We start from the raw sequence: 62,570 nt of genomic DNA on the forward strand, positions 1-62,570 counted from the left end.
AATTTCTTTTTAGGAGCAATTTTTTCACAGAAATAAAGAGTGCACACAACACAAATAGCAAACGAATGAGATGCGAGGCAAACGATGCTGAAAAAACAAGTGCTGGAGAGAGACTGAGGATCTATGAAATGGCGGGAGGCTACAGCAGGGTATGCCTGCAGATCACTTCATTCGCGTGGATTTAGCATAGTGCTCGGTGTGCAGACAATTGAAGTTTTGCTTTTTGGAAATTTCTGGATTTTTTTTTCTCATTTCAATCCACAGTTGGTTGAATCCGCGAATGTGAAACCTGCGTATACAGAGGGCTGACTGTATATGCCTTTGTATAGACTACTGGGATTTGAATTGGACAGCCCAACCTAATAGACCACCAATCCCCAGAATCTCAGATGTCATTGGCAGCCTTGGAAACATGTTCTCACTCTTGAACCGGGGAAAGGTATATCATCAGGGGTTTATAGCTACAGAAGGGAGACACCTGACACCTAAAAGCTTTTCAAATACAACCCTGGTTAAGAGAATACTGATGTCTGGCTGTCTTTTATCATGGAGAGGTTGATGCAAAAATACTCAGAGGAAATGTTCCATGATGCAGTGGGAACAACTACTCAAGCATTTGAGTCACAGTCAGGGTTGAATGCCTTGTGGTCAATGGCCATCTCTGTCAAAGGTATATCTGGAGATGGTGATGTCTCTATAGTCCCATTAACACCAGTGATGCCACTACAGGATCAAAGAGGTAACCCTAACATGGACAAGTGATACAATGTAAGCTGTCTGGAGTGAGACCACAGCAATAAGAGTTTCCATGACTCAGATCATAGAGACAATGTTTTCTAAAAGAATGTGATAAGTTTGAGATCTGTGAAAAAGGAGTGCTGTATAGAGAGACGGCACAACAGAAACAACCAGTTTTACCTGAAAAATGCAGAACAACAGCACCAAAGAGTGGTACACCAAGGCATTGATTAGAGAACATCACTGATTTGCAACATGTTTTTCTAGCCATACATACAAGAGGAAGTTATGAGCTGTACCTGTCTGAAACAGAAGAAACAAAGTGAAGCCCCGCTGACCAGCACTGCCACCACTGTCAGCCGTTCAAACTGGTCTTAGTTGACTTCCTCCAGCTTGACAAGTGTAAGGCTCTGTACAAATATATAGTTATGATCAGTAATCTTTTCACTGGCTTTGCTCTGGTAAATGCAACAACTTCCAAGTCAGGGAAAACAGCTGCTGACTGAATGTTCAATGACTGTGTACTCAGGTTTGGATTCCCTTCACACATACACCATGACCAGGGTTACAAGTTCAAAAATTGACTGTTCTCACAACTGAGCAAGGAAAATGGGATTGCTGGATGAAGAGCCATTCCCTACCATCCTCAAAGAAACAGGAAATCAAATCGCATCAACTGAACATTGCTCCAGATAATGAGAACATTTACTGACTAAGAAAAAGCAAAGTGGAAAGAATCTCTGAACAAGTTGATCTTTGCCTACATTTGCACCTGTCCAGATGTGACAGGACTCTCCTCATTCTATGTGCTGTAGGGGCATTCCCCCACTGGCTACCCACTGACATGTTTTCAACCTCAGAGTCAGGCAGTTCCAGTCATCAAGTATGCATTAGTAGATGGAAGCAAAGCATGCAAGAAGCTTATGCAATTACAAGGGAGAATGCCCACGAGTCTGCTTCATGGAATAAGAGGAGCTACGACACAAAAGTGAGGAACTCACTGTTATATCCAGGCAGTCAGGTCCTCGTGTAATTAATTAGTATGAAGTTAATATGACACCTTGCTAGAGTCCTGGAAAGCTGAGGACCCATTAGAGGGACCTCATCCACACAGTAGTGCAACAAATGGGTAAAATGTTCCCCTCTTTGAGCTAAACTCTGAGAAAGGAAAAGATGGGAGCCAAGAGTACTGCACTGCAACCTGCTCTTGCAACCAGTGCCACTGATGGCCCAAGTGTAGCCATGTTTTGAACTAAAGAGGAGAATCACAAAGGCAGACAAAGACAGGGAACAGTCTGACGTGGAGGAGGAAGAGAAGGAGGAGAAGTGCTACCTTGTGGCCACCCCTTATCAGCACCTTACTAAGTTGCCAGAGAAACAACATGAGAGCTCTGATAACCCTGTAGAGACTGACTCAAAGGATGATTATGCTCAATCATATCTAACGCAGGATGGAGACAATGATCATGAAAACTTGCCTGTAGGTGAGAAGAACAGAATGGAAACCTTACCTGTAAACAGCAATGCAGAAAGCAGATAAACTTAAATCTGAAAATGAAAGAGAATAAATGGAGCGCTCGCCTGATGACTAAGCAACTGGACCAAAACGTCAGTGACTGCACAGAGTCTCTAAGCCACCAAAGATCTTCAGATATGACCAAATTAGAAATCCAACTTATTACGTTGTTGCTCCATTTTTCTTATACACAAGAGACCCAAAGCCCCTTTGACACCCCAGAAGCAGCCTTACCATTATCAGTCCTCGCTTGTATGTGACATGTAGCCTGCATTGGAATGCCTCACACACATTACACTTTAAAGGACTCACGTTGTTGATCTGCAGTTATTGGAATGGGCTGTTTCACATAAACTCAATACATATTGGCAATCTTAAAGACACTATGTTCTCACTCTTGGACCAGGGAAAGGTATATCATCAGGGGTTTGTGGCTAAGAAAGGAGACACTTGACACCTAACAGCCTTTGTAACATCATGAGACATGTATGAGTGGATCAGAATGCCATTTGGGCTGATGAATGCACCTGCATTCCAACACTGCTTGGAGGAGAGTCTCGAGGGTTTGTGAAATGAGATGTATGTTCCCTACTTGGAGGATAGTATTGTTTTTAGCAAAATCTTTGATAACGATGTTGCTAATGTTAGAAAAGTACTGCAAAGACTAAGCTGACAAAACTGAAGACAAAACTGAAACCAAGCAAATTTGAGTTATTCAAGAACAGAGTTCTTGTTTTCTCACAGTATATGCTTTTATGGAGGTGAAAGCAAACGCATTAAAGGAGTTTCAGTCTGTAACTTCTCACTGAGTGATGTTTAACTGGTTGCATGTAAGTGCTGGTTGACAAAAACATCTAATTTTGAAGGGTGTGGTGGTTGTGTGGTTATGAATAGTTATGTATGTTTAAAAAAAAAGAAAATGAAAAAACAGATGTGTATGTATAAAGGAAATGGGTTGACAGAGCATAATTCAGCATCTGAGCATCAGATTCAATAGACTCATTTGAACTGCTTTTTTTTTTTTTTTTTGCATTCTGTTTCACTGTCCTATTCTATTCTGCTGTTCTATGATTGGGTGGATGGTGGCAGGCAGTTCCCATCTTCAGGGGAGCTATTGTAGTTTTTTTTTGGGGGGGGGGGGGTGGGGGGGGTTGCCTTCCAACACTGTTTCTTTTTTAGTATGAGGCATAATATTCCTCTGTATAACAACTGAAGGGATGATACTTGTGATTATCAATTAAAAAGTGTTATTTTACCTCTAATAAAGCCAAATGGTATCGTATTCTAAATATTTGTGGTTTACAGTGCTTATGAACATCCCACTCTTTATTATAGGTACATTCAAGAATAAGTTATGAACACAGTTTTGTGGCACCTGGAGTGGGAACTGTATTATATGACTGGATAACGAGGGGGATCAGGAGATTAGCATCAAGAGTTCCAAGATGTGTCGTTGGAGCTTTCTCAGGGAGAAGATCAGTGAGATGAAGAGGGGTCAGATTATGCCCAACCTTGTAGGTGGGGTGCAACTGTTTTACTGTGATTAATGGGATTCTTTGTCAGTGGAGGTTTTGAAGTATGGAGATGTGGTGCCCAGTGCAGGACTGAGTAAGCAACAGTGTTTAGGATAAGTTATAATTTGCTGAGAACTTTTATGGAATTTGCCTCAATGCACCATAAATAATGAAGTTGCAGTAGTTTAGCATTGAGATAATAAAAAAAAAAATGAGTGGGGATTTCAGCAGAGGAGAAAGAGAGAAATGGAGGACACGTGAGACATTTTTGAATGTTGAAATAATCAACCCTTAATGACATAACTACATGGAAAAGAATTCAAACAGAGGTTGTATGGAAATAGTTTCAAAGAAAGAAAGAACAGAGAAAGCTGTATTTTATAAGTTGCAAGTATTCTTTTACTTCCATCAAAATCACCCTGTTTTGACCTGCTCAGACCTACCATTGTATCGCAGAATACTAGCTGTAATGTGTGGGAGGTGAGCAGAGAAGGTTATAATAATCAAGCTAACAAACCCTTTGACCATGACAAATGGTGAGACATCAAGACATTTTAAGGACAGGCATTGGGAGAGAGGACAGGGAGACGTGAGAGAAGAAAAAGAAACTAATTTCTTCTCTGCATTGTCAACCTAAAAAAGTATATAATTCAACGTTTGGAGACACATTATCTCACCATTATCCAACTGTTACTATGTATCATGATCTCATTCGTTCTACAATAACAGGACTGATAGACACCTGAAGAGGAAAATATACCAAATAGCCACATATTCAGGATAAAGGTGAGCTCTTGCTGATAATAAAAGAATGGTAAGATTAGTCTGAATTGCACAGGTGTAATCAGCAATCAATGCATATACATAGCAGGAAAACATATTATTGTTAGTAGGAAAGGTCAGTATTATTGGCAAATCTTGAGAAATTGCAGGAAATCACCTTGAAATCTCAAAAATTTTCCACATAGTAGATCCTTAGACCCACTGCCTAATTGTACCAATTTAACTGCACAGAGTTATGCCTCTGCTAGGGGGCAGCTATGTCACAAATGTCTTATAAAAGTAATAAGCCTGCACTGTGTGAAGAGATTTCAAGGAGATTCTCTGAGGTAGATCACAAATTACAAAAACAACCATTAGACAGAAACATTGTAGTTGATAGTGACTTATTAGTAATGGGAGGATGCAAATCAGCAGTGGGCCTGCTGGTACCATTTAAAGAGGAAAATACTTGCACAATAGCTTTTCAGAGGCATTGGAATAGCTCAATCAATCTTATTATAGACATGGAGGAACAGCAGCAGGTGGGAATGCAGAAAATCCTGCTGACTGTTCCACTTCCAACAGCTGGCCGATGAAAACTCACAGTGGCCATTTAAAAGCACAGTGACACAGCACAATAAATCTACAAAAAGAGAAAAATACAGCAAAAAGTAAATTCAGTCATTAGTATCCCAAACCCAGGTGTCCAGGAAATGAATCTTAATAGAAGATTCAGTCTTGCCAGCATTTTCTCTCCCACTTTTTTTTTTCTCCCCAGCAGCAAGGGAACTGAAAATCCATTAAGCAGAGGAGAGAAGAGGGCACAACAGAGGCTTTCAATTAGAGCCAGTGAGAGCAGATGGAGGCCAGAACTGGCTCTAGCAGTGCTTCCTAGCTGCCTGTGCTTTCAGCCACTTCTGAGTCCTACTGCAGATGAGGCACTAAACTCCGAAAACCCATGGGCTATAACCCTTTCTGTCTTCGAAGGTAAAGGAACCTAACTGTGTTACATGCTCTTTGGCCAAGAGACACACCCTTGAATTTAGTGTTGCCAAACATGAAACAAAATTAAGGAAGAGCTTAATTATGTGTCCCTGATTTATTGACTCTTGATAAGCTACTCTCCAGTATTCCTTGTCAAAATTACATTAATCAGAGATTTTAAGAGCAGAATGGTGATTTTTGTTCTGTGGAGCATCACTGTATGCCTACAGTAACTAACCAACTGTTGTTAGTGATGTATTATTCTCAGCTCAGCTCATAAATTCACATCCATACTTTGTTCCACAGAACCTGAAACATATTAAGAGCTAGGCAGAAGTATTTGTACCCTTTTTTGGCATTTCCAACAAACTTTAAATGTCACAGTGACTTGAAAAACTGAGGATCCTGAGATTTCTTTTTAATGAAGGCTTGTCTTTATATATACATTTTATACTTTATACTCTGTGCTGGTATATATATATAAATTGGATTCAGTCTCTGTGTGGTGGGTTTGGATCCTGCAGAGTCCAGTCTTACCTTTATATATGTATCTATTTGATCCTTTAATCACAGGAAGGACCTACCTGTTTTTTCTCTGCATCAACAGAATGCAGAAAGATGTTCATTAAATTCCTGAAATTTTCTAGGGAATAGTCCCTGCTTATAGACCCTTCCTCTGTGCCATATTTCAGTTCTTCACCAAATCAGATATATATATCAGTGAGATGTTTCAGCTACTTTTTCTGTCTTTTATAACCTGTCTTTTATGTCTTTACCCAACCCCATAATCCAGACTACATCTGTAAATGTGACCTGTTTTGTTTGTTTAGCAAGAAGAAGAAGACGAACAATAACAATAACCATAGCCATAATAATAATATTGTCAGAAAGTTGATCCATTGAGAAAATCACATTTTTCCGAGACATAGTCAGGTCTAAGGAACCATTATACTGCAACTTTAGTCCACTTTGTTACACTTTAATAATAAAATATTGCTTAGGCCATTGGGCTTCATAGAGCCTCAAGTGACCCAAGCACAGAATATTAGAGTGACAGAAGTGTTTCTGTTAGTCAGTTCATCTGCACCATATTGACTGATGGAGGACATACAGAGCATAGATGATATTCCCTGTGCATTGGCACCCATTTTGCCATTTCCCCCCTTCATCTGTCATGCAAACATGATGGATAAGTACAAAATTAAAACTTTCCACTGGGATGGATGACTTTTCAGCTACTGAAATATAAGTGTAAAGCAAGTGGAGGGAGGTTTATTTAGTAATAAGAGTGACCAGATCACTGTCTCTTAACATGATTTCAGAATGTATGATTATAAGGCAGCACTTAAATTGCGAGTTAATATCCTTAGCACCCCAGTCGAAATAAATCTGTAGCTCACAGAAGTGAATGACCACATTTGTGTGGAAAATTTATGGCTGATATCTATATGATATATGAAACCACGATTGCTGATTAGGTGCAGGTCTTCTGCTCCAAGAGATTTAAAGTCTCTAAGTTTTTTTTGTAGAAACAAATTAATCTTCTCCTCAGAAATAAAAAATCATTTTCAGAGAATTAATCATCTCCTTAGAAGACAAAAATAAAAGTCCTACCCCATCTGGTGCTATGAGGTGCGGCTGAGTAATTCCCTACTTTTAATGCTTAAGTCAAGCCTGTACTCTGCATTTCAATGGAACACACCCAACTGAGCAGCTGCACATCCAAATATAAAAACCAGCAGAATGACAGGTAGCATGTGTTAGTGGAGAATGAGCCCAAAATAAAAAAAAAAAAAAAAGAAGAAAAAACAGAGAAAGAGAGATGAATACTGAAAATGTCTCCTCAGGCAGCCTCTATGAAACAAGCTGTTAAATCTGCCATAAATCATGACTTCTGCAGCAGCTCAAGCAGCCATTTGTGGTGTAGAGGTAGCCAAATATATTAGGCTTACACTTCACAAATTTATACTGGGTCTGCAGTTTCAATCACTAGATCAATACACCTTACATACAGAGCCAGGACTGCAAGACGGCCATTTTCCCCCCAATGAAATCATGTCTACGATTTGATTAAATTACATAACCGTCAATTAGGCACATGAGACGTGTGAGGATACTGAAAAAAAAAATCCTTTCACATTTAAATGATGCATGCATTTGACAGAAAAGTTCGAATGAATTTTTAAAAATGATCTGACAGCCTGTGCTCACGGATAAATACTGCCATAGAAAATAAGAGCACGTCAATGAGATGTCAGCATTAACATTACACAGCCACAGGCAGCTGATTTTTTCGCCATGCTTTAACATTATGTATCTCTCCTCCCACAAGCTAAAGAGCCATGATGATATCAAGATGACAGTATGTGTCACTTGATGCATATGGGAGAGACTGACAGGGTAAGACAGAGAGAAGGAGAGGGTAAGGATAGTATTGTATTATATCTGAGGATGGGGGGTTGAAGCAGACTCCTGAAGGCCATATTTGAACTGTGGAGGGAGGCCTACATTTGGAGTCTGATTGTGTGTTTACTCAGACTGTAATGACTGGCCTGGGCGGAGGCTTATGCTGTCTGACTGCCCAGAGAGACTGGAATCTAAGCTAAAGCAGCGAGACATATCTGACTTTGCCAACAGCCCGCAAACTGAAAATCTCACTTAAAAAAGGCACATTAACTGACACAAACCCAGCGTGCAATTGGAAATGTGCTCTGTGATGTCATTACTCCACATGTGAGAGGAGCCAAAACTGATTCCAAAAGATCTCAATGAATCCAAAACCATGAATCCGCCAGTCTGTGTGCAAGCCACATAAATTTGCATTAGACAAAATTAGCATGTCTATACACATCCAAGTGCACTCAAGCAGACCCCTTTATTTGTTTTTTATTCGTGGCATGGAGAGAAAGAGTTTGAAAGGGCAGTAAGAAGAGAGTAGTGGCTGTTCCTCTGAACACAGTAAAGAGTGCTTAGTAACCTTCAGTCTCTTCTGCACTCTCCTCAATTCATTACTGAGGCTACAGTCCAGGATCAAAACTTGGACCAGGTCAGTTTACTTATGGCTACAAAACCCTGCCCCACAACAGTTTGTCTCTTATTACAGACAATAACTTACTCCCTTACTCCCTGCAATTTCCCTTCACTCCTTTAATTGCCCTCCCAGGCTTGTGTTTATTGGCTCTGCAATGACAAAATCATTTGTCTTCTCAACACACTGGGATGGAGAAACTGAGAATTGATAGGGCCTATGACAGTAGAACATTTTTGGATTTACAGAGTGAGCGATAGAGATAGGTCAGAGTTTTCTGGACTGTGAGACAACCCCCCTCCCCTGAATTTGAGTCCCATCCCTCTGACTCTGCCTGCTCTCTTCACCAGTCCACCCTTCTGCTCTGTGTTTACTCAGACTGATGAGAAATACGACTGTGAGAGTGCCAGTCCCTCGTCTGTGAAAAGACAACCAATTACCCCCAGGGTTAGAGCAAAATGGCACCCAGCCCCAGGTTCTCACAGTGAAGGAATACACATACCACCAGGGCCTTCAAGGATGAATGAAGGAGCTTGAAGAGTCATATATGTAAGAATAATAAGTGCAACATAAATCACACCATGAGTCTTCAGACACATTGCCTGTTCTTTCTGCATGGTCCCTATGGACAAGAATTATCTGTATATGAGCTACCATAAAACCATCCTATTTCATAAAAAAAAAAAAAAATACTACCAGAAGGGAAATAAACCTGTATCTATTTGTACTTTCAGTTAACCTAATGATCTTAACTGTTAAATGGACAACAAATCCCCAGTCAGTGTTGAAAATTATGAATCTGAAGTACAATTACAGTGTGTCATGTCTGTGAACTCACAACGCTTCTAGCATAGTGATTCTTCTGGGACCAGCAAAAGGATTAGAAATGCATGATATATTTACATTACAAGACAACTCTCTGGCTGTAAGCTTCATATTCATAAATACAGGGAGAAAACGTCATGATCAGCTATGAGTTTGTTATTTTTGCAATGTAAAATAAGCACATATACCCACAATTACACCAAATACACATTTTCCTCACTGTATATGCTGCCATGGTCCCTAAAGCAAAAGTCTGGTGTATACACAAAGGGATCAGTGCTGAAATGGAGAAACTCACAGCTCCACCTAATGGTATCAAAGGAACACTGCACAAGTGCGCAGTCCAGACTTTTGTGCCCTGATTGGTATAATTCAAATTTTCATGCAAAAACACTGCTAATATGATGATGTGATCAAGGACACATATTATGCCAGAATGAAATTTCTCAGTTACAGTCACCACAACTATTTTGCTGAAATGTTTTAGTTGGCAAAGCACATTGTATCAGTTACTTCTTTCTTTATGAGTGTGGCATGATGCTCATCTCTTCACTCTGCTGGTCCTATTAATCCCCATCTAGAGCAGTCAGGACTTCACTGAAATCTAAAGATAAACTTTCAGAGTAAAAATGGAAAGATGCCTGACAAAGCTCTTGATCTCCTTTGCAATAACTTTGTGCCAGGGATTTGTTCCTTTCAAAGAACCAATATCATATTGGATAATGTCCCAAGATGGTAAGAACACTACCATCAGAATGGTGTGTTTTCAGACCTTTGTTACTGCACAAAGTCTTGACACAGGTAGAGTGATTATCAAGAGGGAATTGAGACAGAGAAGGAAGACAAAGCAAAGTAATATCAGCAGGGTCCAGATGAAGGAATGTAAGCTATCTCAGGACATAGAGAGGCCATGCCCTACCCACCGTGTTTATTAATCTGGAGAGATCGTACACGTTTAGATTTATACCTGTAATCATCGTGCAGGGAGACAGATTGAGCAATGGGAGCACCAGAAGCAGACAAGAGAAAGTTTAGTCACAAAACATATACGCAGTTATAGTTAGCATGGCAAGTTTGTGCAGAGGCTCAAATATGACAGTGCACTAAGTCAATGCACTAAATGTATTAAATAATATGTGTAATGTGAACTAAATAACATTTAAGACTGGGGACAATGCAGAGTAGTTGCATTGTGTGCTCTCAGCTTCCTCACATTATTTTCTCCTCTTGGCAATACATTCGCTGAAATATCAATTTCATTTTCCACTCTTTCACCCTACATTGGTTAGCTGTGCAAGTTGCAACTATACCCACAACTTTTACAAAATATCTTTTAGTTTATTTCACAGAGAGGAAAAATTCTGTTGAAAGCATTTCTGATATAATATTGTGATGATTTCATTGAATGCCTCAAAAACTGATTTTGTGTACCACGAAACATTATATTAGTATGTGATTTATGTCAGTTCGTAAAATAAACTCAAGTTTTATTTTAAAGGTGTTCACCTTGAGTATGCTAACTGCAATTTCAGATTTATTATGTGAGGCTGAAAAAAGAATTCATAATTTATGTAGACAATAAAAAATAATGGAAGCCTAATTCAGTCAAATCAGATCACCAATTGGGTAGGTGTTGGTAATGTGAGTCCTCAGAAGCTGTAGATTATATTTAGAATAAATTCTATTGTAAAAAAAACACAATGCAAATGTGTAGCATTTTTCCAAGTGTTTGATTGAATAGCATGTGCAAGACAATTTATGGAACCCAGATGTGTGCCTGTTCCTCAAATGATCCTGATTAAGGTATTTGGTGATATCAAACAACAAAAACAACAATCCCAGCTCCTGATATAAAATATAAGGGGAAATGTTGAAAATTTCACCTTTGAAAAATTGAAGACATCAGTGGTGTTGATGTAATGTATGTGAATCTGGTTGTGAGGGATGAAATGTTTGAAAGTGTAGACAGGAGCTCTCTCGTTCTTCCTCTGCTCATCTAATATAACTGGCAGCTCTGTTGCTGCAGATAAAGGAGAATATTCCAAAGAACTAAGATAGTACTTGGGAGAAGCATCACAATTCTATGTTTCAGCTGTGATAAAAGTGAATTGAGGCAATGCCTGGATACTGCCATAGTGTAAGTTGGAATGACAATGTCAAAGACTGAGGTTATACTGAACTTTAACTTAAAGCTAAACTAAAAGCCAAACATTTTCCATAAGAGATCAATATGCTACATTTAAGGCTATTTTTAAACCAATTGTAAATAAGCATTTTAAGAATATCCCTCATTCACTGGACTGGAGCACTGTAGTTTTTAGCCATGCTATAGGTCTCTGAGGAATCCAGCATGCCAGTGGATGGATAGTATTCAGCTATTTTTATAATTTCATGGTAGTCTGCTATATCCTCCTGTAACACCTAAGATAAATGTCAAGCAGCATTACACCAAGCCTCAAGACTATATCACTAAAGTAAACTAAAGGTTAGTTCTGTAGGTTTGAAGCCAATTTCGAGCTGCAGTCTTTGTTTCATAAAGAAAAAAATAATTGAACATATTATACTCATTATAATTTATAATTCATTTATCATTCGTTGTTCAGCCTACGTGGGAGAATCCTCGCTTCATCATCCATTAATTCCATCATCCATTGTGATGCACGGTATCAGGGACATACAAAACATATTACTACATGACACATACTTCACTGCTCTGCAACCTCCACCTCGAAGAGTTAATTATATACACGGTATGCGCAACGATGAATGTGTGTGCATGTGTGTGCGTGTGTGTGTAAGAGAGAGAGAGAGAGACGGACAGAAGTAGCTTCTCTTCTCATTAAAGAGGGAAATAGAATTAGTAGATTAAACCAAGTGTTGTATCTCTTTGCTGTGTTATTCCCTCTGTTCCTCTGTCATTCATTAATTACTGCAGGGAGGTGATTACACATCCCTCATTACACATTGTCTTCCAGCACCATAGGACCACACTGAGCATGCTCAGTTTTTCACCAGGTACTGCATATGTCCTTGTACTTCCATTCTCTCATGCATGATACCATTACAGATAAGACAAATATCAGAGGGCCTGAGAGATTGCTTCACTCAGAACGCTGGACCCTGCATCCAAGAACTATTCATTATTTTATACTTGAAGCATTTGTCTAAGAGGTCTTCAAAGTACATACATTACATTTTACCAGCGCAGATGAGTCATTGTCCCTATATTCTGCAAACAAGAGGGAGATTAATCAGATCCATGGATGTGGTGAATTTTAAAGGAATTATGCATAGATCATTCATTCTTTCTATGTAAAATTTTAAATCGGAGGTAAAAAGAGTACAAAAGTTATCCTGTATGAGTAGCCGTGGCAGCAATTTTCCAAACAGCTACATTTTTAAGTCTAACAGGAGGAAAGGGTCTATTTATACTTGGAAAGGGTAATGTTAAAAAAACTGTCCTTTGAAGAAGACACTCCCTCATCTTCTCATCTTAACATACACACACATGCACACTTGCACACATGCACACACATGCGCACACACACACACACATGCACACACGCGTACACACACACACACACACACACACACACACACACAGTGTCCACTTCAGATGCTATCAGTCAGACATAAGTGCTTGCAGACAGAGTGCTTGCAATCTCAGACCATTAAACTCTGCTCAGTACTTATTTAAAACGCTGATAAGAGGTATGGGGAAGACTGTCAAATAGTATCAAGAAAGATCCATAGACCGTGTACCCTGTTGATCATTATATGATGAATTGTAATGCACTGAGCCCTCTACAGGCCAACATGCAACGTGTCTCCTGTCTTCAACTGAACAGCAGAGAAAAATATCTTAACTTCAGTATACATTTAAGTTAACAGGCCTCATTTTGAATTTATTGATGACTTGATGAAAAGTATGTCTAAGCTTTATAATATAGCGACAAAGAAGAGCCATCAGTAAAAATAAGACTGATTTCTTTGACAAGGAAAAGGCATTTCAGTCCACGTCTACTCTTAATCCTTGTCTGGCAATTACTAAGACTAATAGAGGCCGTTCTCTCTGCTCTGGCTAGAGGGCTCAAGTGACATTCTTAAGACAAAAGTCAAAGTGGGACAGATTAGTGGATTATAACACTGAGCACTTTGTGGATCAATAACATCCCAGACCAGCAGAAAAAGGATTGTGTTTTTATGATTTTGGCATAACAAAGATGAGGGATGTAGGAAAAGAGATGAGATGGGGTGTTGGACTCAAGGGCAGGAAAGAGATCATGTAGTATCAACAATGACACCATAACAAAGGAAGTCAGAATGGAGCCGTCCTTGGAAAAGACGAGAAAAGCCAGATGACATGTGATGAATACCCAACTACCTAAAGTACTTCAACAGGCCAGATCTGGAGTGCTCCAGTGTGATTTGTGTTGGTTTTGTTTGTTTGTTTGTTAGTTTGTTTTTTTATGTTAAGAGGTGCAGGTCAAGGCTGGCAGCTTCTCTCTTTTTCTCTCTGGTAATTATCTGATTCTTTAAAATATGGATTTTAACGAATAATTGGAGAACTGAAGGCTCCTGTTGAGGAGATGAGGGAAGAACTTGGACATTTCAAAATTTTTTACGTAGACATACACTAAAACATCCACATAAATTTGTTTCATTTTTATTTTGTTCTATACCGACAACCGAAAGACCATAAATCCACTTAGAATATTGAATTCTATTGTTACTGATTCTGTCATGTCTGTTATCTTGTCTCCTGTGCATGGAGCTGCAGGCCCTTCACTTATGAGTATTACTGAAGATTTTGAATGGCAGCTGCTCAGAGGGGAAAGAGCGGGAGAGCCTTTTTTAAGTCTGCCTAAAAGGAAACTAAAAGAGAAGCAGCCTCAACAGCCACTTGATCAAGGTCTGAGGCAAGAACCACACAGTCTTGACTCATGCTTTACTCCCTGACCTCAAAAAGGAATAAAACTTCCTGATGTACACTGCTATTTTGTTGAGACAAATCAAAACTTAAGTGTTATTATTATTACAGGTTACCAATACCCATCAATGTGAACAAATACATTAAATAAATTAGTCAAATAAAACAGGCAAGGTGACTAATTCAGGTGTCTATTTAATGCTCAGTTATATTCTGCTTTTCACAATAAACCCAACTTAACCTGATATGAGAGGTGCCATTATTATAACAATGAGCCGTCCTATGATGGCATCAGTGAATAAATGTCCTTCCTCTAAATTATTGCAGGAAACCTGCTGCATAACTATCCAAACCACAGTATAAGCTTAAGCTTTTAAAATCTCCCTTTCCACCAGCTTTTTCCCTCACAGTGCTGGTAACAATTTCCAAAGACACTTTCAATTTTCAAGCTCTGCAAGAATAGCTCTGTTAAATTGTCTCTTTGCCAATGTTTGAAAAGATTATAGTGACTTATTCCATCAAAGTCCTGTTGAGTATGTGGGAGGAAAATGGAGTGTACAATACTCTATGTTCCTTTAGATTTCTACTGGCCCACTCAAACATGGGTGACATCAGACCCAATATACGAAAACAACAGCACAGTCTCCTTTAAAAGGTCTTTTTCAATTGTCCTGGAAATCTGATCACAGGAGGACTTTGATATATCTGAGAGGACAAGCTTTAAATACAGTGCCAGTGTATACACATGGACTAGCTCTGACAATGTGAAGATAAGGGATGACTTATTGGCTTCACACAAAAGTATGGCAGAGTCCATTATCAGTATAACAAAGAATCAATTCCCTTATGGCTGCCAAATGAACTGGAGAGTGAGGGGAATAACAACCTTGTCAACAGTCTGTCAGTTATCATTAATCTTTGTGAAAAAAAACAATATTGTACATTGCCAATATTATAACACCTTTACCTTCACTAGATAAGGTCAAATTGCTCATGTCTTGAGGATAAAGCTTTAAAAACATTGGTTGACTAGTTGAGGGTTTTTTTTTTCCATCTTTCAAAATTTTCTCACTCAGGAACACCACCATCTGATGGTTAGAAAACTGCATTAACACAATATTATGTTGAATGACATAAAAAATAATAATGAAAAAAAATTCTATGACTTGTTAACCTTTGCTGGAGAAAAGCACCATCACCATCTTCTCTGGGAGTATATTGGAAAGGTTACAGAAGCAATACTCTCCGTACTCCGTATTATTTAATCAGCGCTGAGAATTAATGTTGTATTCTGTATATTAGGGTGGGTTCAGGTGGGGTGTAGAGGGCTCCATACGTGGAGATTGACCATGTATTTGGATTTCTTATGCCTTAATCATTGTCACTAAGAAGGATTTGACAAATGAGATATTAGAAACTATTCTAACCAAACACAACGTGTGAACATGTGGATACAATCTCATTATATTCATTTCAGGGGGGCATTGCAATTCTGCACTTCAGAGTAAGCAGAGTGGTGTTGCATACAGTACACCTTTTTCTTCAATGTCCACAATCTCTAAAACAGAGGAAGGAAATTGGATGGGACAGCAGAGAGAAAGACACAAACACACTCATGTAAAAACGTTGTAATGCAAAGATTTGTTAAAAATCAAGAAATGGTTACAATGTGAAAAGAGTTTTTTACAAGTAATTGCCTGCAGCATGCTCAAAGGAGCTTCGCTATTGGACCCTATGATTCTCAGAATCTGTCCGTTGCCTCATCATGTTGGAATTAAAAGGCTTTGCATGGAAGGAGGGGTAGACTGATCTATAGTATTTTTCCTTTAGTTTTTGTCATCTGACCATCGAAAGAACGATTCCCTAGAGGTCTAAATGTGCTGAAATGTCAAACGCACAGTCTCTTCGTATATAACACACCTGAGACTCCGGGCTGGATGAAACACCTACGGCTACGCAATGCTGACAGTTGTAAAGAACGGAAAGGCACTCCGGGCTATTTTTCTGCTAGGTACAACCTGGACAACACAAATCCATATTCATTTCACCATTTTCTTGGAGGGATTCCTCTGCAAAGAAAGCTAGATATTAATACAAATATTTCGGATCAGGTTTAGCGCAACGTGAATTTATTAGGGTATAAATTTTGTTGTGATACTAGCCAACAGCTAACCCTTCCCAGTTCGACCATGATGTTACTGAGTTTTAAAAAAATACGGGCGTATTTTGAATTTCAAACCAAAACAAAGTGATCGCCATTAAAAACGCGACATAAGTACAGCAAAATGAATATTTACAACGGAAGCTTTTTTCCTTCTCTCTACGATCATTCAAATGCAAATATGGATATCTGGGCAAGTCTCTTTCACAGCCACGGTACAATGGGTCGCGTTCAAAATGTGTTTGAACAGCAACCATGGCCTGACACAAATACTCTGAGGGCTGTTGAATATCAGCCTTTAGACATTTTCTGTCCACCGGAGGGTCCTCCAGCGTCATGGAGTGAAGTGGACGATGTTTGCGAGCTTGCGATCCGCCTTAAAGAGATAGAGTTAGTCTACCAAATGGGGGACAATTTCGACGACGGGAGATGTAGGGCATTTTAATTCTTTGCCAGTAGTAACCGGACGCAGCTTTCTTAAAGCTGAAACAGTGAAACGGTTGTGCAAACTTATCTCTTTTTTCCCCGTAGATCACTTTCTGAGCACTCTACAGTATGAGAAGATAAAGCAACTTTGGATGACAGAGTGAGATCTGCACTTTGGACCGTCGAAGAGTAGCGGATTACATTATTTAAAATGAAAGTATCTCAGTATTTCTTGCCGGTATTTGTAGTGAAATCTATACTGCAAATACCGTCTACATGCCTGTGTAACATAAAATAATACGTATGGAGTGGTAATTTCTAGATAAACTAGATTTAGATATACAGTACTTCCGAAGTTACTAAGACTGTTAGTTACTAAGGCATGTTACATTCTAAATATGTTGTGAATAAATCAAAACGTAACACAATCCATTAAGATTTTCAACGGCTGATTTTATTAGATCATAGTGTCAAGTCAAGTATTAATCTTGATTTTTCTGATTTTTTTTCTCATTAAACGGATGATATACATGTTTATACACAAATGGCATTGTTTAAAATCTTGATGCCTTCAGAGAGTGTCATTTTTCTCTTCAGCTTTTAGTCAGAAATGGCTATATGTAAACGTCTATCATGTAAGAACCTTCCAATACACCAGCAAATGCTGGCCCGAGAAGTTCTAGAAACTTTTCCCGTAATATTTACATAGAATTAGATTAGTCCGAGAGCAAAACATGTTTCCCAAGTAGAATCTGATAAAACTGAATGAAATAAATTTGTATATTAATATGGAAACATTTACAGAGTTTATTCTTTCTCCCACCTCCTTTTTCTTTCTTTCTTTCTTTCTTTCTTTCTTTCTTGGAATAGTTCATTATTTGCTTATATTCTGTCATCTTACCATGACATAAACAAAGATGACAGTATATGAAACATCTTTGCTTAAAGAAAAGAACAAAATTACATTAATTAAAGTAGATTATGAAAATGCACAACTAAAAGAGAAAATAATTGCTTGAGAATGTAGAGATAAATAATGTACAGATGGATTCTTGATTAATCAGTTGGCAACTTTATGCCCAAAAAAGTAACTATTCCTAACTGGAAATAGCATCATGTGTCACTAGCTTTATTATGTATTCATAGTGTTCACTCTATTTGTTACCATTTACCCATGATTCTGTTGCTAACAGATATTACTAGCGATATCATGTTTTTTGTCTAACTAAAATTACATTTGTGCTCATGTTGCAGGCCTAGCAAACAGAAAACTACATGTGTTCTTTCTTGGAAAATATTATGAATTAGTGTTCATCTCTATCCCTCTCAAATGTAACACTTGGGGTCATTCTAACCCTGCAGCCCAATCAGACGTCTAGCTTGTACATCTAAGCTTGTATAACAATGCTTAGCCTATAGAGTAAAGTGCATCTCAAATGAAACCTCCTCAAAGATATTGTACAATCATTTACAAAGAGATGTGACTCTCTGACAGCACATTCAGAAGTTCCTGCTGCAAAGCCACAACTCTAAATACAATTCAACATAATGGGAAAACACCATGGTCTACATGACATAGAGTACAACATGTTAAAAAGCCCTTGTGCTAAGTTCTCTTTAGTTGCATGCATAAAATTCAATCCTACTTTTTCTTGAAAATAAAATGTGCATAAAAACATTCAAGTTATTGATGCAAGAGAAAAATAAATGCTTTGTTTTGAAAGCATAAGCTTGATGTCCTTCCAGAGCACATGTACAGCTCATGTTTGCTTTAATTCATTTGGGAAAACAGACATGTAAGTTATGACACTTCAGCATTTTTGCTTGAAATAAGGAGTTAAAATTCATAAGTGGGCCTATTCACAGTTAGGATACAATGCTCCTTAACTGAATTAATTCAACTTTTCTAATTGCACTCGGTTTTGTTTGGTTTCTTTGAGTACTGTAAATCTGTGGCTATGCCTCTGTTACATACTTAACAGCCTGCTGACTGCTATGAATCAAACTCTCTAAAGCAATGCTTGAGAAAAAATGAAAGCTGATGTTTCAAATTATTACAATTTAAAATGTCACTCATTTAAATGTTATGAGAGACAATATGTCGTGTACAGTTCAACAGTTTTCTTGCCAGTGTTCATAACTGGAAAGGAGACCATTTCTCTCTGTGTCTCTCTGTTCTTCTCTCTCTCTCTATTTCTCTCTGTCTGTCTTTCTTTCTCTGTAGTTGATAGATAGGTGAATATATGGGTTAATAATGGAGTCACCCAAAGTATAAACTAAATTCAGAGGTTTGTGACTCACAGTGAATCATGACTCAATGTAACATCCATACTACATGTTGATGTTATATTACAATGACACTGAATAAGGATATAACCAAATAAATGATAGAAAGGGTTGAGATAAAAAAAAAATGTGTTTATGTGTCAGAAAAATGAGTATACAATGATGTACATAAGATCATAGGAGGCATCAACATCAGTCTCTATAAATGTCATAAAAGCTTGGTTTTCATAGTATGAAGAGGTCCAGTCTCTGGTGTTGCAACCTTCTGTTCACTTGATGAGATCTAAACCTGGAACTCAAACATATCTGTCTGCTTTCTGGCCAGCTTGGCCACCTCCTCACGAATGGCTTTGACCAGAGCAGAGGTGGAGAGGCTACTTAGGGGGGTGTCAGTATCAGCTAGGTCCAATGGGTCAGATAAAGTCTGCTGAGAGGCAGCAGTAGGTGGGGAGGGATGGTGTTCTGGTCCCCCCTGTACAGCAGTACTGTAGTGTTGCAAAAGCCTCAAAGGGCTCCCCTGAGGGTAACGAGGATGTGGAAAAGCCTCCGCATAACCTGGCAAGGGCATCTGGAACAAAGAAAGCAGCAGGTGTCAATAAAGTACACTTAAAGGGAAATCACACACACATACATACACACACACACACAAGTGCACACGCACAGACAGACATACACACAGACCCCCCCCCCAACCCCCCGCCTCTCCACACACACACACACACACACACACACACACACACACTGCAGCTCTTCAGCATTTCATCTGTGGTTGTACTTATAGTTTTATTTCTTTTGGATAAACATCATCTTTTGTTGCACCAGTGATCTAAATCTATTTAATATGAATGATAAAGGAAACAAAACACAAGCACACAAGGATGAAAGTCACGATATGAAAAATGAAAAGAAACTGTTTGAATATCCATAACATCAAAATAAATTTCTGTGATGTTCAATTCAAACAGACTGTTTGAACGCCACAATGATGCACTTTTGATCAGATCATGAAATGTGACATAATACACACGCTCTGTAGAAAGGAGTAATTGAAAGAAAGCAAAAAAAAAAAAAAATACAAATGTGTTCATTTAAGAAATGCTCAACTACCCCAGTATTTTGTTGTGTCCATTCAACGCCAGCGATTAATTCAGTTCAGCAAATGGTTTCTAAATGACACTGGCTCTGTAAAAAGACACTGCGTGAAGGCATTTGGTTGAAACAGGCAGACACAAACAGGGATAAGAAGTACATTCCAAACAGACAAGGAGTCTTGTGCAGACGGCAGCTCACATGGGTAGCAAAAGGTCCGACAAAGAGGGTATGGCCCTCGTCTCGTTTATAAAAGGACGACATGTAAAAATGCAGAGAGATGCAGGTGAGAAGCCAATCCTGATCACGAGGACTGCATTGTAACTATTTATGATGTGACTCAATGAAGAGACACAATTAGTTATTTTTTTTCATTCATGTCTAGATTGCTTGACATGTCACTCTAATGTTGATGAGTTTAAAAAATTGCAGACTGGCAGTGGTAGCTGGAGAGTGGCAGCGCTAGGCTAAAGGTAGATTCTTGATGGCTCAGGCCTAGCTCGTGGATAAGGATTGGGAAGCTGGATTTGACAGTGTTAAGCATGAGGAGAGAGGTTCTTACTGAGTCAGCCCACTGTTGGGGCACATCATCAGGTTCAGGGGGATAGGACATCCAGGAAGGACTATGATAGGAGGATGGTGGTGTTGAGATGAAGTAACCCGTGTACCCTGGCCGGCTGGCTGGTATAGCGTAGACCGCAGTGATGGGATTTCCTTTAGAGAAAATGAATATCTTTGAGAGGAATTTCTCTCACAAAGATAAAGTCCAATCAAAGACAATTTCCACCTCATGAAATCCGTTGTAAGACATGAATAAAAGTTCCCAGCATCTTAAATTTAGAGAAAAGTAGGTATGCAATTAAGAACATTTCTCGGTAATTTGTATGTGTCCAAAAATGTCAGAGAAAAATAATGTGAAAAATGTATTAACTCTCAAACACACACAAAGACACACATACTGCACTGCATGCCCTAACCTGAGTGGCTAGGTAGGGGCTGGTCCACAGTGACCGGTGGGAGTGGTGCCCTGAGAATCGGCATGTAGGGGGCACTGTCATGTGGGTTCTGCATGTCTGGCACCGAAGACTCGGAGTTCTGGGCTTTTGGACCAAGGTCTGATGATGAGCTGAAAAAAAAATTGATCACTCAAAAACTGCAATGACCTGAATGTACCATCAGATGGCAGGATCATCTCAAAAAACCAAGACTCTGCAGAGAACTCCTCTACAAAATACTGTTGAGATTCATGTCATTAATCAACATATTGATCTTGGATTTAAATTTGTCCACTAATGACTCAGTAAAATCACAGTGCACTTACTGACTTAACATTGCAATTTTTTTGCTGTACAACCGTGAATGTTTTATGGACTAGGAAGAGATTAAGTCTTTATCCCAGATACTTGCCAGTGTGCTAATTTTCTGAGTCAGGAACTCATAGATTAACAGCTTGATGATACTTTATCGCAAGTTGCTCTTACCGCCTCAGTGATGTCCCAGGAGGAGGGCCTGTTCTGGGGGGTACTGGTGGTGGAGGGGAACCCATAGCCATCTCAGGAAGCTGGGTAAACCTGAAGGCCTACAAGTTACAAAAAAACACATTAAACTGAGGAATAAGGAGAGCGCAATGGCATGGGAAACAAAAGACATATCATGCATGGCTAGGACTAAATATAAATGTTTCACAGTATTCAGAAAACAGAGGGTGAACCTTAAACATCTCATATTTCTCAAAAAATCAGAGCCCATGATGGAGAGCATAAAATAAATACAGCTGTATCAAAAGCAAAACTGGATGTATCACCGGTTTAGGCAGACTGCACTGGTACAAGTCTGGACCATATGCTGGAACCCACTGTAGGGCTCCATGGTTGCGGTTCATGGTTCCAGGGGCACTGGTGACCACCTCTGAGTAAGGGACGGGAGGTCCAGGGCTGTAGGAGCCCAAGTGGTGGTGGTGTCGGCCGGCAGTGGAATGCCCAGCTGATGCCAAGCTAAAAGCTTCCTCCAGCAGCAGGTGCATCTGCTGACGCACCTCATCTATGGAGGGCTGTGAGCTCAGTGTGGAAGTCTCTGAGTGACCTTTGAACTGTCGGCAACCGTAGCTACGGTGACTCATCAGTCGATCCACATTAGTTTCCTCAAGGATCTCAGGTTCCGTCTGACAGGCATACACATATATACAAACAGACATACATACACATGAAGAAAGAGAGAGAGAGAGAGAGAGAGAGAGAGAGAGAGAGAGCAGCTGGTAAATAACATTAGAACTGTGTTTGCTAGTTATTATTATCAAGTCTCTTCAGGGAAACAGTGAACAACACAAAAGATGGAGCCGTAGGAAGACTTTGCCTTATCCTTCTCAGGAGATCCTAACGGCCCCTCAGTACTGCAGCAATGAGCCCTTGATGCATCTTGAGAGGAGCTGACTGACAATGGCAGGAATGAAGGATGTATTCCAGAAAAATGAGAATGAAACTCCCAGTGAGGACTTGGAACAAAAAAGCAAGATTCCCCTGATTTGTCCTTATACAAAGCCATGGGCAGATCTAGGACTTGACTTCTGAGTTCCATAAGAACTGAACAACTGCACTATTTAAACCTGATATGCAATAAGTCTGGGAGACTGAACACACATATATCCCTCCTACCTAACACCAGTTTTTATCACTGAGAGTGAATATCAATCTTGTAATCTCTGTAAACAGAAGATAGTGTCCAGGACAAAATGTTGGTGCTTTATTACAATTAATCTCGCTTAATCTCCACTTTAACAGTTAAGTCACAGTTAAGTAGCAGTTTAAGTCACAGTTTCCCAGATCACATCTGATGTAATGTGTATTTTACAATGTAGAGTAAAATCGTATTATAAAACAAGAAAAATTCCATAATGTATTGGAATACAGATCGTATTCCAATATGCTACTTGGTGAAGGTGAGTAGCAAGTGTCTGATATACAAGAACATAAAAGTCTGTTTATGAAGCTGTCCCACTGTGCTTGTACTGACCAATGACATTAAAACTCTCTCTCTCTCTCTGGAACTTCACTTTTAACTCCGTTCGCTTTCTTAACAATACACACAATCACTGCTGCCAATTTAAAACTGTTCTTTCAATGCTTTCACAAGGCCATCTAAAACAAAACTGCAGATAAACAAGCAGCACAAAGATGTAACAGTTATCCTGGTTTTATAATTCACAACTCACTAAAAATAATTTTAAAAAAACCCAAAAAAACATTATGGCACTGCATCACACATTCTGCAAAGTAGCTCATTTGCTGATAAAACACTAATGGGTAGTTTGTTCTGAAAGGCAGTTGTGTTTGTTTATCCTTGTGTCTCTTGCTTTCTGATTAATTGCTGTCCATGCAGACTCAAATGATTCCTGTGCAGTACTCAAGTGATTAAACTCTGAAGCAACAAGCTAAAGGTGTGTGTCCATTTGTCTTTCTCCCTCTCTTGTTTTGCTCTTTCTGCATCTTCCTCCATTCCCTCTCTCTCTGGTGTCCTACTTCCTGTGAGAAAGCAGGAGAGAGAGAGAGAGACCTGGTGCAGCACTCCTCATAAATCAGCCTTCCTCCGACACAGACGGCCAGGAGGATCCGCAGTGATCTCAGCAGCACCGTCGCATTCCCATCGTAATCAACAGAGCCGAGCCATTCCACGACATGAGAACCAATCCCAGCTTGTTTTAAAAGTGCTTTTGTATTGAATGTTGTCAGTTGTGGTGACTGAGGGGAATGAATGGTGCTGCCAGTTCGTTTATGTTTATTATATATAATTTGTAAATGAGCACATGCTATCGCCATAAGATGATGTTGATAGGTAGTAATTCATTTCAAGTGATGAAGCTGGCCATTTGAGGAGGACATGCTTTTGCATTAGGTATCAGAGGACAATATGTAGCATGTTCTGTAATAGCTTATTCTTTATCCTATTTGAGACACATGAAGTTACAAAGAGCAAAACTGCAGTGAACCAGTCTCTGATTCTAATTTAAGAAAACAGAATCTGAAAGATAAACCACATCGTGTTCTTCTGTTCTTACAAATTAGTAGTCCAGAACCGTCTGCAAGAGTGTGGTTCTGTTTCCATGGTAACAGAGTTAACATTAATAAAAAACAGAGGAAAAATGACAATGTGACATGCCTGAAACATAAAGTGAGCTTCCACCTCAGCTACAGCATGATTCCACCGTCATTACAAATATATGTTTTACATTGATGCTTTCTGTTTTGTGATAAACTTCAAAGAGTAGCAGAGTTACAAAAGTTATAATCTCACTGATTCCGCCGTATCTATATAAGAAGCTATGTCCATGCAGATTCGATCTCAGTCCAAGAATGAAGTTTGGAAAACTGTTAATCTTTATTGGCGATAACTCACATCATAGCCACTGTTGCGGATGCCCTTTCTGGGTCTGTCTCTCATGACAAGTAGGTCCATTTCTGTCCCGCCAGGACTGGGGCTGTTCAGGGACTGCCTGCTGCGATAGGCTGGATGTCTAACCTCAGAGTGCCTGAAAACACATAACTCAGACACATCACAAGCTGACTTCAGCTCAACTCATCACAGAAGTAAAGAAGCATTTCAGAAGACAAGCAATGCAGAAACGTCAAAATAAAACAGCGAATGCATTGATCAAACAGTACCCTAGAAACGCTTACGGGCACTTAGCAGCAAATTTCGTTTATGTTTTGAAATAGGTATGCCAACAAACGTTGGCAACTCTGCTTCCATTTCCTTACAAGTCTTCTACACGTGCAGCACATCTTATATAATCTGTCTAAGACATACATGGCCAGCAATGAAGAAAAGACAGAATCAGCGGGTCTCTTCTACTGAAGAACACTTTTTAAGCTCAAATTGATTAGACTCTTTCTATCTTAGCAGCCATCAGCTGATCGTGACTCACGCCAGAGCCTATGAAATCACTAATGTAGCTTATGGAGGGGTGGATATACTTGTCATTATACATTAAATCTGAAGTACAGCGTGCCCAACAATGCAAATACAAATATTTCTGGATGTGTTTTTCTGGTAACATGGAGTCCATAAATCCTAGAATGTCCTGGATGCTTGTCAAATAAACAGTGAAGCATTGGTATTAAATGCTTCTCTAAGACATCTCCAACTTCTGTTGGCTTGTTGGGCTTCTGAAACTCAGACCACTGAATTATAATGAAATACATGAACATTAGCAGATATGTCAGGTGCCCTCGATTAGAGTGTTGTGGTCAGGAAGCCTTTTGTGCATCCGCTAAAATAAAAACCAAACACAATGTCACTGTTTTTTTTTTCTTTTTCCTTCCAAGAACACTCTCCTTTTCCCCTTACCTTGCACCTCACGTGTGTAGCCCTCCAATGGCTATGCTTTCACATGGTATGCCCAAAATAAACTGTGCCCAACTACTCTGCATTCCTTCCAAATCCATTAGTCGACCTATCTGTTTCATACGTTATTTGAAAACCTTTGGTGACTTAGAGTGGTGCATGGAGTGGTAAGATGGTAATATAAGCCATTCCTTGCAGTTTGTACAGAATGTTGTCATTTTTCAGACACAGAGCAGTGGGAGAATGTCTGTGTCAAGATGTTGTTTACCACATAAGTGTTTCACATCAACGATCCAAATGAAAGACATGAGATTACAGAGCAGGCTAAATCTGCAGCCCTAGGCTTCATATGCTTTGGCAAATCAAAAGCTTGAAATGAAATGAAGAGGGGGGATAAGAAGCATGTTCATCAAACTTAGCAAATCCTATTAGTGGGCAGAACTTGAAGGAACAGGCTATGTCCTTTCTCCCTCAACACAGAAGAATGCACGCATTAATGCTGATTAGAGAGAGTCAATGCGTTTATCTTCAGGTTTAGACCATTTCATTAAACAATTAAATTGAGACAAGAGACCAATTCTCAGCCATTCTAGCAAGGACAATCAGGGCAGAGGCTGGAACAGAATACAGACTGTGGTGGATACCTGATATTACATTGACTCTGCCTGAAACAATGCCCAATCCCACATTCTCAAGGAGAAAGCATTGCATTCTGAGTCTGATTTATACGGCCATTTGATCCAGTCAAATGTTTGCTTACAGGAACAACTAAGTAAACAGTCAACTGCTGATGACAGAATGAGTTATAATCCAGTAACTGGAGTGAACAGATATTTAAATTTCCAAAAATGTAAAAATCCTCTTGCTGGGTTCTAACTAAGGTATTTAGTCTGCCTCAATGATAAGCAGATATCTAAATGGGAGGTAGATGTCAAGCATAAATTGATGACTACTTAGCTATACCAAAATTTCACAAGCTGTTTCAATTTTCTTAGTACCAATTTAGCTCACAAAGATAATGCTCTGTTCTACATATTTACGGATGAACTGAAAATGCTCCAACCTTGATAAGAGCATCCGGGCTATAGAGTGGCCATCTGGTCATATACCAAAAAGGTGTTTATACAGTCACTGACATTGCCAAACACACATAGAAACACACACACACACACACACACACACAAATTTCCTCACCTTCTGCGGGATTTGACATATGTAGACGTCCTGTGGTCTTCATGCTCCACTGCCCTGGTATGCTGGTGTGGAGCTCTGTCATAGCCATGCCGGTTTCTTTGGCTTGGAGCTCTGGAGCTGCCACTACCCTCCGCAGAAGGGAAGTCATAGTAACCCTTTCGCTTGGCTTTCAGCCTCAGCTTATTCCTGTAGTGTTCAATGTCTGACTTCTGCTTCAGAGCCAGACTCACCTTCCACAAAGAGAGAAGAAAAGGAGTCTCTATGCTATCTTAATCTTTTGTATGTGTGTATGTGTGTGTGTGTGTGTGTGTGTTTGTATTACCTCCCCATTGAGAATAGCTGAATCTTGACTACGGTCTGATGAGGCAGGGTGTGAGTAAGTGGGTGGTGCTGCCATTGGCTTTATGGAAATGAGCTGAAGAGATCCTGAAGAGGTGTCATAGGGATCTGTCAAACAACACACATGAACACACATGCATACAGACACATACAGATACACATACAGACACACACACACACCGACACACACACACACACACACATACACACACACACACACACACACACATATTTATTAAAAAAAAAAATGAGTCAGTGTGACTTCACATTCTCAGGGTCAAAAGTATGGGTTGGTAGATGTCACCTTGCCCCCTATGAGACCAAACCCACTTTCTAGAAAAGGTCCGTTTATCAGAGAGGGACATGCAGCTTAGCAAGTCAGTGAAATATTTGTTGCTTGGTATTAATGAATGCTCTTAGCTTTCAGTCCTAATTCAATATACAGAGAGAGTGAGCTGAATCCAAGCCAACTCAATTAACTGTTCCTGCTAAAAAAAAAAAATGACATCATTTCATTCTAAGGTACTCTTGCAGCTACACTTAATGGATGTAATCTTAACAAGTATCCATTTGGGACGAATACTGAAACGAATACACTAATTTAAGGGACATATTAAGTAGAATTTCATATAGGCTATAATATCATATAAAGTTGTGACTAATACAAATATTATTCTCAAGATAAAACCTAAACAAAGCTGCTGTACTCTCAATAATTTGGTTCTGAGGACTTTTGGCCACAACGGTATTTTAAGTTTTCGATTAATGCATTACCAGATTTGCTCTCTCTATATTTATCAAGTAAATTACACAGGCCATTACAATTTGTTTTTTTGTTTTTTTTGGCAAATAAAATCATGTTGAATCTGGCCAACAGGATAATTTGTTGATCGTTTGAGGGAATTATTGCAAAAAAAACAACAAAAAAAAGAAGGGTCTAACTGTAACTATTTGCATGCATTTCTATTCAACCGACAGTACTGCAAAGAGGTCAACTGTGGTGCGGTCCGATGGGACCTGAGCATACGGCAGCATATGGCCCTGTTTGTGTGTAGTACATGCTCCCTGCAATCGAACGCCAGCATGCGTGAGGAAGCTGCCAAAGACAGACAGCTGTGTGAGGACGAGGGTTTTTCGTGCTTGTGCGTTTATGTGCTTGTGTGTATGTCCGTGTCTGAGTGTGAGTTTGTAAGCGTGTGTGCTTGACCTTTTTGCTCCCTTCTCTGTCACACAGGGATGCTTCTACAGTGACAGACTAGATCATATCAGCGGAGAGCCTGTCTCATGCATATTCATAAAATCCATGACTTGGTTCCTGCTGAGTACGGCTCTTCGTAGCTATAAAAAGGCCTGTGCAGTGATCTGAGTTACTGTGTAGGCAAAAAAGGAGGCCCACCGCCCCGTAAAACGCAACCCACACTTTAGACCCACAAGACCCACCTCTAAATAGAGTTCTGACACTGCAAAGGCAAAGCAAAGAGCCTTTCATTAACTGCCCAAAGAAGAGGTCAGCTGCCCCAATATTTCACCACTTTGAACCATTTTAAATAACACTGCCAACATAGTCAAAGCAACATGGGGAACATCCATGGTAAAGCACATAAGAAACACGAGGATGCCATCAGTCAGTAAATCAGTTAGGGACCACAGAGGCATTAGGACAGGCAGTTCTCTTCCCTGCCCAAGTCCGCCCTCTGGGCTAAAGCCACTGAAGGTGCAACCTGCTTGCTCTGTGGTGAGACTATGATTGCGGTCAGTTCGGAATGAGTGATTTGGACTAACTGTAAAATTCTTAGACATGTGTTTAACAGACAAGAAAGGCTTCAGAAAAAGAGAGCTTCTACACAAGAGGGGGGAGAAAGAGAGAAGGAGAGAAAGAGGGGGGAGAAAGAGAGAGAAGTGATAGAGGTTAAATAGAGGAGGAGAAATGGGAAGAAATAATCAGGGAAACGTTTTTTATGTAGATGAAAAGGGAAAGAGAGTGGGTGCCTAACAGAGACAAAGTAAAGATGAAAGTGCTGATGGCATGTGCACGCATCTCAGTTGGCAGGTGTGAGTGGTTTGTGTGTGTGTGTGTGTGTGTGTGTGTGTGTGTGTATGTGTGAGTGTGTGTGAGTGGGTGTGTATGGTAAAGGTCTCACCATTTCTCTTCCTTGTCTCCTCCTTTGTTAGTTTCTGCTGTGCTGTGACTTTCTGTGCCACTGAAGCCCTGCCAGAATTGGGCTTCACTGATTCGTTGCTGATGACGGAACCATTCTCACTCGGCAACCTGCTGCAAGTAACCATGGTAACAAGAGCAGCGGTGAGTTACTGTGCATGTGAGACAGTTATGTCAGAGCCACTCTTTCAAATACAACAAAAAAAAAGAATTTTCCATGTTCCTCTGTACTGACCAGGAGCAGGGCAACACTGTACATGTTTTCACCAACTTCAACATTTTTTATAAAGAAGGGGATGATGAAAAGACATAGCTTGTATGATCTTGCGATCAAAGAATGATTTTTGTAATAAAAAATAATTTCCCTCGTATAAAAGGACTAATTTTCCAAAACACCTCAACAGCAAAGACAGAGAGCACTGCCACGTGATCCCAGCCACACCCTTGTGTTTGATCACACCCAGTAATGGTGTAACACAGCCTGACTGGGTAGACACAGACTGGAAACATGACAGACTAGAGTGAGAGAGGCAGCTTGAGCATGGTTACATCTCCTGGTGCTTGTTAGTTTCTCGCCCTTTCTAAAGTCAAAGCCATCAGACTACATGTGAGCCCCATTGTCTAACCCATACATGATGGGCCCTTAAATTTTAAAAAAGAAGTTTATAATATTTGCCATGAATTATAATTAAATAATGAGGCACAGTGCTGCATAAATGTTCAGATAATCGTAAACTGGCATCAAATGGTTTGTGATCTCCTTTATAACATTTCATATCACAGGCATCAGATGTGTACTACTGAAAAATGTGATTTTGATTTACCAATGAATTTTTGTTATCATGACAGTAGTCAGTGCTATAGCTAAAGCTTCAGCGGGACGTAATGCAGTGGATTCATCCCTTTATTGTCAGACAAAGCTGAGAGGATGTGGATTTTCCGAGACGATTGATTTTTACTGAGGATCATCTCCCTCCCACGCATGCCAAGTCATACATAACCATGACTGCAAGAGAGATTTGAGAGAGTGGATATAAGAAAACTGAGACATCTGAGCTTTCTCTGGACTGCTCTTAACATTAACTTCAAGGCTTGAGGTTTGGACTTCTATGGCAGCTAACTATAAGCTTGCGTGAGTGCACTGAAAAATGCGTTTCAGAATTTTGTATTAAAAAAAATGTCAAGACAAAGAAAAGAAATGTTGCTGTGAAAATATTTGTGTCCAGTTGCATCTTCCTCCATTGCATTGTGATATTTAGAAGCAAATATGATTCTGTTTCTCCTCAAATTCACAATTGCCTCCTCCGTCACATTCTCTCTCTCTCTCTTTCTCTTTCTTTCTCTCTCTCTGTACCTGTCTTGCTCTATCACCTACTCTCCATCACTCTTATCCAATCACCCACCTATGTAAATACAACTCCTCTGTCTTTTTAATGAGCTCTTTTATGATAATATGTCATTCTCACTCATCTCCAAAAACAGATTCAGTGTCAGATCTGATAGATGAGTTCTTACACTTTAAACCATGGCAAGACAGTGCTAACAATTTTTCGTCGATCAGATCAAAACTGAAATAAGAAAAGGGTGGATGGAAAGAAGGACTTTGGTTACAGTTGTGGTTCAGATTTCCTTCATCTTCATTTCAATTCACTACTCACAAACCTGTCCTTTAAGACACCACTGCTGAATTACCTAAAGTCATTAAACTAAAGCAAGACATTACCGACAGCAGGCAGATGACATCTGGAATCATTAAAGGTGCTGTCTTGTTCCACATCTAGCATACCAGAAATCATGCGCCTAACAAACAGTACTTGTTTTCAATAGAAATGACATCTGAGGAAGGACAAGGAAAGGTAAGGGGCAAATAAGGTATGACAAGATTTAACGCTATGGTGGTATTAACAATAAGATCAGAGTTAATACAAGGTAACGCTTTTTTTTTTTTTTTACATTGGTTATATTGCTTTGAAGGAAAGTGAACAACCCTATTCTGTATACTAGCAGGACAATATACTGATTGTGAACGTGCAAACAATGCAGTCATACCTCTTCCTGATGTCACCTGACAGGGTCTTTTTGGAAGTGCTCCCATCCTGGTGAATGACCTTCTCAAGAGACAAGGGGGCATCTCGAATAGGCAGGGGCAGCACCATTGTTTCCTGGGTAACAGGGTGGGTCTCCTCATCACCAGGTTGCTGGCCGAGGTGCTGTTTAGCATAGTCAAACCCTTGTACAGGCTGCAGGAAATAAAAAACACTTTGGCATAACTAGCATAATTATCAATATGAAATAATTTTCTTTGACTTACCCTGACATCAAATAATATCGTCCTTACCTAACTGGCGTATTCTCTTCTCCATAAAAGTTTGAATCTATAAATTACTCGATGAATCCAAATGCCAAAACAGACCTTCTTTGGCAGTAGTTATCACCAATTCTCGCATCTTTTAAATAAAGCATGCCATGTAGATGTAATACATTGTAGATGTAATGTTCCACTTTGGAGCACTTCACACAAAGAATGCTCCCTATGAAAGTGGATCCCATTAAGAAAAAAAAAATACTGTCTGTGTTACGGCTTTGTGGGATTTCAGTTGACAACCCCACATGGATTCACTTTCATGCCTAACGGAGTGCATGACTAAAGCAGTTCTGTAAATCCTGTAAAATCTTCTGTTCCATTTTTTTTCTCAATGTATTCCATACCATGACACTCAAATAGTAAACCTCTCCCCATAGAAATGTGCCATAACTGATCTTCATTCTACACAGGGTCACAATTAATTCACAGAAAAATGAGCGACAGCCCTTGTTTTTAGCAGGGGACCTTCACTGAACAGCACCAGCTACCTGGGGATATCAACATAGTAATATTTATCATGTTTGAAATGCAATGTGACTTAAAACACACACACACACACACACACACACACACACAGAGTTTAAATGATTCATGAATGTCATAAGCTGTCAGTGACACTCCATTGCTCTTCTGCAGCTGTGTAGTGGAGAAATCAATATGCAATACTCTCTGTCCAAACCAGAAACCAGTCTCACTACAGGAGTTCACACACCATGCAAGCCAAACATGATTCCAGTGATGACTGTCTGAGCCTATGAAATACCCTTTCTGTTACATGGACCATAAAAATGCCCATCTGGATGATCTAACATAGCTACAAAAATCCTGAAGTCTTTAATATGATTTTTTTTTTTCAAAATGACACAGTTTGTCATGTGAAAACCTAGAGAGCAAGGCTGAAAAACAGAGCAGTGTGACATCACTGTAGTCTGAAGAGATTCAGTACTTGAGCAATGACTTTTACTGGGAGACGCTTCAGAGAGCATTAGAATAACCTTGACTTTATGCCGTGGCTACTACAGCCAATTAAGATCCGCTGGGTGAATGCTCACTTTAAAGCCTTAGGGAGCTGCTCTGCTTTCACACTGGCCCTCCTGCTCTCAGACTGACCGCTGCGATCTCAAACTGACCCGTTCTTATTTCCCAGCGCCGGCCCTCCCACTGACAACTCACCTCTTATACTGACCACATGGTCACACACTGACCACTCTTGTTCTACAAGGCCACAGTGCTTACACAGTGCATACTCAGTAGAAGGCTACAGTTCCTCTCTCTTCTTAAAGGGCTCTCCCAGGCCCATACACACAATGAAATACACAAAAGCTATTCACGCTGATATAATTGTAAGACTCAAAAAGCCTACGGATAGTCTTGGGATAGGAATCTTATTATAATTTGTTTAACAGGGTTAAAAAAAAAAGGTGCTCCTGCAATGGAATGAAATGGAATTACTGATCTCAGGAGAAACTAATTTCTCCAACTTTCACCTCATGTATTACATGGCAAATCATAATACTCTCAATGCACATTATGTGTAGCAAATAAATCCTTACTGGATGCACCAAGCAAGGCAAGGGACTGAGTTGTAAGGGCAGAGCAAATTATACAAATTCAGAGGGGAGTTTGTCACACAAAGTAGGTCAGAGCAGACAAAGGAGTGATATAGAAAAACAATCCATCAAATTCTTAAATAAGGTGAGGTATGCACAGACTGTATGAGACTGGCAGACAGACAGAGGAAATCTGTGTTCGGCATTAGATCTCTTATCATAAAATGTGTAAGATTTCTATGCACGAAATTCATTTTCAGTCCACAAAGTTCTTAGTATCCTAACCAGTCCTGCTAGCCTACTTTCACTCAAACCTTTAGAGAATTCCTGACCCTGTTCGCACACTACACACTTTTTAAGGCACTCTAGACATACATACACACATGCGCGGTATGTATTCACAAACATGAACACACAGATGTGTAGACACAGATACAAATAAACAAATACACATGCATACACACACACACACACACACACACACACACACACACAAAATACACACACAAAGTCACTGCAGTTTAAAACCCCTGAGAGTAAGCAAAGGTAAAAGCTAATACAACACATCAACAAGTAATCAATGAACAAGGTACTCCCACATGTAAGCTACATGACCTAGCTCAATAAAAAAATACATTATGTATTTCAGATGTGATCAAAAATGATAACCCACCTTCACCAACCTCTGGACTAGAACACTAAATTGTGTTATGCAACTGTGTGTAAGATTGTGTAGATGTCCATGCATGTGTGGTTGACTGTGTGTGTGTGTGTGTGTGTGTTTGTGTCTGTGTCTGTGTCTGTGCATGTGTGCATGTGTGTGTGTGTGCATGTGTGTGTGTGTGTGTGTGTGTGCGTACCTGTGTGTAGGTACATGAGTCAGTCAATGCCATTTCACTGAGGAAAAAAAGTAAACTGAATAGCTACCTGGTGATAATAAGCAGCGTCTCTCCGGTAAGCACTCTTCAGAAGAGAAACAGCAATGACAACTGTTAAAATGAACTGCTCTGAAACACAGATCTCTCTCATGATGTGTTAGAGGAGACAATGACTGCTGACGATGTGCATTATGTCCAGTATGACTGGACCAACTCTCAGAAACACACAGAGAGGATGATGCAACTTCTCTGTAATGTTTTTCAGCATTACTAAAGGATGAGAATTTTGCATTTAAAATATGAGTATGACTGGCATGTATTATGGAGGGAAAGGGACAAGTAGGATGGATTTGCAGATTCAAGTTCAGTATTTAGTACAGGACAGATGAAAGGAATGGACCATACCTACAAACTCTCAGGCCAACCTACCTTGCTGCGAGGATTGAGGTTACCCATCGCATCAGCCTTGAAGTCACTCTTGTTTTTACGGCACAACACTGCCGTGATGATGATGATAATGAGTGTCACCACAGCAATGGGAGCCAATACTGCAGCAATGATCCAGAGATTGTTGGATGGGTTCTTAACTACAGCTGCACCATGGGAGAGAGAGAGAAGATGTTACAATACAGTTGTCACAGGTACACATTAGCAGATTCTACAGTAAACATCTCAGCAGCCTATACATGTCTTTACCTTATTCCTAAGCATTAGCGTTAAGCATCAGAATCAAAAAATCCTTTCAGAGCTAAAGGTGTTAGTATTTGTCTTTTAGACTTAATGCATTGTCTCTGCCGGGTTTAGTCACAGAAAAGATGTTGAGCTTTCAAACGGTAATTTTTTCATTACATGTTCAAAAGAGAAACAGGTTAACCACATAATGTGATTTGAGACAGCAGATGCTCATAGCGAGCACGTATGTAGCACATTAATGTAGCAACATTATCCATGGTTGTGAAATTCCTGCTCATATCACAGATCCTGACTCATCTCCTGAGGAAAACAACCTCATAGCTTTGAAGAGCTTGGGTGAGCTTCATAAACTGGAGTGTGGTGCTGTGAAAAGTTTCTATTTAAAGCAGAAATGTTCAAATAGAATAAAGGATGAATGTAGAGGTATATCTTAAAAATGGAAAAAAAAAAAAAAAAAAGAATAGCTGACGTACATTCAGCCTGGAGCTGGACAAAGTAGCCCAGAGTTAGGGCCATGGTCTGGGAGTCCAGAGTGTTCAGCACTTTGGCTGCTGTGGTTCCAGGCAATGGAGATCCGTTCAGTAGAACATAGTAGGTCATCTCAGCTGGGTTCTTTGGACCAGCAACTCGCCTAATACTGACCATCTAAATTCAACCAGACAAACAAAGGCTACTCCTACAACCAAAGATTCAAATCCTGATAAACCATTCACTATTTCCTTATATGAGAGCCAAACATCACAAAAATCTCCTGGAATTACAGATGTCCTTCTGAAATTCATGTGCTAAGTGTAACATAGTTTACGTAGTTACTGAACGGTGGCAAGCAATCAGGAAAAAATTATCATAATAATGCGTAATGGGATCAACCTCGTATACTTAAACCACTTTCAGCAATTCACTAGACTTGCACACTCAGACTCAGGAGTTGTCTGTAAACTGTATGGGCATTTGGTTGAAGGATGCAGTATCAGAGCAGTAGTCCCTACTTCCTGCTTTCCCTACCTGGACAGTGTAACTGCCCACAGTGGTGGCCCGTCTGAAACGACTGCCCTGCTGATGTGCCACCACAAAAAGTTCTGCCAAGCGTTGCTCCATCAGACTGGCAAAGCTCTGGTACTGCCCCTCCAAAGAGGAGTTATCCACATCCTGAATGACTGCAGAGGGCATGAGAGAGAGAGAAAGAGAGAGAGAGAGAGAGAGAGAGTGAAGGAGGGATGTAGTAGTAAAAAGGAGGTGAAGTAGCTGGTTATTTATCTCTGACAAAAGCACAACACTTAATCCATTTACAGTGTGACTGACCTCAGACTTGAAAAGTCTCATGCGAGCCATAACACAATGAAACACAGTTTATCTCCCCCGGCACACACACACACACACACACACACACACAAACTGCTTCACCTTGTATTCCTTTCTTACATCCATTTCATGAGGAGTGATGAAGAGTGAAAATATCTCATATAATTAGCCCAAATACATTCACAATCCTAGAGGATAATCAGTAGCACTCCTGATGCCTTTATGTTCTTCAAACATAGTGTTTGAAACATAAATATAGTGCTCATTGGTAGTCTGCTCACTTGTTTGAAAGAAACAACAAAAAAAAATCGCTGGCACATTTGTCAAAGGGAAGACATAGACTGAAAAGTAAGCACTGAGAAATCTCAATAATACATCAGGAAAGACTGAGAGAAAAATAACCATTAACCATTCAGCATCAAAGCCAGAGGGGGAGTATTACTGCCTATGAATGAAAACTAGTTACTCAGCTGGCTACTAATGAACTAATCAATAAAGCGATTACCTGTGATTACCCAGAATTCCCTTGTTGCTGCAGAGGTGTTGAGGTTGTGGTACTCCAAGGCTAAGAAAGAGTAAAAAAAGATGAAGGAGAGAGGTGAAAGAAAGCAAGAGAGAGTACATGCAAGGGAGAGAGGGTGGAGAGAGAGAGGGAGAGGGAGAGAGAGAGAGAAAGAAGGAGAGAGAGAATAGATAAGAGGGATTCGGTCCAAGACAGCAGCTTTGATCCTGAGTCCAGAGGCTTTTCATAATGTCTTAGCTGAGAATGTAGCGTATCCAGACTTGAGCTCGTGAGCCTTGCAGCTTTTCATTATGAAAGTTTTTGCTCAGTAACATATCTCAGCCTGATTAGGGGCTCTGGCTGGCTGCACGTTTTGAGGGCATTCTGTATCAGTGGCCTGTGAAATCAAAACTGCTGTAGAAACGCATACTCTACCACTTTCTAAATCCCCTTGCAGGAAGAAACAGAAGGGACACTCACACACACACACACACACAGACACACACACACACACACACACACAAACATTAACCACTGTGCTAAATACTACACCTGTAGTAGGCCACTCTGAACTCACGTAGTGTTAAGCATGCTTAGAGTGAACTTGTTAAGGCTGAAGGTGAACCATTTTTTTTTTTTTTCTGATGTAGTTTACATATGATGTTTGGGAGAACAAAATTATTGTGAAAAGATCAAAGCACTACACTTTACACACAAGACCAAACAGAAACTATTCCTTAAGTCTAGAGCACAAAATAAACACTACCTTTGAGGGGTTTTAACAGTTTGGAAAACAATGTTTCCTTGAAGCATGACTGAGCATCTTGCATGGTGCCACAGAATTCCTGGCCTTTTGTACAACACAGTGTAGGGCCTGAGGTGTAGGGCAGCATGCTTCTCTTGTACTCACAGCACCTCCCTCACATTTAATTATTTATTCTGATAAATTAGCTGTGAAGTGCAACTACAGCCATTGCCAAATTATGCATAAACCTGATGCGACCTCCCTCGAATCCTGTGATATTACAGATGGCAAGAGTACAAAAACCAACAAAGCAAGCTCTGTCAACCAGTCAATATCATCACAAAACAGTTCACTCATGACTAATTCAAGGGTATGTTTGTCATATGTTTGTTGTATGTTTGTCCTGTGTTTGGTCAAAATTGCCATTTCATAGCAAAAATTGGATTGCATTACAGATGCAAATATACTCACGTATGCACTAATGTCAACAGGTCTGTTTGTGTGAGCTAGAGAGAGTCAAGTCAGGTGAGTTTTGGGGGGACTTCGGTGCTCTCCCTAGAGGGCTTGTTAGATAAGCATATGTGACAGGAGACAGACTCGTGGCACAATTTCCCTAATCTAGCTGCCCCATTTAGATGAAGAGACATGGAGGTCAGTCCAATACTCGCTCTCTCTTTTCAGATGACTTTTTCAATGCGCTGCTTCCCTGTCACTTTAGATTTTTCTGACTAAGTCCGTATCAAACGGAAAAGCAGAAAAGGGCTTAGGGACACGGGGAGCACGTCTAGAAGAGCACATCAATATACGGAGCATTTCCTGCAGGTTCAGTGCACGTCATGGGAGGGATTCTGATGAGCAAAACGTTCTGTAGTGCCATGACAATGGAGTCACAGTATCTCATTCCATACCCAAAGCTTCACTCTGGATGTACTGCACTGTGCTATATGTACTACAGACACGTAAGGGATGACTAAGATATCCTGTAAATTACTGCTTACGCTCAGCAGTGATGAGAGGCGGATAGAAGAGAAAGTATCCCACAAGCTCAGTAGTCAAGCGGTTGAGTAGGTTACTGGCAGATGTGCCATTAAGAGCAATGGAGCCATTCTTCACTATGTAAATCAAGGACACAGCAGGAGATCCAGCTGATTGAGATGCACTCAAGATCTAAAGCAGAGAGAAAAATAGACAAAGAGTGAATTCCAGTGAAGTGTTAATGCCAGAATTAAAGGCTCTAGTTTAACTAAATGACACAGTAATCGTTTTTTAGCAAAAGGCCATCCTCAGCGCTATTGCCTAAACTGCATAACTGAAAACTGTTACTTGCTAGAGTATGTAGTATAGTTAAGTTTCTTACTTAGGTTTCTTTCATTTTATATTTAATGCCAAAGAACAATAATAGTGCCAATGTTCCTCCAAGAATGTTTATTTTTGTTTGTCATTATAATGTTTTTGACCGAAAATGCTTTTGCTCCAACTCACTCTCATAGTCTCTGTAGTCACTGGTGCAATCATGCAGAAATTTTGTGCAATTTTTTTTTTTCTTTTTATTAATTCTCTTATTTATGTATCATAATTTATTTTGAAATACAACTAAATGACAGATAACATAGTGACATGGCACCAGGTAACACAGGGGTGAAGGTAAAGAAAACAAGTTAAACTTTTATGAACTGGCTGAAATGAAAAGTGTATGGTAAGAAGAAGATGTATGGTCTGACTAGCAAATGGTGTGTGTCTGTACCTGTACAGTGAGTCTGCTATGGGAATTAAGCACTTTGGTCTCTGCCTCAGCAAAGGCATTTTCCAGTCTCTGCTCCATCATCTGAACAAACTTACAGGACCTCAGGTCATCTCCTGGCCCAACAAACCTCAGCACTGCCACAACACAAGACACGAGAGAAAAATCTTTACTAAATTAATAAAAAACCTATTAAAAATGCATGCACAGATGTCTGCACTTTGGTCCACGTTTCAGTGAAAAACAAATTACAGTTTTCAGTTTTGATATGAAGAGATACTACAAGAGACACAATGAAATCTCAGATTAATTCACTAGATGTTGATTTTAGATTGGAAATCGAATATAACCCTTTACTGCGTGTCTGACCTGTCTTCAGCAGCAGGGAGATTGCCGGGCTGGGTCTCCAGGGCGTGGCTGGGATGGGAACTGCCTGCACCAAAGGCACAAACTGACGAATATCCCCCATCAATCTCTCAAGTCCATACACATTAAGTGCTTCCACCACGACTGCAGCATTGTAGACTATATCCCCATTGGTTACATAGTAACCCACTGTTACATTGGGGGCAGTGGAGAGACTCTCGATCTGACATGGGGTGAAAAACACACAGATAGAGAGAACAAAAAAGACAGAGAGAGAGAGAAAGAGTGAGAGAGAGAGAGGGGAGGCAGAGAGACAGAGAGAAAGAGAGGAAAAATAAATTCCCGACATTCTGAGCAGATATACATGTTCAACTACTGGTTAAAAGTGTCATCGTTATAAGGGGAAAAAAGCAGCATCATTTTGTTTATTGGATATTTACTGGATATTGCTCTGCGCTCAATACTGATCCATATCCTCCATATTCCTTTAATGGATAGAAAGTTTGGAGGATCGTTAGTTTTAAGCTTGGGGGGGGGGCATCTGTGCCACTAAGACAGGACCAGAGATAAAGAATCAAAAAGGAAAAAGAGGGTTGGAGAAATAAAAGTTGGAAGTGGATAGATGGAGGTATATGTAAACCAGCAGGGGTGTGACAGAGAGAAAAAGCAAAAGGTAGGAGAGGCACACCTGCCCTTTGTGCTGTTAGATGAGAACTGAAGCTTTGTAGTTTTCTCAGTCAACAAGCGGAGAATTCTGAATTGTTCATTTATTTGTGTGTGCGTGTGTGAAACTGTTGGAGCGAATGGAGTGAATGACGATGTTGACTGACAATCCCATTGGTGATCCACACATTACAGGTACACTGCAGCTTTATACCATGATTAGGCAAGATTCCCTTCACAATAGAGCTTTGTTGTGTGAGATGTGAACTGGCGTTTTATGACTGTGTCTACTGTGTCAGCAATCAAAGTGTTATTGAGAGATTGTGTTTCATTTATCCTTGGAGGACAACTCTGCCTTTGAGCTCTCGCACTATAACTCTAAAGATCATTAGGGGATTAACCTACAGAATTTTAGCCAGTGTCCTCAACAGCACAGGTCCACCAGTACCATTGAATATGTATTTAAAACGATTTGTTCCAGCTTCCAAACAAATCATTCTGTACTCCCTGCAGGTGCTCCCTCTCTCTCTCTCTCTCTCTCTCACACACACACACACACTCTTTCTCTCTTCCCCCCTCTCTACCTTCCTTTATCATTTTCTTTTTCTTCCTCTCTCTCTCTCTTTCTTTTCTTATTCTAACTGCCATTGTCCTATAATTAAAAACAAATCCTATTTCCCTCACAATCTTTCCCTTCCCTGAGGGATGCAACAGAGAGAAACCAGTATTGAAGTAAGCAATGAGATTGTAAAAGAAGAACATGGAGCACATACAGGTTTGGGGTCTGAGAGAAAAACAGCATCAGAGAGGGAAAAAGAGGAGTCAGGGGAAGAGATGAATGGAAAAAGACAGGTGTACATCAATTATATCTGACAGCTTCAACCTCAAAATGACAGACCACTCTCCTGGACATTTTTTATCCTTCCCTGAATCACTCCCAAACTACATTTCCATCTCTCTCTGAGGATGATTTGAGAGATCTGTACTAGAAACACTTATGTCAGTTCATCGCTTCATTGTTTCATTGATTCGTTTTGGATTTGCAACCTTTTCACCAAATGTGGAATAACCATGTGCTATCATAAGTCCTTGCCTTGCCACATACATCCTTTGATTTTTGTTAATATTCTCTCCACCTACCCAGCTTCTGTGTAACACAATAGGCATGCAGGCCCATGCTATTTCCCTTAGACTAGCCTATTACTGTACAGCCCCAGTCAAGCTAGGAGTCACTGAAGTGTAAAGGCAGGGAGTCCCTGTCTATGGGACTCTCCTAGAGCATAGACGATTGTATTCTGTGTGACACCCTGACCCAGCCAGCATTATTGCTGAGATTCAATGATGGTGTGCAACTTACCAACGCACCACCTAAGTGCCCATCTCAAAAAATGTCTTTACACCATCATGAAGCAGATCTTGGTATTTTATGACATACAAGTCTTCCTTAAGCAGCTCATAAAGTAGGAAAAAATGACTATGGAAGAAAGGCGATGCACTTTTCATTCTTTATTCTTTCATTCTTGACGAGTGTTTTAAACCTACCCCCAGCAGCTATTTACGGGAATTTTTATTATTTATCTGGCACTGTCAAACCATAAGTTAATACAAACTGACCTGTACATGGACAGAGCTGTCATTCAGAGCCCTTCTCAGTGCTTGAGTGAGACCCCTTGGGAGGTTCTGTTTGAGAATACTGTCTAGGCGGTTCCTCCGTAAATGAATGGATAAAACTGCCAGAAGCAAGACATCGAAAAGGTTATAAACCCGTTGGTGACAATAAAAATTGTCATCTGTCAACCTACTTTTCAAGAAGTATCTTAAGGAGGAAAAAATCACAAATTTTTAAAAATTGAAAGAAAGCTGACAAACTGTCATGATATACCACATTCCTGATGTAACCCCTCAAATAGAAGTAAAATACAAATTTACACCAAAACACAAAAAAGAGCCCAGTACATTTCCATTAACTTCTGTCAAATTCACTTCACAAAATTCAATTCACTTCAATTCACAAAATCACTTAGTGCTTTCTGGCATAAGAGTGACACTTCCTGTGACACTTCCTCTAAGGTCCACTGGATAGGGAAACTTTTTTGAACGATAAAGTGGTTATCTTACCTGTTTTCACCCACATTCTGTCTGTGATGTTGCATTTGAGTGGAGGAACAGTAGTGGTGCTGGTAGTTGTTAGAAGACTGGCGGTGCCTCTAGGTGAACTGGTCTTAGGAGTCTGAGAGAATGATGGTGCAGTAGCTGAAGTTCTTGGAGCTGTGGTTTTGGTGATAGCAGTAGTGGTGGTTGTTGTTTCCATTGTTGTTGGCCTTTTCACTGTAGTGCTGGTAACCTGTGTCGTTGTTTTTAGGGTAGGAGTGGTGCTTGTTCTTCTCATAGCTACAGTTGTGGTGGTGACAGTAGAGAGTTGCAAAGAGGTGCTTGTTGTGACTTCATGAGTTGTGGGCAGTGTTTCTGAAGTCATAGGTAAAGGCTTACTAGGTAATGTAGCATCTGTCACCAGGGAAGAGTTGTTCTCTTTTGGATGGCCAGTCTCCCTGGATGTGTCCATGGAAATTGCAGGTCCAGAGGTCCAACCATCAAGCTCTGACTCCTCTGTAACAACAAAATTAGTTTTATTTACTCTTACTGAGGGGTATGAATCGTTAACAGAGCTCATACTGATTGAGTCTAGAGAGTGATGCACTGTTGATGACAGTGGTGAGAAGTTTAATGCTGATGTTGCTTTTGATGGCATCTTTGTGGTCACTGCTGGTGATATTGTTGTTGATAATGATGACAACAATGATGATGGTAACAAAGATGATGCAGACAGTAGTGATGCCTTTAAATGAGGCTTTGTAAGTGAAGTTGGTGATGGTGATGATGATGATGATGATGATGATGATGATGATGATGACGACGACGACGATGATGATGATAGCGTTGCACTTCTTTTTAGAAGTGACTTTGTGATTAATTCCAATAAGAATGATGATGATGAGAGTGATGATGAGGATGATGATGATGATGAAGCAATTGTTATGACTGTTCCTACTGGTGGTAAAAACATTGATGATGACAATTCCACATTTTGTGGGTTCACAGAGGTAGGCTTGTTAAAACCAGATTGCTCATACGTCGTCATTGGAACAGTAAATGTGCTTAATGTCTGTGTTGGGAATGACAAGAATGCAGTCTTTGATTCTGGAATCTTGGTTCTTAATTGTGAAAATAAGCATGACGTTTGGTTCATACACAAGCTTGAGTGTATTGCTTTGATGGCTGGTGTTGTAATTGATTTCATGACCATTTTAAGAAATGAAGGAGTGCTAGATTCAGTCAAAGACTCAGACACGCTCATACCTCCACTGCTCTTAGATGAGGAATACGTGTGAAATTCAGGCTGCTTTGAAAGAGCTTTGTTGTACATTACCTCTCTTGCCCCTGTCAAAGCTGATAACTGCAAAGACTGTAGATTTTTCATAGACGGATAGAATAGCCTTACTTCAGTTGTAAAAGACTGACTGGATGAAGGCTCTGTCTGCTCTAATAGCCCAGTCACAGGCATAGAGGGAGTAGCTCCTGACCTCACGTCTAACAACTTTTTTGGGTAGGTCTCAGTAGTGTTAAAAGACCTCTCCTTCTCAGTAAACATGCTGTAAATTTGTTTTGCTGTTGATGATATCAAATCCTTAAGCTTTTTTTGAGGTAAAGGAAATTTAAGAAGAGAAGTGTTTTGATCAGTAAAGTGATCAAAACTAACTTCAGTTGAATTTCCGAACTCCTCTTTTGAATGATTTCTAAATTCTTGTGGCTTAACAGGGCTATACATGTTGTTACCGGACGCTGTTCCAGGTCTGACAGTAGTATTATGATTTGAGTGGAGTAGTGTTTTACTCTCAGCAAATATTCCACTTTTGTCAAAAAGAGACAGAGAAGGCCTAGATTCAAAAAATAAAGTATGATCTGTGGTTAAAGTATCAGATACAGTATTGTGTGTATATGGTTCTGAAAAATTTACAATATGCTTTTGAGGTTTTATGTCAATTGAATCATCTCTGTCTCTATATTTCAGTGTAAATTTATAATAGGGTGAACTCTGTGCGCTTGTTCTTTCCTGTATTTCAGAATGAAATCTAGAGGAAGTTACTTTGGTAGCAATATCTTTATCAGGTTGTAGAGCCATAGTCCGAGATACTGTGTAATGTTCAGTGGATGAGATTTCGAAATTGGTGCTCAATTCAACCAAGGGCTGCTGTGGGGGTTTACTGGCAGTTTCAGTTGTGAGTAAGGATGTGAGACTGACAGTCGGAGAAAAATAAGACTCCTCACTGGTATGGGCAGAGCTCAGCCTTTGTGTCTTATCCCTAAGAAATATTTTCTCATGGGTATATACAGTGTCTGGAGTAAAATAATCCTCGGTTTTCATAAACTGAAAAGGATCAGATGTGTTTTGTGTATATTTCTCAGGAGCAGACTGAAACAAAGATAGTGTGCTCTTATGAGTGATGCCATCTAAAGAAATTACAGGCTCTGTATGGGACTGGACTCCATTCACTGAGTCAACAGTTACATCTGCTACTGTGGGACTTGATAAGGTGACAGTAATTAAAGGTTTTGGTGAGGTCACCTCTTGAAACATTGTCATTGTAGGCTCCAAATCAGACCTGTCAGTCATTTGTTGTGCAGACAGAACATGGTTCAAAGAGGTTGTGCCATGTAGTCCTACCAAAGAAACAGTGTTGCTGGGATGAGCAGTGCCAGAGCTAGTTGAGGCAAATGCATTCTTTGTGGTCTGCAATGCTGAGGACACTGCTTTGGATAGTACCACTTCTGCTGTCTCAGGGAAAATCATTTTATGCTCAGTATGCATTGGGGAAGAAGTCATATGTTTGGCTGATGTGGAGATCACCTGTAATGCTTTTGTGGAAGAATTAGATGGGTGAACTGCTGAAATCGAGATGTTTGGCAATAGTCTCTCATCAGAGGGTGACTCCGTAGGGATGGAGGGAGTCATTAAGCTAGTGAGAGCTGATTCCTGTGGGACGCTAGATAACAGTATCATTCTCACAGAGGGAGAATTATGTGGTGTAGCTTTGAGTGGATTATTGCTTATTTGTGGTGACGGAATTGAGCTGACTGATTCTCTGTCTGTCACTGGTGAATCATTATTTTCTCCGGAAGGAGGTGCACCAGAGCTTAAGTTATCAGTCATGGCGATTCCATCCAAAGGTTTTGTTACATGTCCAAGAGATAATAGACTCCCAGGTATTTGTGAGGTCTCAATTTTAGAGGGAATTGTTTCTGATCGGGTCTGTGAGGCTCCGGGAAAAGTAGGAGAAAAAATGACAGGAGGTACATTTGCTCCAAGAGCGGGAGATTCCTTTGAATTCGAGGTAACTGAAGTTGTTTCTGGATGCAAAGCACTATAACCCACTATTTGTTTTTTGATTTCAGATGCTGAAATGTTTGTGGCTTCTGAGGTCTGACTGTGGATCAGATTAGCAGGCAGTGCAGAGATGGCTGACTCTCTGTTTATCTGTTGATTTGTAGCTCTAATCAACCTAGTATTCTGAAATGATACTTGGCTCTGAATGGAAAGAGTTGGTTTGATGAGGGATAGAAGGAAAGAAGATGAAGATTTAGTTGTACTGTCTTTCCCTAACACTGTGTCTGCAATACTCTTGATCAGTGTTCCTTTTGGGGAATAGCCCAGAGCAGTCTTTGAAGACAAATCATTTGTTGAGGCACTTAACGATGAGTTAGCCTGTACCTCTGCTAGTCTTGACAGGCTTGCTCTAGTGATTTTTCCAATCATAGAGCTCAATGGTGTGTGTGTAGTATAGTTCATTTGGTACAAATCCAATCCAATATGCTTTAATAAACTCACAGCAATGCCATTTGTGATGTTATTTTTAATACTGGTACTCCATGTTGTTTGAAGAGTAGGCCTAACAGAGTTTACTAAAGACATCATAGAAGTTGGTGACTTGTTAATCAAAAGCTCTTCTGTGGTTTCACTTAATTTTGAATAGATTTTCTGTGGAAATGAACTTAAGTGGGTTGGAATATTATAAGAGGATGCCCTTGTCATGGGAGACAATGGCCATGATGTCATAACCGAAGACTGTAATGGTGACAATGATGATCTAGATGATGAATATGGGCGTGCCGGCAAATGTTCGTTTGAAGATGATGACACTGGAAAATGAGATATTGGCTCAGACTGGGCTGGTGGTAGAGTGTTCAGGTGTTTGTTTAGAGTCAAACCTGAAACGGTGGTGAGGTTTCTGATGGGCACCAGAACTGAGGAGGAGGAAAATGTAAAGGACGGTTTTGCTCTTTCAACTGAAAAATCAGAAGGCCATTGGCTGGTTTCATTGTCACTGGTAGAGATACTTTCTGGAGTTGCTCTGAACTGAATCAGGTTTTGGGGCTTCTTGGCTGTGCTGGCCAGTAGAGTTAGTATAGATGAGAAAGCTGGCTGTTCTCTCAAACGCTTTGAAGGACCCGTGGGATCTGATTGGATGATCGAGACAGGATCCTCATCCATCCTCAACATTTCAGATAACAGATGTGATGAAGTTGCCAAGATTGCAAGGTCCTGTGGTGAGGCTGATGACCCAGATGCCTCAAAACTTGAGTCACCTGGAAAAGATGAAGAAATATTTAATTTCAAGCACTGCAGGCTAATTTTCACATTTCAAGATTCCAGTTGTGTTTAGCCCAATATAATCACATTCAAGCTGTCATTTTTCTCTCCTTTCAGGGACTGGCTCTTTGAGGAAAGAGAAACATTCACAGTTATAGCACTTCAGAAATCCCTAACAATGAATTAGAAAGCCAGCAGAGGTAAGTTTGAGAAAGAAACAATGGCAAGAGCAGGAAACAGACGCATACGTGTAAGGCAATAATAAGAGCAAGCAAAATTATGTTACAGAGTGAGTTTTTTAACTTTGCTCATTTTGCCAACTTGAGAGTCACTTCTGTAACTTTAGCATGCTCTTACTACCTTTCTGCCCAGTGTAGAAGTAAATGCTCCTCGGAGCTTCCTATCCCTGCATCTCTCCCGCAAATACAGAAAAGAGTATTTACTGGCTATGTACTTATCATTGTCCAAGTTTCACCCAATCTGATGAATGCTGCAGGCAGAATACTGAACTAAACTGGAAAACTGTAACATTCAGGGAGTGGAGGAGTGCACAAATAACATAGAAATGGACTTTTTTTGAGCAAGTACACCAGTCAAACCGTTGATTCCAGTAACCAGGAAACGGTGAACATTGCACAATGGGCTGACTCCTAATTTTATGTTCGTACCTTCAGAGATGAGCATCATTAACATTCTCAGTATGTTTTATCATTAGACTATAGACCATATTATTGATACAACAGCCCCTACCAACAAAAACAAAATTACTATAAGGCCATTGAATAATTATGAATGTGCTATGCATTAGAGAAGTCTGTAAGCATCCCAGACATTTTCAGGAACTATTCCCCAGGAACAAATGTCACCTTCAAAGACAGAATCAGAGCTGTTCTATTTGTCCTGTATCACATTTCCAGGTCTGTGATACCCTCGCTGTCTTCCAGACAGCAAGAGAAGATCTGGCACCCTTCCATACATACCAATATGTCTCTCTGACATCTTCCACTCATACACTCTTCAGATCCCTAAATTCATTTATACCACACCATACCACACATTTGCACTGGTTCAGTCTCTCTTAAAAATCTGCAAATTCGTGGTACATTCACATATTTATTACATGCATCCTGTAAAGCTACATGTTAATGTTATTCTGATCAGATCTGGCCCTCCCTAACCACTCCACTGTTTGAGCTAAAGTAGACCAGAGAGATAAAGATAAGTATAGAAACAGCTTGGCAGAGATATAATAACAGAGGGAGAGGAGAGAAGGAGGGACAGAGTGTTATTCTTCCCAGTCCAAGAAGAACTCAGAAGCTGGGTAGAGATTTAGAGTTTAACTTTAAAACAGCACTGCCTTCAGTTAAAAGCTATATCAAAATAATCACTGTCACACTATTTAAGTGCTGGCACTTCACTGTTGCTGAGGGCCATTAATATGGCATATGCATCCAAGAGCCATGGACTTGAGTGTACTTGACTGTGAATAACAATTAGCCACAGAGTAATAGCAGAAATGTATTTTAAAAAAAAAACACACACCAGAGTACACCATATTCTAATATACTTTAATATCTTCATATGCAATCATGCCCAATGAATAATAAGGCTACAAAATTTGACTGTAACAGTTTAAACAGAGTTATGGATATATTCAGTTACACCTACAAATAAGAACTCAATCAAACTGTGTTTCAACATAGGTGGTCACAACATTTTCAGCATATAAGTTACTTCATTTACAGTGTTTTTTAGTCTCCACAGAACAAAGACACAGTCCTCTCACTAGCTAAGGATTGAGGGCTTTGGGCCTCATAAAGTCTTTCATTAGAATCACTGAAGCAGTCCTACTGCCAGGCATGAGTCTCATCTGTTTAGCTCCCCCGTCGTCCCATGGCTTCCTTGTCTGCCAACATGTACATTTGTGTCTGTTCCATACAACAGAGCCACTCAGCCTGGCTATGCTCCTCTTTTTAGGATTACCACACTGACCTCCCACTATGCACTGGGACGCGTGGACACAAATGAATGTGAGCTAAACTGCCAGTGTTGACTTGGCCTGTTTTTCAATGGGATCAACAGCCAAGCAATGATAATGATATTATCTCTCAACCACTCACTCCTTTAATAAATGATGCAGTCTTATCACAGAGAGCAGTAAAGTCTAAGAATTCCTGGCTCTTTAAGGTTCAGCATTTTGACATATTATCAGGATTTCTGCCTGTAGTCGTCAGCTCACTGTACTGAAAATGAAAGAATACAGAACACCAAATTCAGAGACCTGCAAAGAAAGGCCATTGTAGCAGTTGATGTTGTTTCATAAAAACGTCTAAAACATTCTAAAAGAGTCTTGTTCCTGCAACTGATAGCCTGATATTTTAGCTTAGTCATGTGCATTTGTGTGCATTGAGTCACAAGGGGCATCATTAGAGTTCACTGATTAAACCTCAGTAAAAAGGGTAAACGTTTTAACCTCATAGCTAGACAGATAGAACAGAAAGTGACAGGCTAAACATGTACCAGTCTCGTCAGTCCAGACTGCAAAATATCTTATGGAACATCCATAAGTGCCCTAGGCACTTCTAATACATCTAAGCAATACCCCTGTCTTCAATAAAGTCTTTCCATCTTGATAAATCATTAATCCTTTACTTCAGAATACAAATGGAGATAAACAGGCACAGTAATTAAATGCAGTCTGCTTCTGGAATTCCACTGAAAAGTCTAACAGGATCTGTGCTGTTACTCGTGACCTCTTTCTCTCAAAAGAAATGTTTTTATCCAGCTTCAACGTCTTTCAAAATGCTTTAATATAACAAATAAAGCAATAAAGAGGGAGAACTCATTCTTCTTGGTTCTGTAACTCAAGTACTTAAAACAACAGTGGGGAAAAGAAGAAAACCTTGATTAATGTTTACTTTGAGCTTCTTAGGTTGTGATATCCACTGCAAGCCTGTTCATTCTCCTTTCTAAAAAGAATGAGGAGTAGCTAGTATGTCCTCATACAGAAACAGAGAGCGCAAGGGTTGATATGAAGGAAGCAAGGAGGACTATGGATAATGGGGACAAATAAAAGGAAGGCCATCAAGGTCAAAATCCCACATATCAGAAAAATTACTGACATACTCCTGCATTTACCTTGAGCTGTGTGTGTGTGTGTACGCATCTGCATCATAGTCCTGAATCTTAAAGGTACGAGACGGAAAATATTAAGATGTTCTCCGACTGAGAAAGTACATGGCTCATTGACTGATTTCCCTCAGTCTTTCTCTCTCCTTTACTGACTCTCCAAACCCTTATTTCTTGGGGGAGCGAAACTGCTGGCCCGAAAGTAAATTAATGAATGAGAAAAATTTCTTCCCTCTATCATCAGTCGTAAAACATGGATCACGTCCACTAGGAGAACTCATTGCCAAACATTCTGCTCTGCATCCTGTGAGATGCAGTCTACAGCCAATCAATAGTTCACTGGGGCAGCTGAAGAGGTGAAATAAGATGCTTGTTCAGCTATGTATTAAATATGAACCCCACAGAGTAAAGGTGTGTATACGAGTCTGGGACTCATGGAATCCATGAGTTCCATGAGTCTCCAGACTTTGGCCAATGTTCTGAGCAAACCCATGCTGTTCTCTGTCTGATGAGGTCCACTGAAAGAGGTCGACAGAGATAGAGTTTGTTTCATTGACCAAGGCTCCTGTAAACTTGTCTAATGAGGTCAAGATGATGGCTTTAACCCTTCCTGCGGCTGACCCAGTGACTATGACCTCTTTTCAGAAATATGTGCTTAGGTGTGTGTGTGTGTGTGTGTGTGTGTGTGTGTGTGTGTGTGTGTGCGGGCGCACATGTGTGTGGTGCCCTTTACTTATATTGATGCTATGTTTTTCTCCTTTCATCTGTGCATGTTTTGATCTTTAGATAGCCTATTAAGAGCACAGATTATGGAAATGAAAAACCCACGAGGAGAACACAATGCATAACATAGTATTTTTTTAATGACTGACATCTCTGCTTGTGGATGTACATACGGTATTGATACTGTCCTCAAATGGAGTACCATTACACAGAGAAAGTCAGTTAGGTGCTTCACATTAAGGGTTGCCTTGAGATTATTCCTTTGCCTATTTCCACTGAAATTCTCCATTTATTAAAAAACAGTAGCGAAATAATTTAGACATTTCCATGAGACCATTCTTTAGCTGAATGCAAGAAATGGCTCAAGCACACAAGAGTGAAAGTAGCGTCACTTACTTGAAAAACATAAACATCACTTGATTTTAAAAGCAACAATTTATAGTATGTGACTTGATTCTTGAAAAAGTAACATTATTATAACCACATCAAACACTGGCGATACTAACACAGTGTTGATCGACCATCTGTAACTTTAAATTCCACTCAACACTATAGCTGCCTTTTGTATAACCGTTGTGTGTCTTCAACATATTTTCTACAACAAGGCAACGCTTGAGAAAAACAGACTGCAAATCCAGTAGACAGAATCGCTCGAGACAACCTTACATCATGATCATGACCACGCAACGTGGTTAAGGATGTCAGAATTACAGGCATATGACACAGAGGGAAACAACATGCCTTTCACCTGTCATGACAACAAAGAAAGAGCATTTGTGTTGCTTTTCCCCTCCTCCACCTCTTCTGTCAATGGGAAAAACCTGTAAAGATTTGAGATGTACAGCCATGCTCTTTTAATCACACCACACTCACATTTCTCTTGTGTGTGGGGTGGTATGAATAAATAACTCAGTACCTGTATACGGAGATTACTGCCAGTAAATCACGTCCTACCTGATTTAACCTGACCTACAGACCACATTACTTCACAGCGATACCAAGTCAGTCCTTACTATGTTCACAACAATAGGCACCCCAGGCACATTTCATGTACAGAATGGAAACAACCCTTTATGTTACATTAGAAACAACCAACAGTATTTTTCCTCGCACTCACAGAAATTAATTTGCATTTGTATTGCATCTGGCAATAACAATGTCTTATTAATGCACATATAAGCAGCTGTAGCTTTCAATATAAATACTGATATATTTTACCATAGATGCTATTCTACTAACTGTCAGTTGCTATGCCCATGCATTAACTGTAAAATGAAAAAACTTAAAAACTGAGTAACTCGGAATACAAGTCAGATTCTAAATAACTGAGTTATAGTGAAGATTACTACACTGGGTCACCCACAGCGTCACAGCGGCGGAGCCACTGTCCAGGGTTGACACAATGTTGTAAGCTATTCTCAGAGGATATATGGCCACCATACAGATGAATCTAATAATGTGGTAATATACTATTGGCCAAAAGAAATGGATCTACAGAAGGTGAGCATTTATGAGGCAGAGAGAAAAAGCTGAGCTAAGCATTTGCAATCTGATCTGATAAGCAATTTGGTGTTGTGTTTGGAAGCTGGTTATTTATTTAATTTTTCATATTTTAAGACCTTTTATAAGGTTGGCTTTTTTCTTCTTATTATTATTGATTATTGAATGTTTATAAATGTCTATACAGTGGTTTTCTGTTGTTGTTGTTGTTAGGACTTTTTGTTTTTGTTGTTTGAAAACATAACTCATAAATATGAAAATTTCCATCTGCTAAACCACTTAAAAAGTTGGTGTTAGAAGGTGTTCTCATCATAGGCCAGCATGAATATAGGGAGACCTATCAACAAAAACATAGCTTACCTAGTTAGGTAACTAGCTACCTTGTAAGCAAATTGTTAACTGGTCAGCTGACCATGCTAGCTCCGTAGAGTTAACAAGATATTTTAACACACATTGAGGTGAGTTTCTTTGCTAAATGTTTTGTAAATCAATATTTATCAGTCCAGTTAGCTGTAAGCAAGGTTGGCTATAGTTTGATGAGTCTGTTCAAATGACAGTTTCTTTTAAAGTACACATTACTGCAATAAAATGGACTTGGCTTGCCAAGTACAGCAGTACAATTCATACAGGAAACCATGAATAGAAGAGAAAGAGTTATGAAACTCATTATCCAAAAGTGAGAAATCCAGAGCATACCGTTCCTACAGAGTCGGTCAGAGATATTGCACTTCAAACATCACTGGTCACATCTAAAACTGTTGTGTTGTCTATCTTACTCAAGACCATGACCCTACAGGTATGCAGACTATAAAAACGGTCAGTTGTGCTTTGAAGTTTCTGATTTTACTATTTGGAGGGTAAAATGAAGTTTACCATCCTAAAGCTAATCTAAGCTCTTAAAACCTGACGGTTCCATCTAATTTTTGATGTCTGCACTCAGCAGGGTGTTTGTTCATAATGGCTTTTCCAGCTGGGATGTGAAAAATTTGATGCTAAGTATCTTTGAACTACACTCAATGAAGATGGATCCTATTAATGCCAAGGTCATGATTTAACAAATGCTTTCTTGGATATGCCAAGCCTTTTTGACATTTTATTGAGAGCACTTAACTTTTCATTTAGCTGTCTAGCTATTTGCATCACTCAGACCTAAGTGTTTACTTCATCAAACAAAGCCTGTATCTTTTTGAAGCACATGCTTGTGCCTCTCATCTTTTAACTTATGGTCAATAATCAACGGACTACTTAGTATTTCTCCAGAGGGGAGTTATATCTATCAGACTGAAGCTTGATAAGTGTTCAGTTCAATGGTACTTGATGTAGCTGGCTGTTAATATTGATTGGCTGTCATGAAATGTTGCTTTGACAGTTTCAAAGACATCTGCGCAATAAGAAAATCGCATTCCTTAGGCATTTGAAAAATCATCAAAACATTCCCAATACCAAATTTTCAAATTTGCTCTCCCTGAAAGTAATTGTTTGGTTGCAGTTGTAAAACTGCAACTGTACAGGTGAAAAAAGCACACACAGCTTTGACTGAAATTATGTCTTAACGCATCATGTTTGAATTTCTGTACTGTCAGATGAGGTGACTTTTTAATATCTCATTTTAAGTTTACATTAAAGAGGGCAGAACAATGTACGGTCCATTCAGAAACTGTGACAAAGAAATACACCCTAGTATCAATTTATATAACACATTTGTCAAAACAAAGCAAAACTAAACAAAACAAAACAAAAAAAAGAAACGGTTGCTCTGTGCTAAGTTTCATAAGCCATAAAGCTTAAGCGAGAGGTGAGGCTGATGGTTCTGATCAGCAGACAGAGGTTTTGGGTCATAATCACACTGCAGAAACATGAGGAGAGCAATTAGAGGTTTCACCAGAAAGTTCAGATGAGTCCGTTCCTTTAATCAGTTTGGCTTTGTTTTACTTCGTATGTATGGTATCTCTCTGAAAATGTGTGGTATATTTATGTTATAGGAAGAGCACATAATTGGTTACCATGGGTGTCCTTGAGGCTAATGTAAAGAATGTAGTAAATGTTCTCAAAGGAACATTTACAGAGGACCAACTTTGGGAACGCAACACTGGTGTTTTGAAAAGGAAAAAAAAATGTTTTGAAATAAAATATAATGTGAATGCATTTCCAAAATTAGTCAGGGAATGAATAGTTTGTGCAATATATGCTGGTTATGTTCCAGATTCACTTAAGTCATTTTTCCATGTGAATTAGTGAAGCAGCAAATACATTCGTATTAGCAGCAGGTGCATTATTCCATTAAACCTTAAGACATCCTCCAGGATATATAGTATGCTAGTGATGTGGATTTTATGTGTTGTTTTAAACCGATATTACACATCTCTGTGCTTAATGCATTGTGTATCAAGATGCCTTTGAAGTGTCCACTCAGCTTGGGTCTGGCAGGCAGAAACATAAAGCACGGGTCAGGCTTGTTTTTGCAAATGTGGCATCTGGCAACAATAAATAAGCTTTGCCAATAAACCAAAGTGTTGGTGATGCCTTCCCGTCCTGAGCAGATATTAAAGGATGTACAGATTTCTTTGCAAACTACCACAAGGACAGTGTTGCCAGCGTTCCACTATGTGACACTGTCGCTGCTTATGAAGTTTATATAAAGAAGCAGACTACCAAAAATTAAGGGAAAAAAAAAAAAAAACTGTTGCGCTGTGCTAGGTTGATGAAGTGAGTAATAAAGTTGATTCTGGATCAGTCTAGATTCCAAAAGTGTGGTCTTGTCTAATTTGTCATGGAGAAATGCCATACTGTCTATTTAGCCAGCAGACACCTGATGGTGAAAGACCTTGTAGGTGGCTTTAGAAAATATGAAGCCAATGCAGCTAGAGCTCACTGTCTCATGATTGCTAAAGTAGAAAAATATCCCAAGCTTTACTGGATACCACGGATGACAGAAGAACACTGTTTGGCAGACGCTACTCATTATTGCTGTCTGAAATAGAATAGCAGAGTATTCTACTAAGGACCTGTAGAAAGCTATAGCTGCACGCAATGTCAACCAGAGACTCCACAAAGAGATAAAGTGGGGCTTCGAAGAGACGAGACTTAGGATGGCAGAAGATTTTTTTCCTGTGAAGTTTTACAGGCAAGAAAAACTGAAATCTGTAGCTTTGAATTACAGTAAATCGCTGTTTATAGACTGAAAATGTAACTAAGCTACTGACTCATTTAGTGCCAAATAAGTTGCCAGTAAGTAACAGCTTTGGTTGATGCACAAATGCACCTAAAAAAGACATTTGCAGTGACACCCTCTTAAAATGACTGCATTACTATAGAGAACACTTAGCAGATTTTCCTCCTAAAGCGAACCCAATAAAGTATCCATGGGGACTTAAAACTGGGATTTGAAAGACATAACTGACAGCAAAGGCATAACATCTGAAAGAGATCAAGTGATTCTTCTCTTCAGGGGCCATTTCTGGGTAGTTATTCAGAGTGAGCTAGAAGATCAGGTCATTAAAAGCAGGATTACCGTATGTAGTGCCACAGTCCTGAAACAACCTGACAGCAATGCACTGGAGGCTATCACATAGCAGAGAGCAGAATCTGTGTCAGACTACACTGGCCTCAATGAAGGGAAAATCCATTCTTCAGCCCACTTTGATACCTTGTCAGGTACCAGACCAAAGAAGACGGATTGGGTTGTCCTTCAAGGAGAAACTAGGTGAAAACAGATGCTGTAGAGCATGGGTACTGAAACTATGTTGAGTCACATCTTATCCATGTTGTAAAAACTATTTCACATGAGCAATCCAATACGATGTTTCATGAGCTTGTCAAGGTGTAGGAATACATACTATTTTAATTACATTTTTATATTGCTAATCATTTTTCTTCTACATGTTTGTGTGGTCTCATTTATTTCAACTTGGGATTTGTGCATAAATGTAGCCACCACATAACTATGGTTTTATGCGACAAAATTTCAATCAGCTCAGTAGTAAATTTAAACAAAAGAGAAACCGCCCAATAACCATAGACTTGTAGACGTCATTTCAAAGCAACCTGATTCACTGCCAATCTGTCTTTGAGCATGGTACATCATATTGTGTATTATTTGCAATACGTATGCTTTCAGTTACATTTACCTGATTATCACTCATTCCCGTCGCTGATGCCTTTATCCAGATTCTATTTCTATGGGCTCGTAATTGGTTATAAAAAACAGATTCTCCCGAGGCCCATCCACACCAAAGCAGCGCACACTCTGATTAGCTCATTAATGAGGTTGTCTCAGGGGAGTAACTGTTGGCTTTTCCTTTGGAGCCGTGGGAGCTGAATAAGTGCTGTCTGCAAAGTGTGCATAAACACCCAAGAAACAACAAGCATATATACTGTACACACAAACATACACACATAGAAATCGAAATGTGAATAGAACTGCGAATATACACATTCACATATGTGTATGTAAATATACACGCGCAGGCACAGATGTATGAAATCCACTAAAAGTGCAAACATACACAGAAACATTCACATCTTCAAAACTCTCACACAAAACTAACAATGCAAAACTTTTACAGCTCCCTTTAGTCTCATATAGCCAGATGATACATTTCCACTATAGGGTTCCTTTTGCTGACTTGCAAGGAAGAGTGCAGAGATGAGCAAACGCAGCATGTGTACTCAAAAATCAACTGATGTTGGTGATAATGCATCACTTACTGGACTCGAATCTGTGATGGAATCAAAACTAAAACAAAGACAAACTGCTTGCTGTTTTACAATTAAGACTGCCTATTGTTTTTCCATTCTGAACAATAAAGAGTATGACATGCCGAAAGATGGAGCAAAGGTAACAACTCAGCATCTATTGTGATGAAGAGCAGAATGATGGCAGTTAAAAACAAATTAAAAAAAAAAAAAACAAGACTTGCCTGCACTCTTGTCAGTAAAATGAAGTGATACAAAGAGCTCTTCTCTGTTACCTATCCTTGGTCAGAAGTTCTAATACACCATATACCAAATTTTTGCACACCAAAGTGGGTCAGCACTGGGATATGCACACAAGAAAATCATGTATGAACACAAAAACATTCAAACATAAAGGTATGCACATGTACAAACACCACTGTACATCTACACAAACACTGCTAGCCATGCATTTTCCTATTGATCCAGCTTAAATTTTCACTTTTTCAAATAGGCTTATTGATTTGTAATGTTATGAGTCATCAGCCACCTCAGACATGTGGCTAGAGCAATTATGTCATAGATTCTGCAGGGAGAGGGGCTGGGTCTGTTCTCTTCTCCCAGTTTGATCCTGAAAAACTGGGATAAAAGAATGAGGCAAGCAGTCCTTCCTTTCACACAATTCTATGAAGGCTGTAAGATCACCTTCTCCTCCCTCGTAAAAGCACATTATGTAGTCTGGCAAAAGGGGCACTGCCCCAGGCTCTAAATGTCCAACAGTACATGGAGAGAGTAATTCTGTCCTCACTGGCCCATTCTTTACAATAACGGTGGCAGTAAAAATATGAGAGTCACTCTGGCAGAAAGAGCAGGGGATACAAATTGCAGAATCTCTCTGTCTGTCTTGCATTTTATCCCATCACATCTGTATTGTTACACTGCACAAAGCAGCTCACAATCCCCTTTAGGGCTCAAACCCAAAGCCCCTCTGGTGGGAAAAATCAAATAATGTCCAAGTAAAGCATTTGATCCCAGAACATTTCCCAAACCCTGTCCTAAATCACGAGCATGACTACCTCACATCCTCTCTGTGTGGGCTATGAGATATAATCTTGTTTTAATACAACATTTTTCTTTCACAAACCTAAAGACGTGGTGGATCTGGATTTCATTTATCTAGCCAGAGGGCTTATTATGCTTTTTCATACTGTTTCATACATCCACATGACAATGCACAAAGCAATGGGCAAGACCTTTGAAACCACAACATTTATTTAGAGGTGCCTCTTCAAGAAGTATCAAATTTAAATTTTTTATTGATTTCAAAAATTCATTCACATGGGAGCAGAGACAGATTGTACTGCGCCCCCATCACTGAGTTCATGAGCCTGAAGCATAGTTGACCATGTTTGGGGAGGATCAGTCAGACAGGATGCACTTCAAGTCATCAAACCTAAGTGACTTCTTGCATCAAAAAGGTGCCTTTGCAGTTAGAGGCAAACCCAGGGAGATAATGTTTCCCTCCACAGTTGGGACATTGGAAGGTGAAAGAAGGTGGCAACTGAATTTGCATGTCTTGTTCTACACATGTGCTATTCGTCATCCTCACTGATTGGCTGAAACTAGGTTAAAAGTGCTGAAAAGAATCAGTCATATTTCAACCCATCACATATTGAACATGCCTACTACATTATTTCATGGGTTACAACAGTAAGCATGAAAAACGTTTATTTTCAAATCCTACCCTGAGGACATCCTGCTCTGTTACACTGCAGTTCTTTCCTGAAATTTCAGTTTCCTAACAGTGGCACTCTAATTATCTAAACTATGTCCATCTGACTTAATTTAATTCTGAACTGGACCAAAAAAGTAACCATACAGTGAATCCATAAGACTTGAGCAGAAAAACAAGGTACTAAACTGAAACATTTTTCTTGATTTCAGTGAATCAGTGTGAGTGGCAGTATACACAAGCAGTTCAATCAATTGACCAAACTGAGTTCTGAGTAAAAGTCCAAGAAGAAAGGTCAGAGGGTGATCCCTCATGCCTCCTCCAATCAGCTGCAGTATATAAATTAGTTTACTTTGCACCATATTGGCTAATTTATTCTACAATGTCAATTCTAGTTTTGAGTGACCATCAAATCAACTACGCCAAATATACCAGTTTATCATTAAGCATTCTAAACTCATATTTCACTCATTGCCATACCATTCAATCACAATAAGAACTAGTGAAATTGTTTTTCAATGTACAGCAAGTGACTCGCAAAGATGACATGCTACAAGGTTTAAAACAGGCAAGTCCATATCTACCATCTCTTTTTTTTTCTTTTTTTTTCTATGTGCATGAGTGGACAAACAGTACAGGTCTAGCCAACTCAATAAACTCAACCTACAGTCAACTTTGGGACAATAAAATGTGCTTACAAATTGGAAGCTTAAGAAAGATGAATGAAACATTTACAACACTCTTAAGTACAGAGGAAATGAGGAAAGAAGCTATGTTCTATGAGAGAGAATCCAGGCAGGATGTAAACAAAAACCATGCATGATATTAATTCACTGTTAAATACAACCCCATAAGTCTCACAGGCAAAACTGCAAAGGGTAAACTCATTTACACTAACTTGTTCTGTTGATTCTCTTGCCTGACACAATGAAATGTGCTTATACATTGAAGGCTTAAGATAGATTAGTGAAACATTTACAATAATCTTAAATATAGAGGAAAATTAGCTCAGTGTGGAATTACAAGCTGTCTGTATAACACACATATACAGATATGCACAAACATCTTGTCAAATGAGTTCACAACTTGAAGTGCGACAATGAAAAATTACTACAGTAGACTTACTTGTTTAAGCAACAAGCACTATGAACATATTTTACGGACAGAATAAGAGAAAAACATATACATCATTCACACACATAGCCTTCGCGTTTTAGCATTATTAGCTTTCACTGAACTTTTCGGTACCATGGGGTGTAGTATAGTAGAATATGCATTGCATCCTTTCCAGGCATGGGAACCAGAGAACATTGCCTTCATAAGACATAAGTCTAAAATATGTCTTTTTTAATTTGCACACAGAAGGGTTTACTAATGATCACACTGGCATAATCATCAGTCAACTCTGAGTCAAGGAACACAAACACTGATGAGTATTGCATTTCAAACCCTGACAAGCCTTTGGTTGACTAGCTTCTCTATGCAAGGAAACACCCACTCTTTACTTTAAAATGCTGCAAAGAACAAGCATAAATTTATGCACCACTACACAATCCCTAGGTGAAGAACATATTAACAGGTATTAGTACACTTACAAATAAATCATAGACCAACAGCAAATTATCAAAATGTATTGTCTTTGACTTCTTACGCAATATGACATCCTCTAAAGCATCACCCAAACACGAAAATATGATGTCATAACATGCTTGACCTCTTTGAGTAATTAATCATGAAAGATATTCCACTGATTGATAAAACGCGTCTGTGTGTTGAACACGTGCCGTGAAATAAACCAGTCTTAGAGTAATATGAAGCAAGAATTCCGACACAGTTATTACAGACAAAGGAGAATAACCATAAGCACTACTGCAAAAGCTGCTATCTCTTGTTTATATTCTTGGAATGATGCCAGTGTTCTAAAAAGAAAATAAAAAGCTGCTTAATAAAATGAACAAGGACAAAGCAAGTTTGGTATCTTTAGTATCTACACAAACCACATTTAATTATGGATTTACACAGTTCTCTAACATCTCTAACAATGCACTAATTCTTCTTTTCTTCTTTACCATTGTCAAAATTATTCCCTCCTAACTCTCAGAGTCCTGTGCAGCAATACCTGTGGTGTAAACATTCAACAGAGCTCCAGCATAGACATAAGAGTGGCCTCAAATCCTCAGGACAAAACCATAAACCACACTATTGACAGCTACTAGAATGAATTGAGCATGAGGAGCTGTCCATGTCTAAATAAACTGAAAGAGACCCATGTGGTATTAAATACTATATCTGAGTATAACTAAGACACCTGCACTATCACACAAATGTAGTGTAAATGCACTTCTACAGGCTCTACCCACTGGAATATACTGTCTAACACACTCAGCTGTTTAAATTAATGCATGCTAAAGCCAAAAAACAAACGATCACCATAAACATTCAGATTACAAAATGTGGGCATACATACACACACAGTATGATCACAGACCAAGTACACTGGTTTAGTGACACAGAACCAGACAAACAGGCAATCAGTGGGAGGATATTTCTCTACAGGCTTTGGGTAAGTGCATAATGAAATGCATTGAAGAGAGAAGACCTGCCACATTTTACTCAGTTCTACATACATTATGCACATTTGAGAGAAATGGTAGATGATGGAAAAAGTGTTTAATTTACTGTTTTACTGTGCACAGTTTGGGAAAATATACAAACTTAAACACTGCATGACCACTACTGCCTTCATTCTCAGAATGAGAATAAATGTATGTACCAGGTGATTAAAGGCAAAAAAAAAATTGAGAATTCTCCATCAAACCTTTCCACAAACTCATTCTGTCTTTAGTTAGGACATACAGATCTGTGAGATCTTTGACCCAGTTTTAGTGTGTCCTGCATAGCTATGTGTTCTTCTGGTGACATAATTCAGCCTACAACATCTACAAAAGTTCTCTAGTAAACAGCAAAGAGGTCAGTATCCAATTACTGGTGGGCATGTGATTGGACTGTGATTAAGAGGGACTATGTGTGCACCTCTGTGTGTGTATGTGTGTGTGTGTGTGTGTGTGTTGAACAGGGATGCAAACCATTAAGTGATATAGATTTACCTTGTATGCTGTTTTTTTTCACCTCTTCTCAAACCATTACATTCAAAAAAGTCCCCCAAAAAGTAAGTGTGTCACCTTTGAAAAACTAATTTCAAAAGTAAAAATTCATTGCTATTTAACAAAAAAACTGAAACGACTCACCTCTACAGTAGGGGACAGAAACATTCTGAATCCTATATGTATCATTTTTTTCTTACTCATAATAATCATTAAATCATTGGTGTAATGTGTGGAATGCAGTCTGCGCATACCAGAAACAGTGAAGCGTTAAATTTGGATATGGATCTCAGTCGTTTACCGTACGGTACGTTTAATACAGAATCCACAGGGCTTATCTCGCAAAGTGATGCCTTTGGGCATTCAGTAGTCTTTCACTGCAGGGTGATAAACAAGGTAAGATATACCGACCAAGGAAAACAGTATCTTGCACAGTGTACTGAGAGCTTATCTTTGAGCGCAAAGAAATTTCCTAAAGCCCGCGTCCCATGGCAATGAATGACTGTGCGGAACGCTGGGGACCCAGTACGCGCTAATTTAGCGCTGTTTTATGACATTGCGCGTGACCGAAGCAGTAAACTCTTGAGCATGTCATCATTTTTGCAGTTGAAGTGGAAATATTATATTTGATTCCCCTTATTTGCTGACCGTAAATTGTTAGATTTTGGATGCGTGAATTCAACCAGTGACCAAATACAGCACAACTAAATGTTCTCCAGTTGTTATCAGTTATTATTCAAATTGCGTGGCGAGGTTATAGCTTAATTTATCTCCGAATTCGGCAAGCACAGAAATCCATAGGGGAAACCAGTCCCCTTCTTGTTTGATATAATTCATCCCTTTGTAAACTGCGCTTTTCTTTAACAAATTATTAATAATGAAAATAAACTTTATCATGGAAATTTAGTGACCTATTGATATAATGAATCGAAAGCTGGGTCTCAAAATGATTTTTGGTAACAGCATAGCA

General features: G+C 39.5%; 1 protein-coding gene across 1 annotated transcript; it reads right to left on the minus strand.

Moving 5' to 3' along the window:
- Nucleotides 1–19,453: 19,453 nt before the first annotated feature.
- kiaa1549lb (KIAA1549-like b) lies at nucleotides 19,454–47,712 on the minus strand. Its single transcript, XM_030794217.1, has 22 exons — nucleotides 47,648–47,712; nucleotides 46,357–46,775; nucleotides 42,211–42,699; nucleotides 41,707–41,822; nucleotides 39,433–39,652; nucleotides 39,067–39,200; nucleotides 38,321–38,489; nucleotides 36,581–36,640; nucleotides 35,779–35,930; nucleotides 35,247–35,418; nucleotides 34,510–34,673; nucleotides 34,130–34,165; nucleotides 31,337–31,527; nucleotides 29,271–29,401; nucleotides 27,113–27,237; nucleotides 26,791–27,020; nucleotides 24,649–24,781; nucleotides 22,064–22,420; nucleotides 21,741–21,838; nucleotides 21,237–21,385; nucleotides 20,822–20,973; nucleotides 19,454–19,738 (listed from the first exon to the last, which is right to left on the minus strand). The coding sequence occupies exons 1-22, from the start codon at nucleotides 47,710–47,712 to the stop codon at nucleotides 19,454–19,456; spliced, it is 4,047 nt and encodes a 1,348-aa protein (XP_030650077.1).
- Nucleotides 47,713–62,570: the final 14,858 nt, after the last annotated feature.

Source organism: Chanos chanos, chromosome 2, assembly GCF_902362185.1.
Source record: "Chanos chanos chromosome 2, fChaCha1.1, whole genome shotgun sequence".
NCBI classification, from domain to species: domain Eukaryota; kingdom Metazoa; phylum Chordata; class Actinopteri; order Gonorynchiformes; family Chanidae; genus Chanos; species Chanos chanos.

Excerpts from the sequence above, each read along its gene's own strand:
- kiaa1549lb (XM_030794217.1), bottom strand. The coding sequence starts at position 47,712 with ATGGAAGGGTGCCAGATCTTCTCTTGCTGTCTGGAAGACAGCGAGGGT. Across the intron at positions 42,700-46,356 it reads AAACCTCACCACCGTTTCAG|AGGAGTCAGAGCTTGATGGT; the intron begins GTTTGACTCTAA and ends TTGTTGTTACAG. Across the intron at positions 19,739-20,821 it reads CCCAACAGTGGGCTGACTCA|ATGCCCTTGCCAGGTTATGC; the intron begins GTAAGAACCTCT and ends TCTTTGTTCCAG.